Source organism: Cryptomeria japonica, chromosome 2, assembly GCF_030272615.1.
Source record: "Cryptomeria japonica chromosome 2, Sugi_1.0, whole genome shotgun sequence".
In the NCBI taxonomy this organism is placed as follows: domain Eukaryota; kingdom Viridiplantae; phylum Streptophyta; class Pinopsida; order Cupressales; family Cupressaceae; genus Cryptomeria; species Cryptomeria japonica.
Window position 1 is genome coordinate 281,252,078 of NC_081406.1, and position 72,089 is coordinate 281,324,166.

General features: G+C 36.1%; 1 protein-coding gene across 1 annotated transcript; it reads right to left on the reverse strand.

Annotated features, from left to right (window-relative positions):
* Positions 1 to 31,706: 31,706 nt before the first annotated feature.
* Positions 31,707 to 40,337, reverse strand: LOC131030500 (chaperonin CPN60-2, mitochondrial). Its single transcript, XM_057961351.2, has 18 exons — positions 40,098 to 40,337; positions 37,831 to 37,852; positions 37,489 to 37,620; positions 37,205 to 37,364; positions 35,490 to 35,665; positions 35,188 to 35,283; positions 34,938 to 35,042; positions 34,612 to 34,698; positions 34,431 to 34,520; positions 34,241 to 34,321; positions 33,797 to 33,865; positions 33,561 to 33,638; positions 33,312 to 33,407; positions 33,021 to 33,120; positions 32,800 to 32,903; positions 32,595 to 32,700; positions 32,282 to 32,360; positions 31,707 to 32,130 (listed from the first exon to the last, which is right to left on the reverse strand). The coding sequence occupies exons 1-18, from the start codon at positions 40,133 to 40,135 to the stop codon at positions 32,022 to 32,024; spliced, it is 1,728 nt and encodes a 575-aa protein (XP_057817334.2). The 5' UTR covers positions 40,136 to 40,337; the 3' UTR covers positions 31,707 to 32,021.
* Between the last annotated feature and the right edge of the window lie 31,752 nt (positions 40,338 to 72,089).

The following is a 72,089-nucleotide window of genomic DNA, read 5'->3' on the forward strand; positions in this document are numbered from 1 at the left end:
CTCATTATAGGTTTATCGCACTAGTATTCACACTTAGGTAACTACACCATATTAAGTTGTCTTTGGAACTATTTTACCTATTGAGGTTTAAATTCCTTCTTTAGGGATCTTTCTATAGCATTTGATTGATGACGAGGGATACCAAGTTTCTAGACTACATGAGCTAGAGTTGTTAGGAAAAAGTGTCTTAATACATTGAATCACCTACAAACCAATCCAAAATCACCTTCATTATAGATACAACAAGAAAATCAAAACTTGAAAATTTTAGGTAATTTAGTTGTGAATGAGAACCAAAAGAAACAATAAAATCAAGAAAAGAAAGTAAAGTTTGAACCTAATTGGTTAGGGTCATTTTTTATTATAGCTACCCATGGATTAGGAGCCTACCAACTTGACACATTTGAGGGTGAATTGTTGGATGATTCCATCAACATCATTCATGTATAAAATTTCTTTTTCTAACCATCATAGTATATTAACTCAAAAATACAAAAAAACAATCATAAATTCAAAAAAATAGTAAACAAAAAAAATCACCCTCTAATGAAAATCATTTTGTTGGTGCCTTGGGGAATTTATCATGATAAAAACCTAGAAAATAGGTGTCATGCTTGACATCCAAAAAAAAATTGATAAATACAAAAGTAAAGAGAAATAATCTATCTTATGGTGAAACCCACTTTGGTGGCACCTTGGGCAAGTATCATGGTAAAAACCTATTTATAGGTGTCATGTGTAGTGATAAATATTCACTATATCTTATATTATTATCCATTTCATCCATAATAAATTCAATCCATCTTCCAAAATACACTATTATCTCATCTCACCTACCTACCTATGGATTGACTATTATAAATATTTATTGTTATCCATCTCACCTTATACCATAATAAAAAAAAATTCCAATTATCCATAATAAATGGTCTTGTAGCTAATTGAGGGCATTTCCTCAACCTGTTATTAGGATTCGATCCTTTTTGTCATCTTGAGAGAAAAGGTTTCCACTTTCACAACATCACGCTCACCTGTCATCCATAATAAACTTTTCAACCTTCACAAACAACAATACCATCATCCATAATAAACTACCATCACCTAGACCTAACATTCAAGAAAGAAGGAAAACTACGTATCACCCAAAAATATTGAGCTTTCATGAAAAAATAATAAGAAAAAGACTACTGCTAAGCTAGCCTATTGCTTATATATTGATTGGCTAGTAAGCTATATCCATATTTGGCCAAAGTATCATGCCTTAACAGATACATCCTTTCTATAATAGGCATTATATCATCATGAGCATATATCCTTTGGAAATAAATTTGGTGGTCATTGATGTGTTTGGTCAATCAATGCTTTTTTTAATTTATCTTTTTGTCTTATTCTATCAGTACTAGCTCAATTCCACCTAAATCTTTATATATCTTAATGTGTTTAGAAGGGAAAAGAATGGGGAATGTTAAGTGTTTTATTATGCCATGTATGTGGGATGTTCTTGTAACATTTTCATGAAAATGCATTCCCTATGTGTGTTAGAATGGCTTCTAGAATTGGAATAATCCTTTGCATATAAGGTCATTTATACATTTTGTGCATTAGGATTATCATGCTCTATGACCAACTTCCTCACATATTCCAATGAGGTTCTATTCTATTTGTTATGAATAAGGACAACCCTTATGTTTGTAGAGTCAAAATCTATGCAAAGGATACAAAATTTGGTTCCTCATACATTGGTGAATAATATCATTTTGCTATATAAGAATAATTATTGTTCTTTACATTTTTAGCATAACAAAAAAGCACAATGTCATTCCATTTCATATATTTCCATACACCACATGTCACACATCTCGTTACCCATTTAAAATTTTCTACATGATATCAATCAACAATCCAAACTTCTTTCTCACTATCCTAACATTCACTAATCCCCCATCCTATCATAATAGTTATTTTGTCCATGTATCATGACAAACAAACAAACAAAAAACTGCATCACCAATGCATCTTGCTCCATCTATGTATATCCTAGATATGGGAGTATAGGTCATCATGCATAGCATACATGTATATCAACACCATGATCATCACATAAGCATCACAATAAAATCATTATATCTAATCCATCACATCAAAAGTTCATCATCATAGGCACAACGTGATTCATAACATCAAATCATCATTACTCCATTATTCACAACACATATAATCATCATTAAGTATATTTTCATCATCCATGACATCATCATAAAGTCATAACCATAAACCATCATCTTACATCATATAAAGTGCATACATATAAATCATCACATAACATGCATATACACTACCAAAAATGGGATCTCATCTCATAAACATAAAAAATGTGTCATGCTAAATCATCTTCATGTCTATACAAGGGCTACACAAGCCATAAATATACATATACATGTCATCTCATAGAAAAAAAAATGATGTATAATCTACAAAAAATGATACGTATCAAAAAATCCTATGATGAGCTCCCACCCTTTGAAGATGCAAGTGATGATTGTGGTGGTCCATGTGAAGATCATACATATCCATTTGAGGGACATGTTGGTGGTAATGTCGATGGTGGCCCCATAACTCCCTAACTGACTAACCACTGTGATATAGGGGCACTTAAAAGGATCCAACTGAAAAAATTGGGTACCTAATAATTCATAAGAACTGCACCGTCATACAAAGTCCTATAGTAACTAGCCTCCAATCCAAACTAGGTAACCTCTGCAATCATCTACCCAATCAACCCCTATAATGTCTCCCTAATCCTCCTCAACTTTGTATCTAGCCTTTTCCACCCAAACAACTCCAAATCCCTCTAAGCTATCATCAAAACTAGATGCACATGTAATCTATCCCTCTTTGCAATCCTTTGTGTCAATTATAGTTGCCAGATATCCCGCTCTACACAAGCTTCATCTATCTCCTTGCGAGACTCATCTCACTCTAAGAGTGTTGTAGAAAGATCCACTTATAGCCTCTCCATCTCAACTCCACCCGCTTGATAACCATCCACCCTAGCCTCCTTATGTCCTCCACCATCATCCCCAACATGTTTCTCTCCCTCCCCTCCCTTCTCATACCCCATCTTCTCCCTCTAGTTTCACTACATCCTCCTCCCCCAACATATCTACCTCGACATCCTTCTCCTTTCCATAAAAATCACTCTTTGCAACCACCTTCTCCACTCTTTATTGGATTATCCATCCTCTACTTGATACTCCCTTGAGTAGTCTCACACTAACCTCTATAGGCCCAGTCAACCACAGAGGCCTATGTGTGGTCGACCATGTGTCATACCTAATAGTGGAAATAGAATCAAATGCATCCACTATCAAAGTCCACTAAAATGGCGGAAGGGCCTCAAAATCTTCTATAGTTGATTCAAGATAAACTATTAACCCATAATATGTGGTCTCCCTCTTTGTGTGTGCAAATATTACTTCTCCAATAGGTGTGCTTCATACTTATAAAAAGTATTATAGCACACACTCTAGCATGTACCTCTCCATAATATTTGTTGTCTAACTAATCAAAAATCAAGGTTTTTGCAATAGGGAAAATACTCATCATCATCAACCCAGACTTCACACTTGTCATGAATTCCATATAATTGCATATAGAACATCAATAGCTCATCTCCAAAATGGTATACCCCCCAGGCGACAATGTGTAATCATACCACCATACATTGAAATACATGAGGCAATCCAAGCCCCTTGAACCTATGAGATATTGGTCGAATAACTACAATGTGCTCCCAGACTCATGTAATAATATAATCCCACAAGTCATATTGGCCCCATACCTATACACAACCTAGTGCACATCATGGTATAAGTGTGCGATTAAACATGATCCCCAAGCATACGCAACCCAAAACCCTTCTTCACCCAATCGATAATTCTCTTGATCTCTTGTCTAGCACCAACACACTGCCAATCACCCTTGTTAATACCACTAGAAGTGCACAAAATCTAGTCTTCCATCACAGATTCATCTCCACATCCTTAATACCCAAATCCTCTATCTTAAACACCCTACTAAGAGCACTCTCTTGAATCTACTCTTCCTGAATAGGAATCTTAAGGATCCTCTAGACATCCACCAAAGTAATAGAAATCTCTCCAATAGGTAGGTGGAATGAGTATCCATTGTTTTAATGGAGGAAATTTGCTACCTCAAGGATGATGAATCCTCGAGAACAAACTCTCCCTCTTATACCTCCTTGAACTAGCGGTAAGGTGAGCCAGGTGATAATAGACTTATGATAAGGTGACAGAAAGCCAAGAGGCCTCTCTGGACAGCTCTGCTAAGCCTATGTCCTCGGGAACAGCGTGTAGAGATGGGACACTAGTACGGCGCATTGTCATCCTATACGAAAGGAGCGCAAAGTCCGAGTAGAAAGCTCTAGGTGAACTGACAGAAGTTACAAAACGACCAAACAATACTGAAATGAATGAAAAGTGCAGATTACAAAAAAAAATAAGAAAATAATGGAAAGTAAGGAAACGTTACAAAGTGACCATGCTATGAAGCCTTTTGCGAGATAGTCTCTTCCTCACGATGACGTACCTACACACATGCAAGAGAGAAAATGTTGTGAGTTGTGTTTTGGAGCCTACCTAAGTTGAACCCCCATTTTTGGTGTTTCCACCTCCACGAACAACCCAAGAAGCCACAAGAATAATAATATGATAAAGAGAAATTTGGAAACAATGTAAAATGATAAATGATAGCTTGGTAAACAAAAGGAAAAGTGAGTAAGTAGAACTCCCCTTTCACATTTCTTATTGAGATGATGGCACGAGCTATCTGGAAAGCTGCAACAATGGTGTTGTACACAAGAAGTTGTAAATCTTGTCCAAGAAATCTCCAAGAGCTTCAACCTACAAAAGATAACTAAATTACCAAAGGAATCCCCACAAATGCCTTTGAAAATGGAATATAAATGCCCTAGAAGGAAACAAGATGTCGATGGGTGGGCAGAGGCATTACAATTCCTTTCAGGCATAGGCATAATGCTCAAATGGCCACCTGTAAACTATTAGATTCGTTGAACGCTAGTGTATCGCACAGAAGTCTTTGCGTCACGCCCTAGTCCCTGAAGGTGACAGGTTGGCAGAGTTAGTAATGCATTCGCTTGAAGCTGACAAGGATGATCTGAGTGGACAAAAGGACAAAGGTGGAGAAACCCAACCTCCGATGACATGGAGGAATGCGCCATTTGTTCTGATAATCGCTAGGGGTGAGATTTTTGATATTATATTTTGCCCCCACTTTAGTGAGCATGTCTTTGTTGAGAGATGTGAAGCTAAAGTAGAGGAAGATAAAGAAAAAGAAAGTCATGATAGGGAGGCATATTTTCATTGATCAGACGAGGTTGCCCCTAGCGAGATGATGTTGAGGTTTTGGAATAGATATTTCTATTTGGAACATCACAAACATGCTAGTTGCAAACTAGCATGATGTATGATAAGATAAAGAAGTGGATAAGATAGCGTAATAGAAAGGAACCTCGCTTTGGAGGAAATCCCTCGGTTACAGAAAGATATGAGATAAGAAGTCGAAGAGATATAAGATACATCGGTATTGGTATAAAGATGTGTTATGCTAGATAGCCATACGATAGGGCATGATATTCCGATACTGATAATCATACGATAGGGGGAGAAAATTTCCAGCATGGGTAGTGGTATGCTAGATAGTCATGCGATAGGGAAGATAAAATATAGATTTGTTGGCATGGGTAGCGACACACTAGATAGCCATGCGATAGGGCAAATAAATTTGGTAAGTAGTAGATTGGCCCCTACAAAGGTAAACAAGAGAGATAGATCAAGAATGTTTTGGCCCCCATGTAGGCGCTCTTAAAAAAGAAAAAGGTCAAGTAGCTTGGCCCCCACCTAGGCGATCTTGGAAAAGAAAAAGATCAAGTGGTTTGGCCCACACCTAGGCAAACATGAAAAAAAAAGTTGATAAAAGATACCAATGCAAAAGCTACAAAGATAAATGCAAATATGATGGCCCCCCCTTAGAATGATGTGCATGGAAGGCATGTTATTCTAAGGAGAAGAGACGTTGTGGCACGTCAACATAGCAAGATGTTTTTTGTGGAATGTCACCAAGAGAAGGTGGCACATAGATGTCCACAACATCAAAGATGAAATTCAAGAGGATAGGGGGATTCGATAATTTGGCATTATAACCCATAGCGGTGTAAAAAGACATATAGGATCATGGCGAGATGTGTGTACCGTCATAGTGCCAAAGGTCTTGGATCTGAAGAAAAGCATATGAAGACAAAGATAAAATAAAATTTGGGTCAACATGGAAGAAGGTACAGGATGCCCCCAATGCTTTTACATCATTCTTGAATATCGAAAAGCATGATACGACTGATAGAAGTAGATAGACAAATAGATGAATGTGTATGACAAAAAATTCCCTGTATTTGAGAACCTATGGAGTAACTTGGGTCCTTCAGGAGAGTAAAACGGATAAAGACAGTCAACCTCCCATATCCAAGTACCTACGGAGTGACCTGGGTCCTGCGGGAGGGAACAAATAGATAAAGAAAGAATGGGGGAACACAATCACACGCATATGCAACCAGATGAAGATAAAAATATATAAATCTAAAGGTCATCCCATAAGAGATCATCCTCCTCTCCATCTATCTCATAGGGAGAATGTGGAAGAGCTCGGAGAGGGACAACGTCAAGAGCAGCACTAGGTGCCTCACCCACAGCAAGAGAAAGGGACAAGGACACATCAACGTCAACATCCGCAAGCTCGGAGGAGTTGAGGGTCAACGATCATGAAAAGATTGTAGACAAAGTCGACATATCCTCCAAGGAGTTGAACATGCAGGCCTCCATGGAGGAAGCAGGGGACTCACTCGGAGAGGATGAAACAAAAATAGGACTGTCGGCATTTGGAAGAGGGTCAATGAAAAACTCAAGAGAAGGTGGGGCCTTTTCGATCACACATACAGAAACAGGAAGACCAGCAAGCATTGAGACAGACAAAGGAAGGGATGAGGTGCATACCTGTGAACACTTGCATTGGCGAAACTCTGAGATGGGGCCATTCTTGAACTTGCGTTTATACGACACAAGAGTGTCGGGCCTCCTATCGACCATAGCAAGCTGAAGGACCCCAGGAAAACTTGGATGTTGGAGTGGTGGTGAAACAAGTAGGGTAGACAAAGTTGCACTAGGCACCACCTACATGTGCAACATATTAAGAGGTCAGGACAAGGGAGCTATGTCTAGTAAAGAAGTGATAAGAGGCGGCTCCAAAGAAGGAGCAATGAAAACCTACACCCGCTTAGGGGGACGTTCATTGACAGGCCCTGAAGCGGCAAGAAGAAAAAAACTAAAGCAAATGTAGAGACAGGAGAAGCCGTAGAGATAGGCTTCCAGACAACAGAATTGGGTGTCGAGGATGCATGATGGACTGCAAAGCAGCATCACACTCTCGAGCTTTGGCCCATCGAAAGTGTTTATGCTCACGTACACGCTGATTTTGATGGAGGTGAGGACCACCGACTAAAGCATGAGAGGATTCAAGAGCATCGTGCTCCATAAAAGAGGCCTCTAAAACCATGTCAGTGACAGGAGAAATTCCAACTGATGAAACAGGAGGTGCATCCTAGAGAGGTACCACATTCACAACAACAGGCGCCCGACCCCGATTCACTAAAGGAGCGCTCAGAGGGATAGAGGGTGTCAACATAGGCTGTGATGAAGGAGCAAGTGAGGATGAAGGAATACGAGAAAAGAACTTCCATCTCTCGTAACAATAGGATTGAGGAGTATTGGCCACGATCGAGATCTCGAAAGGAGGGTTGGTTGTAGACTTCGACAGCATGGGTGCCTTTCCCTTGGCTACGTTAGGCACAGCCATAGGAATAGCGGACACCATTAGAGATTGTGTGGCCCTAGGCAGATTTGAAGGTCTATTCAAGGGAGCATGCTTAGCCTCAGCCCTTGATGATGAGGGGACATAAGGCACTTCTCGCTCCAAGACCGGAATTAATGGAGGAGAGTTCGATGCAAGAGGCAAAAATGAAACACTAGGTTGCATAGATTCAGGGGTTGACTCCCCCGTCTTATATTGATAGTAAACATGGTACATCAAATCACCATGGGGAAGCATGGGCCCCACCAAAGAAGACCAAAAGTGGTCCAACAAAAAATCCCCACGAGCAATCAGGGGTTGATATCTGGTATCCTGGATGGCATGCACCATGCCCTCATGGGGGAACTTAAGACATTTGTGGACAACCGAAGGAACCGCCTCCATAACAATCAGCCAAGGAATGTTGAGCCTATCCTAGAAGAGGTCTGACTTAGGAATGATTACAAACATGAAGGGTATCACCTTAGGCCCTACGAGGACTATCAGGGTGATACTACATAAGGGGCGAACATAAAACTTGTCATGTATCTTCAAGGTTGTGTGACACTCATCATATTTCAGCCTATGCCAACCATTCAAAAAGAGAGTTTCCTCTATGATAATGTCGACTCTACTCAATGGGTCAACCATCACACCCCTGACAGTCTAACTATTCAGCTTGGTAGGGACGTAAAGAGGACAATGCTCTCCATAATACGGGGCATCTAGAACAGTAAATGAAAAGGACAGGTCAGATACCCTCCACTTCTGGGTTGGAGGTGAGCTAATGGGGGTGATGGTGACCATGTTCAAATATGGACCATCATTCAAAAAAGGATCTAATGCAGAGATAAATTTTTTTGAATGTGAAGGGAAAGGATCAATGTAAATCTTCAAGTCATTTGTTTTATCAACGGACTTGTTTGATTTGTGCTTCTGCACATCCACCTTGGTTGCACCACTATTGATGTGGTATTGGACAACATGTTGAAGATGATACCACTGCTCAATGTCATGACTAGGCACACAGTGATAATGGAAGAACTTTGATCCATCATAACAACAAGGGTAGGGTTGACTATCAAACAAGGGTTTAATCTTTGGAAGGGTGATAAGGTTGTCTTTCAACAACAACTGCATTATGCTTAGGTAAGAGTCATTCAACTTAGTAAAGACTTTATTTTGTTGTGGGACTTGTGCAGTAGCCATCAGAGGAATTGTCACAATATTAGTGATGGCTTTATTCTTTTGGGACCCTTCTATTGTCATGCCTGCAAAGGACCAATCACGAGGGTTTGAAGTGGCATCTCCGAACTGTGACACAATGTGTTGGTAACCCATAAGGGCAAGGCATATGTTTGCAAAGTTTTAATATTGATTAAGGGACAATTTCTCCCTCAATGTCAGTTGTATATTGTCGATGAGCATTCTTTGCAGGTCGCTATCTAGCAAGGAAAAGGGGATCCTAGTGGAGATTGCCTAGTACCTCGAGATGAAATCTGTGACCTTCTCATTAGGCTTATGTTTACAATGAACAAGGTAGGAAATAGTGACCCTGCTACCAATGTTCGCCTGAAACTGCTTGAGGAACAAATCCATAAGCCGATTGAAGGTGTGAATGGAATGATTAGGTAGAGAGCTATACCATTCTAACATTTTCCCCTTGAGGGAATGCGAGAACAACTTGAGCAAAACAAAATCCAAACTATGGTAATCACTACACATAATCATGAAGGAATCTATATGGACATTTGGGTCCCCATCACCATTGGACTTATTGCACTTCAAAGACTCGGCAACGATAGAAAGGATAGTGTTCAGAATGGTGATATCCAAGGGGCTCTTCCTGTAATATGTGCATAGAGATGAATGACTGGAAGTAGACACTAGGTTAGTGAGATGCAACTACAACTGACCCATGTTCTACAAATAGTGTTCAGGACAGGATTAGGAGGTGGAGGAGGTGAGGTGCAACAATGATGCCTCCAAGAGAAACCGAGATACCCACAGATGTAGTGTTGATGTTGATCAAGGACACCTAAGCAGTAGTAAAAGGAGAGATTGAACTACTATCCATACCTGTATAATCCAATGGAGTGGATGAGGCATTAACACTAGGTATGGTAGAATCAACCATATGCACATTAAACCCCGAAATACCAACGCCAATTTGAGAACTAGAGGTGTCATATTGACTATCCTAAAGGGGTGCATCTACCAAGGACACCTGGCTCTTGAAAATCATGGATAATTCCCTCAACGTCTGTAGGCCTCTCTTGTAGTACTCACAAAATTCCTGGCCTGGGGGAGGATATTTTCTCATTTTAGGAAACCTAAAAGTCTCTCAGATTCTACTCCAACATGTCGATTTTCTCAAAATCGACAGTGATAGCAGAATCATGATCGACAATAGGAGGGGAAGATGGGGTAGAGTTCCTCAAAGAACTAGGTTGTGAATCAAGTGGAGAAGGGCCTCCTATGAGAATGGACTTAAGATAATGAGAGGCCAATAACTCATTAGGATCAGGGAGTTGATTGCCCTACATTGTGTCGAGTAGAGGAGGATTGTAACGGTCAAAGGAAAACTCCTCCTCGAAGACCTCCTAACTATATCTCCTATTGCAGTCTAAGTCGTAAAGCTCATAGACAGGATATACAATGTTCGGGACCACACTACAAGGAGACAAAAAAGTTTGGAATGATAGAGTTTAATTTAAATGCAAATGCTAAAAGGAAATGCAGTAATTTAAACTAAATGCAAATGTTTGGTTTTGTTTTGGGTTTTTTTTTTTGTGTGTGTTTGGATTTTTAGATTTTTTTTTTAACTTAAAATATTATGCAATAAACTGAATAAAATGAAAGATGCAAGCGGAAAAAGTTTCATGTCAGGTTCAAGAAAATGTCAAAGAGGAAATTTTTTACCTCAAGGATGATGAATCCTCAAGAACAAACTCTCCCTCTGATACCTCCTAGAATTGGCACTAAGGTGAGCCAGGGGATAACAGTATTATGCTAAGGTGACAGAAAGACAAGAGGACTCTTTAGATGGCTCTGCTAAGCCTCTGTCCTCAGGACAAGCGCGCACATCTGCGGCACCAATGCGGTGCGTTGTCATCCTGTACAGACAAAGCACAGAGTCCAACTAGAAAGCTCTAGGCGAACTGACAGAAGTTGCAAAATGACCAAATAATAGTGAAATGGATGAAAAGTACAAATTATGAAACAGAATAAGAAAATAAAGGAAAGTAAGGAAATGTTCCAAAATGACCATGCTATGAAGCCTCACGCGAGAGAGTCTCTTCCTCATGATGACGTACCTACACACATGCAAGAGAGAAAATGTTGTGGGTTGTGTTTTGAAGCCTGTCTAAGTTAGACCCTCATTTTTGGTGTTTCCACCTCCACAGACAACCCAAGAAGCCATGAGAATAATAATATGATAAAGAGAAAATTGGAAACAATGTAAAATTCTAAATGATAGCTTAGTAAACGAAAGGAAAAGCGAGTAAGTAGAACTCCCCTTTCACAATGCTTGTTGAGATGATGGCATGAGCTATATGAAAAGATACAACAATGGTGATGTTCACACAAGAAGTTGTAAATGCTATCCAAGAAATCTCAAAGAGCTTCAACCTACAAAAGATAACCAATTTGTCAAAGGAATCCCCCCAAATGCTTTTGAAAATGGAAGATAAAGACCCTGGAAGGAAACCGGACGTCGGTGGGCGCATGCAAAGGCATTACAATTCCTTTCGAGCGTAGGCATAACACTCAAGTGGCCACCTGCAGACTATTAGATTTGTGGGACGCTAGCACGTCGCACGGATGTCTTTGTGCCACATCCTAGTCCCCGAAGGTGACAGGTTGGTAGAATTGTTAATGCATTCACTTGAAGCTAAAAATGATGATCCAAGTGGACAAAAGGACAAAGGTGGTGAAACTCAAACTCTAATGACATGGAGGAAGGCATCATTTGTTTTTATAATCGCTAGGGGTGAATTTTTTTATATTACAATTGTATCATCACTCAACCAATGTTGTCACCATGGCTAGATTTTCCCTAATATCAAGCATAAAAGTGATGGGCCATAAGCCAACTACACCTAGGAACATACACTCCTCTTTTAGCTTGAGTAATAAATTTTGGGTCATAGGATGATGCTCCCTAGACTATAGGCAATCACACTTCTCCTACAACAATATCATGCTAAATCATTAGCTGTTTCAAAATCACATTGAAAACATACTTAAAAATCAAAAATATTGTGGAGTTAATCATTTGCACTACAATTTATCAATTGTGCAACCCTAACCATTATTTGTGTTGCAATATATCAATTGTGCAACCCTGGCCATTACTTGTTGATGGTGTAAATAATTATTCATCATGGATATTATTACACTTTACTTAAGTTGACTTAGGTACATGCATTTCATCGTAGTTTGGGTATGAGACACTTGAGTATTTGTGCCAAATTGGGATAGTGTGTGTAGAGAATTTCCACCTTTTATGGTGTTGATCTTGTTACTACTCTATCATATCCACTTATTGTGGAGTGATCATTCCACCTTCGGTGGGTGATCCACCTCATGTAGAATATTTTATTGTTTCTCCTACCTACCACACCTATTTCCTATCTATCCTTGTTTCTTATTGAGCCACATGTCATGTTTGTGTGCTCACATATCCATATAGCCTTGCCTATATAAGCAGGCTCATCTACATTGTTTGCACGGGCAATCAATCAACATCTTGTAATGATCCAGTTGATCACATTTTGTATCTTGATAGAACACAGTTTATTTCTATCATCTATTTTGTCTCTCTTATTTGTGTTTTCCATTGCCTCTAGATCTTGGCAAATTCTCACATGGTATCAAAGCCATCAGAGTATAATTGGTTTGCCAATTGAGAGAAATTTGGGTTTGCATTTTGGAGCTTTCTATTGCAGGTTATTATTGGAGCCTGTTGGGTCAGATATGAGGTCACCATTGGATTAAGGAGGTTTGAGCAATTAAGAATCGCCTTTTGTTTTGTCCAAATCTGGCATCGGAGGCCAAATCTAGAGTCGTTCGAAGGTGGAGGGTGGTGACTTGTCCCGACAGCAATCTGCAATTTTGGAGCATTTTTGGCCAAATCTGTCATTGCCATTGCACTCAAAAGGCCCAAAAACCCCAAGATCAACTATTAATTCGTACGGTCTTGTAGGTACAGGTCTGAAATTTTTTAATTTATTTTTTCCGTTTTTGTTAATTTTCGAAAAATAAAATAATTCAAAGGGGGGGGCATTTTTTTGGTTTTATTTTTTTAAGAAAGTGAACTTTAAAAAAAAGGGGGGGGGGGGGGGGGGGGGGGGTCCTTATTGGCCTGCAAGGTACCTGCGGCCCCGCATGCACCACCGCAGGCCCTACGACCCCACAGTGTACCTGTTGCGATCCAGCAATGTACCTGCAGGCCCCTCCCTGTGTGGGGGGGGGTTCAATAAATTTTGTTTTTTTGTTTTTATTAAACATTTTTTAATAATTTAAAAAAATCATTTTTTTCCTTATTTTTTAAAATAAGATTTTTTTAATTAAAAAAAAAAAAAGTTTTTTGTCTTTAATAATTTTATTAAATTTTTTTTTTCTTTTTCAAAAAAAAAATGACTATCGCCTTTTTTATTTTATTTTTCTTTATTTTTTAATAAAGTTTTTTTATGGGCATAATATTGTTTTTCTTAGATTTTTAAAATCTTTTAAAAACAAAAATATCATGGATTAAGTCAAATCGGGAACACTTTTTTTCTTATCACTTTGTACCTGTCTTGCAGTGCTTCTAACCGACAGTCAAGGGGGGGTCGATTTGCTCCTTTATATCTCTTGGCCACATCCCAATTGGATGCATCTTTTTCTGCAGTATTTTACAGGGCTTCTTGGTGGCATCATTTTCATGTTTCCAGATTTGCACTATCATGTTGTATGCTCTTGCATGAGCAATGTTGTACTCGCACTATCATAAAGTGTCACACCTCTTTGTATCTTGTCATTGTTGACTATTTGATGTAATCCTCTTGTACACGTAGATTAGGAACATCTTGTGAGACTTGGTGCATGGCTCCAGTTGAGACTTAGATTGTACACATTTGTGCATGGCTCCCATGAGACTTGGATTGTACCAGTATTTATGTCATTTACGAGTATCCAAATGATGCTCAAAGCAGGTTGTCGAAACCCATCTTGCATTGCATAGTTGCATTGTAGACTTTAGTGCATTCCCCTAAGTTGAACTTAAGGGGGGGTGTTGGTGTAAATAATTATTCATCATGGATATTATTACACTTTACTTAAGTTTACTTAGGTACATGCATTTCATAGTAGTGTGGGTATGAGACACTTGGGTGTTTGAGCCCCATTGGGATAGTGTGTGTAGGAGAATTTCCACCTTTTATGGTGTTGATCTTGTTACTACTCTATCATATCCACTTATTGTGGAGTGATCATTCCACCTTCGGTGGGTGATCCATCTCATGTGAAATATTTTATTGTTTCTCCTACCTACCACACCTATTTCCTACCTACCCTTGTTTCTTATTGAGCCACATGTCATGTTTGTGTGCTCACATATCCATATAGCCTTACCTATATAAGCAGGCTCGTCTACATTGTTTGCACGGGCAATCAATCAACATCTTGTAATGATCCAGTTAATCACATTTTGCATCTTGATAGAATACAATTTATTTCTATCATCTATTTTGTCTCTCTTATTTGTTCTTTCCATTGCCTCTAGATCTTGGCAAATTCTCACACTTGTGCTACAATTTACCAAATGCACAATACTAGATATCAATTGTGTAGTCCTACATATCATTTGTGTAGTGTTGCACATCATTTGTGTAGGTTTTCAATAACACAATTTTTTTGTTAGATGTGCATTTATACAACAAAAGTGTGACGACGTGCATCATTTGTGCAACTTAACATCAAATTTTGTCTAATTTCGTGCATTCACAATTTCTTACTTTGACACCTAACAAATGACCGAAGGACTCAAGAAATAATTCTCTACCTAATCTAGATAGCCATTTATAGACCCACACGCACTTTAATCAATAAATCACCCTTGAAAGTCTTGCCATCTTGTTGACTACTCTAAAATCTAAAGACTTTGGAGGCTCTGAATCTTATGAATTAAGACAGTGTAAATGAGGACAAATGACCTCCCTTACCACCATTTATACCACCCCATATGCATCATGGTTTGCTCCTCTTACACTTTTCATCACCTATCTTGCTCATTTCCTTCATATACACCTCATTTTCTACTAACCAATCCACTTCACCTTGCCTATCCTTCCTATCAAGAGTTAAATAAAAAATCTCATTTTTTTTAATTCAATCTCTCAAGGGAGCATCCCATTGCCATACCTAATTGGAGCTTGCTAAGGCACATCACCAACAATTTTTTTTATACCATCATTATTTCTTTGAAACAAAACCATAAAACGCATTGTCTCAAAGAGGGACACAATGTAGATACCTAAAAATGACAACACATTTCTTTCATATCACCTTGTCATTTCTCACCATTGCATATAATTAACATTAATCAATCAAGCTAACACTTTCTCTTTTCATCGATAATAATTAAAAAATAATAATTACTCAATCATTTTTCTTTATTCACATTAATTAAATAATTTTAAATTATTTAATTAATTAATTTAAAATTTCCCTCCACTTTAATAAAATTATTTTAATTATTTAATTAATTTCTTCAACTATTATTTTCTTCCATATTAACTAAATAATTTTGATTATTTATTTAATTTATCATGTTATTCTAATTCACAATAATTAAATAAAATTAGTGAATTGTTCCTCCAAATTTAACAAATTATTATAATTTATTTAATTTCTTTTTCTAACTTTATACCTCTAATAATAAATAAATAAATAACATTTTTTTTATTTTTCACTCATACACATGAATTAAATCATTACTTAATTTTATTAATTATTTCTTGTGCATCTCCACCTCATCAATTAATTCTCACCACTCTCAATCCACTTATCAATCAATTCCACTTACCCCATCCATGCAACCAATCCGACATCTCCTACAACCAATTAGCTTCATGCAATTTTACCTCCTATTTAATGATTGATTATTTGAGTCAACTATATCAAATATCAATTATAAATCTACCATCTACCATCTCATTTGATCATTTGCAACTATTGATCTTTCGTATTATCATTATGAACTTGGAATAATTGTGTTATCATAAAATTATTATGATTGTAGAGCAATTCATATATCACCCCACACACACACATTTACAATGAAATAAGATAGAGCCATGTAAGATATAATTGGTTTTGATTACTCATTCCATCAATTTCATGGTTTTGATGCTTTGTTATTATTACCTATTTCCATATTTCACAATTCAACGTCGACATTAAATAAAATATTTGTGTTCATCTATTTATTTGTCTATTTATATGTTTGTAGTAAATTAAATAAATATTAATAGTTAATGTTTTGTATAAAAAAACAAAACTACTTATTAAAATAGTAATTCATTTTTATTAAATTAAAAATTTGTCATTTAATTTCCTTTTTTTTAATCTTTACACATTTAACAATAGTTTGTTTATTTTGAAAATAATTATTCCTTGATAAATTAACATATAAAATAAATAATATATTTTGAATCTTAACACATCTATCTAAAAAATCTCAAGATATCTAACTTATGTCTTTTAAATAAATGTATATAAAATATCTATACTAATTAATTGTCCTCAATAACTTGCCTTCAAAAATAAGATGATAAATCAAAATAAACCAACTAGCTTTTGGTAAGACACACATAAAAGAGATCTTCAAATGTTTCCATTATTGTATTGATGTCGGGTTATCATTTCTAGTTCTCTTTGATTATAAGCGTCTTGAATTTATTTAAGTTGTCGCATCTAGGTCTTAATCTACTAATGATATAAACGAAAAATATTTCTTTTCCGCTACACTATAATTCTAGACTATATGGTATGTTGTGTATCCCTAATGACAATCCATTCTCCTTAATGTTAGATTTTTTTTAATCAAGTGTTTCTACAACATACTATTTTTTTATTTTTATGTAGATTTATAAATATTAATGTTAAAAACTTCATTTTATAATTCTTAATGTTCTACTCAATTCTCAGTGCATTTAGGTAATTTTCGTGTTGCCTTGAATTTTCTCCACCACTAAAATTCAATTGGTTCTTTTTGTTCAGGCTCAAGGCCAACAATTCATACTTTGATGTGTAAATATTCAATACTTTATAAATGAAATTTTTGATACTTAAGTCATTTGTGTAAGCTTATCGAGTTTTATTCATGGTTACAAACCATTGTCAAACCCTAACAAGTTGTCTCAAACTTAATTGAGCCTTCATGGTGTAGTTTTGAATACTTAAGAAGTTTGTCAGACTTTGTCCACCATTTCAAAATTCATGTTGAACCTTGACATCTCATTTCAAACTTAGTGTTGAGCTTTGGTAGGTATTTGACACGAAATTTGTTTTTATGTATTTATCCTTTCAGTTCTAAGGGCTTTTTCAAGGCCTGATGCTTCATGTTGAACTCACTATTTGGTCTTGGTCATGTCCAAAACTTCACTAAGTCTTAAGTCCTTTCCAGCCTTGTTTTAAGTTCTAAAGAAAGCATCATACTTCGACGTGATTTTCTAACCAAGTCAAAGCCCAACTATTCATCTTTCTAAGAAACTTTTCAAAGGCAAATATTGTTTGGATTCCCATACCCAAACTTTTTTTAAAGCACATTTGATGCAGTCATAATCCAGAGGGTCCTCAAAGAGAATAGTCCAGATCATGCAATAAGAGTAACACAATGGAAGCAACAACAAAACATAGAGAAAATTTTGATTCAGATATCCGCAACATTATAGATTCACCATAAACCAACTGGCAACATTCGGTGTACATACAGGCTAATAGGCCTAGAACAACTTACATTCCAGATTACAATCCATCCAGACACCCAAGAGATGTCCTAATTACATAACATGAATTCATCTTCATACCATATTTCACTATCCTCCAAAGGATCAATTACAACAATATAAATAGCATCTGGAACACATATGGGTCGGCCACAAAAGATCGCATTCTCCAAAGATGGGAAAATAAAACGTGTAAGATAGGTCGGACCCAAAGCGTGAAGATTGTTGCAGCAAAAGACAATAACAAAGTGAAAACCACCAAGGAAAGGTCGTCCAAGGGCCAAGGAACATCGAATATGGTGCCAACTAGATCCTCAAGTCGAGAAATTGCTCTGCAAGAGAAGAAATCTCCAACTAGCCGTTAAACTCAAAAAACTGCTCTAGAACCAAGAAATAGCCAATCCGGAAGTAATAACTTGCCAGAAAAGAGTCCAAATGAACTGAAAAATCTAGAAGAAAGAATAAGAACACGTCTAGAAGCCAAGAATCTGATCCACAATGGAAAATGAACAACTACCGAAGAATTCCAAAAGTAATACAGAAACTACAACAAAGAACAAGAACAATTGTAAAGCAAATATATTTTTGGTTGATGCAAGATTTCTCAACGACCGAGGATGCTCCTACATCAAACACCCCAAGTGGAAAAAGATGTTCCATGAGAGGCAGCTCATGAACATCGAAAAGGATTCGAAATATAGCCCCCATGCTCATTTCTTATCCAAATATCTTCTCTGCCTACAAAGTTCTTCCTCCTTACCTCTTTTGGTGAATCAACTGAATTCTCCAACTTCTTTTGCTCTTCTCCTCTCCTTCCCTGCTTCATACCTGCACACTGTCTCTTATTACCACTTTGTTTCTTTCGAAATCTAATCTATTCCTTCCTCCAGAACTCTTCTTATCTGCCTTCACAACTCTAATTTCATTACCATCTAGTACCATCTTGCTAACAGACCCATCCACAAGATCCTTCTTCAAATCCATGTCATCATCCGATATAACTTTTGCATCCTTCTTCTCAACACCGGAACTCTTCACAAGACTCAAGTTATTCACTTCCTTCTCTTTCTCCATCCAAGAAGCCAAAGTAAACTTTTGTCCATCCTTCTCAATAGTGATCAGGTTTCTTCTACAATCATAGATAGCTCCTCTAACATACTGCCAAGGTCTACCAAACAAAACATGACAAGCACTTATAGACACAACATCACACAAGACTCATCTTTGAAGGGATTAATATTAAAATTCACCAAGCACTTCTCTCTCACCTCTACCACATGATCATCTTTTAACCAACTCACATTGTAAGGACAAGGATGCTCAAACCTCTTTAAACCAAGCTTCTCTACCATCTCCTCTAATACCAAATTTGCAGTACTTCTGGTATCCACAATAACCTTACAGCACTTACCTCCTAATTTGCATACAGTCCGAAAAATATCCTTCATTTGTGTAGGTCCGGTTTCTTCTTTTCTCTACTCCACCAAGACTCTTCTAAACATAAGGGAGCCTCCCTGCTCTGGTGCTATCATGCTCTCATCTGGAGCTCCAGTATCTGGTTCCTCATGTGCTATTAAATTCCTCGTTATTCATTTATCAGTCCTTAAGGACCACTCATAAGATCTATGTCCAGTTTCCCCACACTTTAAACATCTACCCAAGAACTCCCTGTTGGTACTGCCATTCCTTTTTCTTTGTATCTTATAATCTAATTCTTTCCTCCATTTAGATCTTGACTCCTCCTCAATAGTCTGCTTCTCCATACTGCCACTCACCTGCCCTCTATTCACTACATTTCTCTCTCTTCCCTTAGGGTCAATTTGTTGTCTTCTTTTCACTTTATCTTCAACCTTCAAAGCATATTGGTAAGCCTCCTCCACTCTATAAATCTTCAGCATACTCATCTCATCTTGAATGTTAAATCCAAGTCCATTTATGTATCTAGCCACCTTCTCTCCATCCATCTGTCTATGTACATATCTGATCATCACCTTGTAGAATTCCTCAGTATACTCTTTCACACTCATGTTCCTCTGTTACAAGTTCTGCAACTTCTTAAACAATTCCAACTCATAGTCTCCCATAATGAATTTAATCTTCAATCTTGCAACCATATGTCTCCATTGGGTGATTTTCATCTCACTATTCTCCACTCTATCTCTCTGCAACTCTTTCCACCATAAAGCAGCATGCCCTTTCAACTTGGTTTGTGCTAACCTAACCCTCTGCAGATTTCTAATATCCTCAAACTCAAAGTAATCCTCCAACTCACAGATCCAGTCGATTAAATCTTTCGGATTCAATGTTCCTGAAAAGTTAGAAACCCCACTTTATGAACTTTACTCACTTGTGCCACCACTCTAAGGAATCTTTCTTCCCTTTCATCTTCCAGTCCTTCAGCCTCTTTGACCTCTAGTTCCTCTCTAGCTTCTTCATACTCGTCCTTTGATTTTGGATTCCTCTACAAACCAGCCAACGCGTTTTGAATCTCATTTTTGAAATCCTCCATCTTCTCGAGGGTTCATCCTTCTTGGCGGCATCTTCTCCTTTGCTCTGGTGCAACTTCCTTAGCTCGGCGATCTGACTACAAGTTTCAATTGCCTCTCTGTCGATGATCTATTGAACACACTTGCAGCCTTCCTCAAATCGACGATCTATTCACCCAAAGGAATGCCTCAAGGTTCACAACAAGCTCTGATATCACTTGATGCAGTCATAATCCGAAGGGTCCTCAAAGAGAACAATCCAGATCATGTAGCAAGAGTAACAAAATGGAAGCAACAACAAAACATAGAGAAAATGTTGATTCGGATATCCACAACATCATAGATTCGTCATAAACCAACCAACAACATTCGGTGTACATATAGGCTAACAGGCCTCGAACATCTTACATTCCATATTACAATCCATCTGGACCCCCAAGAGGTGTCCAAATTACATAGCATGAATTCATCTTCATACCATATTTCACTATCCTCTTAAGGAACAATTACAACAATATAAATAGCATGTGGAACACATCCCGGTCGGCCACAAAAGATCGCATTCTCCAAAGATAGGAAAATGAAATGTGTAAGATAGGTTAGACCCAAAGTGTGAAGATAACTTCCACCAAAGACAATAATGAAGTGTGGACCACCAAGGAAGGTCGGCCAAGGGCCAAGGAACACCGAATGTGGTGCCAATTAGATCTACAAGTCGAGAAATCGCTCTGCAAGAGAAGAAATCTCTAACTAGTCGTTAAGCTCAAAAACTACTTCGGAACCAAGAAACGACCAATCCGGAAGTAATAACTTTTCGGAAAAGAGTCCAAATGAACTGAAAATCTAGAACAAGGAATAAGAACACGTCTAGAAGCCAAGAATTTGATCTGCAATGAAAAATGAACAACTACCGGAGAATTATGGAAGTTATATAGAAATTGCAATACAAAACAAGAACAATTGAAAAGCAAATATATTTTTGGTTGATGCAATCTCTAGTTGAGTATTAGATTTTGAATAAGTTACCAAACCTTATTTGATTATGACATATCATTTCAAACCAAAGTAAAAAGGCAAAGTGAAGGAAGAAGTAGGGAAGTTTTTATAGCCAGCAAAACTAGCAGAAAATATGGAGACACGTCGTTGGCCAAAAATAGTAGCGGAAGAGAAGCTAGAAAGAAGGAAGAAAACATGGATGAAGCAAAACATTAAATGGATGAATAAATGGGATTTTAGCATAAGAGACTGTCCTAATAACAAAAAGGAAATTAAAAAGTACGTGCAAGGAAAGTTTAGAGAAATCATGTGGACATGACAACTTGGGAGAAAAAAGGAATATTATATCAAACATTTCAATCCCACACATGACCATACACAAAAGAATTACATAGGAAAGGATATAAAATGGAAAGCAGAAAATGTTAATTGCTCGGATTAGAACCAGCTCACATCAACTTAGATGTGAAACTGAAAGTCAGATGATACCTAAAGAGGAGTGGGTAGATCAAAAATGTAGATATCACACCCAAGGGGTTGTGGAGACAGAATGGCACTATATCATGGAATGCCCAGCTTACAAGGATGTCCAGATTCACTACATTGACACGCTAAATGTAAACACCTTGAGCAATTTATTTGAAGAAGAAAAGATAACAAGAGTCGCAAGTTTCTTGATCAAGTTACACAGTTTAAGATCCAAGATGTGGAAGGTAAAGGAAAAGAAGGTCTAGCAAATAGCTCTTTGGCCTTTGCATACTCTTCTTGTTGGCAACCCGTGGGTCCCATAGGTTTTTTGGCCTTGTGGATGTTATCAAAAGAATTCATTCATTCATTCAAAGAAGAGGCAAGACATAGTTCTAAAACACTTGTCTAAGACCAACAAGTTTCCCAAGACAAAATGTTGATGTTGCACTTGAAGTATTGTGCATTAATTACAGAGGGTTGAAAGTAGGTGATCACTTAATGAGACCAAATATGGGATTAATTATCCTAAAAATAGTCATTTTGAAAGTACTACTCGGGAGATTAAAGGGGCTCCCAGAGTGTTGAGGCAAAACTGTATGAAATTGATGTGTGGCCTGGTTAAAGAATATTACTAACACCATTGTTGCACCAAAGGTAAGTATTTCGAGTGGCCATTGAAGAACTTGTCTATTTACAATGCTAAGGTTTTAGTTTTATTAACAAAGCCGCCAAATTAGGAGGAAAATCTACCAAAAAAATTATAGGATTTTCAAGATATAAACTCAAAATGAAATACAAATACCTAGGATACGAGCATTTGAATTGATTAGAAAGCATATTGCGGAGGTCGGGGACACCGGGTTAGGGCATGTTGATTTGAAAGAATTCTAGGAATGGGTGAAGAACCCTAGGCACCCAATTACACAAAGATTGGTAGAAAGTGGGTTGTTCGATGCAATAGCATTTCCAGTAGCAATACAATCAACAGGTTTGGTCATGGAGGGAATTAATAAGTACAACCCAAACACCCGGGATATCAAAAAAATGACAATAGGGTTCTAATAACCCTAGACCACACCACAATCCATAATTGCTTTCGACTCCCAATGAAAGAAGTTTATTCACATTGGGATTTCACCATCACAGACACAATTCAATGAAAAAAATGGAATTTATAGAAATGTCATCACCAAGGAGTGGTTTGTTGTGCAAAGAAGAGGGTAATCTCAATTACCAAAGACGATTCATAAATTGTACCTCAAAGGAGAAATAACAGATATAATCATTTTATTGCACAAGCTATGTGGGGATGTTAATGCCTTCAACTTGGATGAGTAGATGTGTTTCTTTGTAGAAGCTATATGTGTCGATGAACAATACTTAGACTGGGCAAGTCTCATTAGTGATAGACTACATGCAATGATCACTTTCTTCCCCTTCAACAAGTTTTTCTATAAGTCATCTTACTTGTTTTATTCCCTCACTCGCACGAGATATTGGTTCGAAGTGAATCATCTGAAGAGTTTGATGATAATATTTAGATTGATGATTTATATCCAAACCTTCAATTGTAGAAAAGTTACTCTAACTTTATAAGAGTGAATAATGTGTTGACAATGAAACTTGTAAGAGAATTGAAGGGGATTTAAGCCAAAGAATTTCACCAAAAGCAATCAAGTTGGTCACTTAGTATGGAAGTTATTCATACAATTTCAGATTTTTACAGAACATCAAAGTAGGTGGCTATGATGGTTTTTGTAATGTCCCCATTCTACACCTGAAGATAACTAGAATTGATAAATGATTAAATAAGTTTTAATTAAAGATTTCAACTTATTAGTCATTCTCATACATATATATATGTGTGTGGGGGGTGCGGGGTGCGGGGTGCGGGTGGCGTAGGGGGCGAGGGGCAGCAATCCATATCGATATCATCATTACAATAATGAAAGGATGAAGAAAACAGACAGGATAATCATACGGTCAGCAATACATCATGAAGGCAGTCTATGACATAATTGAATTATGAATGAAACACACCAATAATTGATCACTATGAATTCCTATAAGAATTTCGATGGACACAAGCAGTACCGAGCAACGCTATGACTCTTACTTGATCTACATTGATAGTATGAAGGGAATTGTTGTCGATATTAAGCATAGAAGGCAGCGTTTGATACAAATGTATCGATGAAAAAAGAGAGGACCAGAATTAGTCAATAATGATAATAAGTATCGACTCCTAACATAATTGTCATCATCGTGGGAGAATATTAGAAGTGATAACCGACTATTGATAAAGCACAGCGATCCTATCAAGGATTTATTGATACGGTGATAGTGGAAAGCACAAATCAACTAAGTCTGCAAAAGGTTGTCTTAAGATATAGATCATCATGTGCAGGTGAGATACCGGGTCAAAGCCTATACATTGCATGGAAATCGATGAAGACTAGGGATAAATATAATCACCGGGCATCAATGGGAAGAATATAATATTACATAGTCGATGGTGATATCCATTAATGGTGAATATCATTATGAATCAAAGGGCAGTGGCTAATATTGGTCATCAGTGAAAAATAATATTCTAAGAATTGAATATGATCATATGAATAATGAGCTAAGGCACAAATAGATAGCAGTAGAAGTCAGCATATCAATGATCGATCCCCAAACTAATGCAAACATAGAATGTTAATCATCTACTAATCAATATTTCGTGAAGAAGCCCAAAACAACGATTATGTCTAATTGATAATCAAATGGTAATGAAGTGGTGCAATTAGTAAGGGAGGTGATAATGAATGAACATAAGACACATCCCTTGGCAACGTGGCTTATCTGCCCAACAACAAGATATAAGAAGGCATTCTCCATCATTCAAACATCATCGTGGAGTTTTGTATTTCTTATTTAATTCAAATTGGATCGCTCTTCAAAGCAATTGTCAAGGACACAATATCGGTAACATGAGGAACAAATTGCCCATTAGAGAAGGCACCAATTTTGCATGAATTCATAGTCATATCTGAAACAATATTATGTTTGCAAAAATCAATCGGATGCATTGAATATTGAGAGGGATTTGGTTAAATACACCGCCTCAACTTATGATCATCTCAAGCTACATTTTGATAGCAAAAACTTTGCAAAGAATAACCTACATTTAGGCCTTGCATACAACCATGTACCACATCTGGAGGATTATTGGGCAGACTATAGATGATTATGAAGTCCAAAAGCACAATTGGATGAGACTAAGTCTAAAACAAATAATTGAGTAACAATTGGGATGGGATGTGAAAGGTGTCGAAAATGATGAATTTGATTTGGTGGATCCTATTTATACAGATAATATTCAAACACAACCATTAGTCCCTATTGATTGGAGCTTACTTGAACATAGACACTTGCAAATGAGGAATAAAACATAGTCCTAAAGAGGACACAAATCTGGCTAGCAAAGAATAAAGTTGAGACTTCGAACTAAAAAGTCACAAAAGGTCATAAGACAAGGTAATCCAAGTATTGTGAATGTATCTTCTTTGGTTCCCTCAAACCAAGTCAATAGCCACTCCAACTGGAAATGGAGGTGATGATGAGCCACCAGAAAAGAGGAAATATCCTGAGAAGACTTGTGGAGAAGGCTCATTACCAAGTGAGGAACCAAAGAGAAAGATAAAGAAGGAAAATACAAAGCTAAGGGACAAGAAGGAAACAAGGGGAAAGGAAAAGAAATAGTAGGAGACCTAGAACAAATGAAGGGAGCAACAAACTCCAATCCCGATGAAAGTCCTAGAGGTGGTAATTCAAAGCCATGCTTTCTTTTTATTTTGCAAAATGTAGAGAAGACCCCATTGATGAAAAGAGCTTTGTTATTTACTCCTAACTCTATGAAAAGTCTTATGCAAACATTGTCCTCCACATCATGGCTAGAGACATCTTTATCTAAGAAGAGGAAAATTGAATCTATTAAGAAGCCACCTAAGGATGTCTTTGAACAATCGCTTCAATCTACTTCCTCTCCTAGATCTAAGAATCTTAAGGTCACTTCAAGGATAGTAGAGGATGAGGCCTCAAATCATCTATTTCTAGAAATTGCTCATCCCACCATATAGAAGGACCCAACTCAAGCTACAACTATAGATTTTAATATGACTCATATAGACATGGGGCCAACTAATAGAGCTGCAAGCTCACATAATTAATAGGTGATGGCTACCAAACTGATGGACTGAAAAGGATAAGTTTGACAAAGAAGAGTTGAAAATGATGGTAAACATACTTTTAGATTGTCTAAGATCATTATTGGCCCCATCCTCGTAGTCATCTAACTCCTCAAAGTTTATATAGGATCCTAAATCATATGCTAATAAAGAATTAGTGGCTAAAGTACAAACTGGTAGCTATTTTGGCCGGGTCACCCAAGAATGGATCAAAAAGGTCAAAGTTAAAGGAGCCCCCTTTATTGATAACCTGAAGAAAGTGCATGGTGAATTTATTATAACAAGGAACTTCAACATCTTTGAGGTGAAAAACGCTAAACAAAAGTAGTCACATGCATGAACATAATAGAAGAGCTTAAAGAGATAGTGGCTCTAGGCACAAATATTGTTGTTGTAGATAAGATTATAACCAATGCCCAAGATAACCAATGTATAGTTTAGATGGAGAGTCTGAAGTGGAAACACAGTTTTCTGGGATAGAATATCAAAGGGCAAAATAAACTACTTAAGGAAGCAAACAAGATGTAGGATCAAATTGTGCAAGATTTCACTAATATTGGTTGCCAAATCAAGAAAAAAGATAAGCAGTAATGCCCCCTACTAGAACTTTACTTAATCTGCCCTAAAATTTCCCTAGTGGGATTTGAATAGTGCTTGGAAGTGGGAATTTTTACTTTAAAATCTTGATGTAGGGCCTACAACCAAGTTGGTATCACAAGATAAATAAACATATAAACCATTATTGTACAAATAGAATTCATATGCACTATTGTAATTTTCAAGATATGCATATGGGATTCCTTTGAAGTTCTATCCAACCAACTCATCCTCATTATGGAGCACCATTTGGGAGACCATACAAGGCGCCTCGAGCTATCTCATCCCAGGAGCACAGAATGATAACCTTCATTTGGCCTCCCAACCCCACTTGGGGTGTCTCTACTGACATGGCTTCCTAGCTACTTGCATCCTTCATATGTACTATGTCTACCCTCCAAAATGAGATGACCTAATGGATGAGAATCCTTAAAGGAATTGTCCTATGTGTCACATTATATACATGCAAAGTTATAGTAAAATTATCAACATATAATTTATACATATATATCAACAAGGTAGAATATTATTGTAGACACTTAAAAATAATTGTTTTAATTATTTTTTATTCCCTCACATAATTAATTAATTATGTCAATTCAAATTCTCCTCAATATTAATTCATTAAAATTAATATTGTCACTATAGTATGTGACTGATTTATTTAATAAATCAATCCCTTTCTTTATTCTTCTAAAGGTTGAATCCTCACAAATCTTCCTCTTAGCTAATTAATTCCAATTAATTAGTTATCCCACATAACTCCTCTAAATCACCTTTCTAATTTATCATTAACCTAATAAAGTCTTCTAGAATCCCCCTAAACCCACTTAACATTATTCTTCTAATTTTTAATTTTCCCACTCATTCTCTCTCCTAGTCAAATCCTCCTACAAATCCTATCCCACCCAAATCTTCCTCTAATCCCCTCCTAATGAGTTGCTAGTGGCTAATCATCATGATTAGCCACAAAGTCAACCCCTTGTCCCTTCCATCCAACCACTAGTTTTTAATGCTCTTTTCCTAGGTGAATGTGAGATTTTCAAAATCTCACAATCCTCTAGGCATCTCCTCTCCCAAGGAATTTTTAATTCCTTCTTATTCCTTTAATCCCCATGATCATACCTTTTTGGAGAATTTTTAATTTCTCCTCTCCATTTTTCAAGGAATGTCACATCCCTTGCTCCTCTCAAGGCACATTGGGATGTCTTCCCAATGCACCTTGCTCTTCTCAAGGTACCTTGAGAAGTCTTCCCAATGCACCTTGAGGAGTGTGGAGACAAGAAATGCCTTTAAGACATATATCTTGATCTCCACACCCTCTCTTGGACCTTGTGTGAGCTCACAAGCTATCCTAGCCCTCCATCTTAGATCCATCCCAACAATCCATTCTTCCTCTCCTCTTCCTATAAATTGAGAACTCCATCCCTTCATTGATCATCTCCAAGTTCAGTAATCTTATGTTGCCCTTTTGAGCCTAGGAAATCATCTTAAGCAATCTTATCATGTCCAAATCATATCTCATCCACACTTAACCATTTTGTCCATATCATCCTTCTAAAATCCCTTTCATATTGTGCACAACATTGGAGAGCCATCCACATCAAGCAAGCAAGAGGAGCACATCAAGTGAAGCATCATCCAAGGGCGCCTTCACTTCATCAAGCTCCATCCGAAGGAGAAGGTATTAGTTTGCGAGGTATATGCATTTCATTCTTATTTTGAGCATTTCAAATTATGTCTTTGGATTTTATGTGATTATATGTTTGATTTGCATATTTGTTATCTAATCCACCTCACTAGTCTTTTCCCTCTTCAATTATATCTAACATTTGTAATATTAATAACTATCAATGCTAATTATTATGCCATATATATACACATATCATACCCCAGAATTGGGTAAACACGTAGGTTGTTGTCTAATATGTGTGCAAGTTGAAATGGTACTCTTATTTGCTTGAGTGCTCAATACTCTGAAATCTCTTTCTCTTTATTGCCCTTCCTATCAAAGCCTTTTTCCCTTCTTATATCCTATGACATCTTGGAGGAGAGGTGATCTTTGTGAGGGGTTATGGCTACTTGACATGTTAATTGCTAACCAAAGAATGATTTTCTTATTCGCACCCCCTCATCTTATTATGGTAACTTCTTCCTTAATTAAGATCTTTGGTCCTTAATGAATAATTAATTGTTATTCCTTCATGATGATCGTTGGCTAAAGACTTGTTGGTTAATGATTGTTGTATCCTTGTCCTTTGTGGCATGGTATTACTAATCACTGGAATTGTAATGCCTTTCTAGCATTTAAGGCAATCAATGAATGTGGTAATGATATTCCACATGACATGATCGGGATCATGTCATAAGTCTAGAGACACTTCAACAAATGAGTTGAATGCTGAATTTGAGAAGAACATTGACAGTTTGTCCAACCCCGAGGCCTTCAACAAAGACAACCTAAACAAGTTGGCTAAGATCAATACCATGTTAACTTGGTGTGCAAACCATGCCCAGACCTTTACCACCAAGAATGAAGTGAATCAATCCAACAAGGAGCTTAGATTGAGAACGCAAAATGTTTGTGTTTCAAGAGAGCAAGAGACCCCGGCCATTCTGAAGGCATTGGAAGGATATAAGGCCAAGAAAGCACATACTCGGGAAGGTGAGTCCAATGTGGCCGAGTCGATGGCGCCACCTCAGCCATGACATTGCTTCCTTGTTTTATTTGTGTTAATGTTATTTTATCTCTCGTTTAACAAGACTCTTAAAATGATTCTTTAAAAGAATCAATTTCAAGAAACGTTTGACAGTCACACATATGAACATTATAAATATATGTTTGAAGGAATTTGGAGGGCTCGAATTGTTTATGGAAAAATTTATTGTCTTTGTGCATTAAATGTGAAATTGCCTTTGATGTTTATACTAGATCTATGAATTTACATAAACTTATGAATGCGATTCCTTCTTTGTGGGTAAAATGCTAATCTAAGGCAATGTTCACTCTCTTTCTAGAATTTCAGTGAAAGCGATTCATTTCTGAGTTAAATATCTGCTCACATTGGTATTGCATATTAATGTGTTAATATCAAATGTGGTTTATTTGGGAAAACAAATGGTCTTTGAACCTCTAGATTCAATTTTTTATTTGGAGCTTTATCTTTTAGTTTTGTTATCCACGAATGTTGCATACTGATGTGCAAATAGTTGCCTTTCTACTTTTTGGCAAAAAGTATACCACGTTTTATTTTCCTAAAAATCTGATCACATAAATCTTCATAAGAGTGTTGTGCCTTTATTAAAATTTAGAGTTTGGTCTCACTATTGGGCTAAATGGAGCTTTAGTTTATAAATTTTAAAGAGATGAATTCGTTAACCAATGCTACTCTATTTGCAAAACCTTTGGTAGGTTTGTCCCTTCTAAACCAAACATTATAGAGCTTCCTAGCTCATTCCTTTTGATATATGATGTGTTTGGCAAGTTTCAAATTATGTGATACATTTGACCCAATTTAATTGCATAATTTCTAATCTATCTTATATATTAAATTTTATAATAATTTTTTTTTATTACATTCTATAATTTCAAGCGAATCTTCACTGACTCATCCCATGATAATGTCTTCCAAGAATCCCCTCTTATACCTTTAAATGGTCCAGTTAACCCTATCTTCACGATGCTTGCAAGGTCAAAAGACTTGATCTCAAAATAATTCTTTGAACCTGACCCATCTTAATACTATAGCTTGAGTAATTAATTTTGTAACATTTCTCCAACAATCTAGCCTACTTAGCTTGCCACCCATTTGCAACCTATAACAAGTGGTGTGCCTTGAGAACTATTCAAGGTAGTTTTTAACAAATTTTCATTAAAAAAAATTGCAATGATCCATATTTCATGAGATATATAGTTCCAAATAACTCATCTATTGCAACTTAAACCGATCCACCTAACATTCATTACATCTGGATAATTCTCACACTGATGAAGTACCAAAACTTTGTAACAGGTCACGCATCCAGTACTAGCCACATAATCAAGCCCACTTAGCCTGCTACCCCCTTAACAAAAAGTTTAGACAAGCACCGTCTTGCAAACCATTCAAATGAGTGCTCAACAACCCAGATGGGTTCTTGGGAACCACTATTACTGATATCATCCCAATAAATCAACACAGTTTTCAGAAATTCAATATCAACAAACCACACGCCTTGTCGCTTTCCCATCGCTAAACATCATTATGAGATCTGCAGTGAACTCAATAAGAAAGTTCATTGCCTGGTAGTACCTTTCTCACACTTGCTAGGGTGCATCACAGATTCCTTTAAGATAAATTATCCCCATGCAGAATCAAAACACACCAACGATACAGCCATGGATGAGTGAAAAAAATGCCCAAAACGATGTATTTAGTTGCATAACCAATGCACTACCAAAAGAACATCTCATCCCAATGCCCTTGCAATTTTACCCCAAAATACACAACATCCTGTACCACGAACCCAGCATTTGCCAGCTTCTAATTAAACCAAATGGGAACTTCAAAAAGCATTTTATATCTATCCTTGATGTCATGAGCGGAATGAGGTCTACGCTAAAGAACAACTGTTATACTATTAGAGAATGCTACTGCTTTCCCAATTTAAGTTTCTAAGAATTTTATCTTGCATTTTGTTTCTTCACTTTTCATCACTGCTCCACAAACTTCCATGAACTTCGTGACCATCTTCTTCAGAATATGTATTTTATTACCATTTTCATCATTACTCTACAGCTTTTGTAAATTCCACGATAATTATCATCAGTAGTAATGCCACTATTAATACACAGTTTTATTAGTATAATGCATCTAATGAGTATAATTCATATGTGTTAGCAAACAGAAATTATATTTAAAATGTGAAGCACTATATTAGCGTTTCACATCGCTTCAATGATTCCCGTCATTCCTGTTGTTGATGATAAACCCAATCAAGCGATAAAAAGGACATAATAAGAACCAAACAAACATTGCACTGCATATCTTCGGATAAATTAACAAAATTTTCCTCTTTGATTACATTTCTTTCTCTGCAGAAAGTTGCAATGGAGCAGCTGCAGGGCACTCACTCACAATCTTTTCAATCAATTCCCAATGAGGGGATAATAATGCTCTAGGTATAAATAAAAAGGTTAAAAAGCTGCAACAGACCTATATAACCTACAGTGAATCTAACCCTAGTTTCCAGGAGAGTATGTTAGAGCAGTAAATCTAACTGTAGTTTCCAGCACAGTATGTTGGAGGCACTGTGCACAAACTATCTTATTAATAGTCCATACCACCCATGCCACCACCACCCATAGCTGGAACATCTTTCTCGTCCTTAGGGATTTCAACAACAACTGCCTCTGTCGTCGTCAACAGTGAGGAGACACTGCAAATACCAGAAACCATAGAACCAAAGACACCCTTAGATTGCCAATTTGTATGCAAATAGTACATAAACACTCCAGAATGATGTCAGATATCATCACTAAGTAAGATGTCCACATTCTAATGACAGCATAATAGAAAAGTATTCTTACCTTGCAGCGTCAACCAATGCAGTTCTAATTACTTTCAAGGGATCAATAATTCCTGCCTTAACCATGTCAACATATTCACCTGGTCCAAAAGCAGATGAAGGGCAGGTTATTCTAATTTTTTGGATAACAAACATAAATAGGTCAAAAAATCAAGTCAAATCTTATATCTGCAGAAAACTTGCTGTTAATGAGCTCATAATGAACATCAGCTACACATAAGCCCAAATGATCACTTCAAAAATGAATTGAAATTTTGCCCAAAAAAATGATCATTTTTCTTCAGAATTTTATCCAAATTATATATTCTACTCACCTTTGGCAGCGTCATAACCAAGATCCATATTATCTTGTTCCAGTAACTTCCCTACCACTACGGCACCCTCTACACCAGCATTTGCTGCAATAGTATATGCACAAGTCTGCGAGAATATAAAACATCCAGAATCAGAATTCTAAAGGCAGATGCAATATAAAACATTATAAAATTAGAAACTTCAAATGGGCATCGCATCTCACACCTTTACAGCATTCTGAATTATCTGCACTCCAATCTTCTGGTCAAAATTAGCAGTTTGAAGTTTATCTAGCTCCTTTGATGCATAGAGAAGAGCAACACCACCACCTGCAGAAATGCTTGAAATAAGCAATCATATCTTCATTTAAAAGCTGTTTTCTATCGAAATTTGTAAGTGACCACATTTGTGCCTTGAAGAATACCCATATGGGCATGTTGTTTTACCTGGCAGAATACCCTCTTCCACCGCTGCCTTAGTGGCATTTAAAGCATCTGTAACTCTATCTTTTTTCTCCCCAACTTCTGCCTCACTGGCTCCACCAATCTACAAAACAAAAGCAGTAATGATAGACTAAAAATAACATTAACTTCTTGTTATTCTTGTATAAATAACTGTACTTGAACAGTTAATTTAAGAAATCAAATTAATTGAAAAGCTCAAGGGTTGCAAATTTTAGGAATTCAAGTTAACTCAATAAGAATAACAAAATAAAAGAATCAAGTTAACTCAAAAACCTTAAGAACAGCAACTCCTCCCGACAATTTCGCCAACCTCTCCTGATATTTCTCTTTGTCATAATCTGATGTGCTTGTTTCAATAGCAGCCCGAATCTGCTTGTCATGATGATTAGACAGTTAATAAAGGATATGAATAAATTGGCCACTTTCAGATTTGCAAATGAAAAACAAATTATAACACGCACAAAAGGTAATATTATAGCATTTAAAGAGCAACATACAAATTACACTCTTGTCAACACAGACCTGTTCACATCTTTCCTCTATGCTCTTTTTGTCACCACCTCCATCAAGAATTATTGTATCATCCTTGGATACAGTTACCTATCACCACAATAACCAGATGAAACTTAAACATTACAATGCCGGCAAAGCATTTGTCTTGCTGGATCCACCCAGACTGTAATAATTGAAAAAGCTTTGATTCCATAACACATAACCTCTCAAAAATCCTATGATCAGTTGAAGAACTCACTACCAACCTTCTTTGCTGTACCAAAAATTTCATATTCAACCTTTTCAAGCTTCATACCAAGTTCTTCTGTAATCATCTGCAGAAGGAAACCCAAATCATCATTTTTTAACTAATTTCAGTTAATCAAATCAATAACATAAAAAATAGGTTTATTCGATTCAACAGTCAAAATATAGAGATACCGAGAGAAATCCCTATAATTGGTAAACAGCTATCAGCCTTGAGATACAACAAGAAAAACATTATCTATGTACTTTAATTTCTAAAAAAGCTGATAGAATAATAACAATTACAAGTTTACAACTAAATATTATTATAAATAAACACTGAATTATTTTTTGTGAAATACACAAAGCTCAACATCAATACTAATTAGAAGGCTTTAGAAAAAAAGATACTTTGTCACCAAATCAAACCCTAAGAAACGAGGTTTAAGGATGAAAGAACTAACTTGGCCACCAGTAAGTGTGGCAAGGTCCTGCAAGTTTGCTTTCCTGTTTTCTCCAAAGCCAGGAGCTTTAATAGCACAAACCTATTAAGTACAACAGAAAACACAAAATAATTTTAACATTCTCCAAGGGTGATGAGTATTAAACATGGAAAAGCATGGAAGATGGTACAAAAGTGTTAGGAAGGCATACCTTTACTCCAGCACGAATCTTATTTAGAATTAGAGTTGCTAATGCTTCACTCTCCACATCCTCGGACACAATCAAAAGTGATCTTTGCTTCTGAACAAAGAAGATAAAATTCAGCGAGCATTCTTGAAGTGAAACATGGGGGAGAATTCATGTCAAGCAAATAAAAACAAACATTTCTCACCTTCAATGCTAGTTCCATTACACGGACAACCGCATTTAAGCTTGATATTTTTTTTTCATGTATTAAAATCAAAGGGTTCTCCAGTTCCTGTAAACATTAAAGATAAAGTGAATACATCTAGACAATAAGGAACTCTAAAATCATTACAATATAGCCACAACAGGAAAGTTCCCAGAGATTCAGTATACATGAGACTCCAAACAGAATAGACATTGCAACAAGGCACTGAACTAATGCAAATGCCCTCAAACATAACCAATGTTTAAGTGTTACTCCCGTATTTCTACAAATATATTATCAAGAATGAATGCCAAATTAATACTCACACATTTCTGGGTCTTCTCATTTGTGGTAAAATATGGAGATATATAACCCCTGTCCAGCTTCATTCCTTCAACAACCTCTAATTCATTGTACAGTGTCTTCCCATCCTGTGGAAAGGTGATTCCACTTTGTGTAACAAAAACAAGAGAGCTTGAACAATTTTACTTACCAAACTTGAATGGACTGTCACATAGATACATATTTAGTTTTGATAGATTACCATCATTGAGCAATAAAGGTCATTTGACTTACCGCTATAGTTATGACTCCTTCCTTGCCAACTTTTTCCATTGCTTTCGCAATTAATTCGCCAATTTCTCTTTCCCCATTTGATGAGATGGTACCAACCTGCTCTCAAACATGCAAGGCTTCAGAAACATGAATTGATTGACATGTAATCATAGCCAGAAAAAAAACAAGTATATCGTAAAGAATAAATGCAGAAATGACTTGACTTTGCTTAACAAACTTCAAAAACAGTTCTATAATTATAATACTTCAAACTTTTAGTCAGAACAAAGTGTATCTAATAGCAGTCAGACTATTTTGCATGCCTGTGCAATTTCCTCAGATGTGCTAATCATCCTTGCTCTGCTTCTCAAGTGTGTCACAACAGCGTCAACGGCCATGCTGATACCGCGTCTCAAGTCCATTGCATTCATACCAGCTGCAACTGACTTACAACCCTCTGCGAATATTGCTCGAGTAAGAATGGTAGCACATGTTGTACCTGAAAAAAATAGAATGAACTTAAGCACAAAATAACCACAGTTAACCCATAAACTTATTTTAACTTTTCTAAAATTTCCAATACTTCATGTGTGTATGCATTATTTTTTAAGTAACCCTGTGGAATTGTTCGATCCAATGTAATTGACAGATGATTATCAGTCTTGTCAATGCCTTTCAGGCTTTGGTTCCGGGTTTGGAGATTTGGTACTGATTTTTTCAAAATTGAAACTTTGTTCAAAGACAGTTTCAAGAAAAGACAAGAATGTAAAATTTAGCAGTTCACAGATAGCACACAGATTATTTTACTAAATGCTTCGATGAGGTATTGTTTTAGGACTGTGATCACTACACGATATGGCATAGGATGGCCGCATAAATGTGATTTCTACACAATTCCCAGAAATATGGATTCTTGATGACCAAAATAAATGTTTGCAAATGGTGATGCACAAGGGCACGCAACCTATTTGATAAAAGGACTAAATAAATTTCATACTTTATTGTGGTAAAGGGAAGCAATAGTTGCTATATTTGCAAAAACACACTTGCTCTATATATTCTACGTTACATGTAGTTCCTCAGGCAGATACAATCACTGATGGCAATATAAGTATCCAGCAAAACTAAAACTTTGACCAGATTTTGATAATGGCAAGGTAGAATAACTAATAAATATAAGAAGTGTAATGCTTTACTTATATTAAATAATAAAAGTAAGCATTGTTAAATAATTTAAAGATAATTAACATCCATAATATATTCATTGCAAATTTGAAACCCCATAAATAAAACTATTTCATTACTATTGATACATGTTAACATATAATATGAATATCAGACATGATAAAATATAATGACCAATGTAACTGTAATGAGAGTCTTAGATCTCAAAATATCCAAAAAAAAAATCATATCCAAAAGATGAAAAAGTATAAAGCAAGGGGCAGAAAGCTCCATCATTATACAAACTCATTATCAGATTCGCCAGTCACCTTTTTCTTTTGGTTTTGTATTTTTCTCTGTTTTTAAACCTTGTTCCATTGGTCCAGGGTTTCTATGGTTACCTCTGACAATTTAAAGCCTTGTAGAAGTACCTTGGATGTTCCAGGCTCTTGTAGGAGTCCCCTACTGAGTATTAAAATGGAGGAAGCATCTGAAATCCTCAGGGGAGCCAAAGACCTCCAAGACAGCTAGAGAACACTCCCTGGTCATTCGAGACAGCAGAGGAGCCTCTCATCTCTATCCCCACACCCCCAAAATGGCAGGGCATTCCAAAATAGCTATTTGGAAAAAGAGGACATGTTCTTTTGTGCTTATAGGTTGAAAGTCCTTGGAGCTTTTTAGGCTATGTCTAAATGCTGGAATGTATTGGCATTTTTAGCCAGTTGTACCTCACTCTCATTTATTGTTTATAAATACAAGGACTAAAAATGTTTCTCTCAGACTCAAAAACAATAGTCGACAATAGCATCAACATGTTTACAAATCACAAGAGCTTCTTTACTAAATAAATAAGAATCCCAAAACACAAATTTACCATCTCCTGCAGCATCGTTTGTTGCACTTGCAACTTGCTTCACGAGGCTTGCACCAACATTCTTTAATTTGTCACTGAACTCAATACTTTTTGCCACAGTAACTCCATCCTTTGTAACCTTTGGAGCTCCATAGCTTTGTTCAATAACCACAGTTCGGCCCTTCATAAATCAACAAACTACATAAGAAATACTCAACACATAACCTAGCATGGATACTTGCAACCCAATCCTGCTAAACAACACCACTAACATGAAAGCACTAGTACTTTCAACCACATGTTACCTTAGGTCCCATGGTCACTTTCACAGCATCTGCAAGAAGTTCCACTCCCTGCAACATTGTAGACCGGGCTTCAACCCCAAATTTAATCTCTTTTGCAGCATAATTTCTGCTCCAGCTGAGCCCGCTGGCACCCTAATCATGAAGATCATAAATACAATTAGAATGAGAACTGAAATTTGAAGTGCACCTCACAAAATGTTAAAGCCTTTGAGAAACATGCATTTATTCCTTTTCCACACAGTAGATATTGGCAGTCTTCCTGTTTTAAAATATGCCTTTTTCTGTTCCTTACATAGCTTAAGTCCAAATATAAAGACTACATTGAAATTAAGGATCACTAACCTGTCTGTAGTTACTCCTCCTTCTGCAGAAACATGAATGAAAATTAAACGTAAGTGAACAAAGACGATAAATGTGTATAATTCTTAAAAAAAAAAAAAGAAAAAAAAATTTGCATCTAGAAGTTCCTTTCATGACACAGCTTATGCTAGGAATACAGAACAATCTATTAGCAAGTTCCCTTGGAATAGCTCTTTTAGACACCTAAAATGGGCACATCATAAATTAGCCTAATTAACAGACCATGTTGTCTAAAATTGATTGAATAAATCCCTATTTATTTGATTAACTATCCCATTTTCATCCTTCTTCTATGGTTCAGCTTAGGTAAATAAATCTAAAGCTATTTATATATTTAAATTCCCCATCCCCTTTCCAAAAATTAAATAAATATATATCTATTTATTTATATCCCCTTTTTCATTCATTTTTCATTAGTCAATTAAAATTACTTAAATCACTAACCCCCCACTTGAACATTCCTAATCCTAGTCAAGCCCCCTCAAATCATGCACAATCCCCAAATATGTACATAGGCATGGCCTTTGTCCACAAGGCACCCCTTCGTAAATGTAACATGGCCTTGGTACCGTGTAACATGGGGCAAAGGACTTGCCCGTCCCTCAAGGGTACTCCCAAAGTCCCAAGTGCCCCTTTCATCCTCACCATCCAATCCTCCCAATGGGAATCTCCACCATATATTCTCCTTCTCTCCATCCACAAACCATGTGACAATACTTGTAATCTCTCATCCTTCCAAGGGTCTCAACCAATTTGAGCCCCTGATCTCTACTTTGGATCCTAGTCATCCAATCCTTGGGCCAAAAATCTATAAATTGGCCTCAACCCAAGCCATTTTCACATGTATCGTTATGCTCCTGTTAAAGGCACTCACATACAACCAAATCCATCATCCTTGAGCACAACCACCATACCTTGGTGCAACAAGGGTTGCTCTTAGGGAGATAATTTTATGTGATCTGTACACTTAAATCTGAGTGTTCCATTAGATCATGGTAAAATAGGTTAATGTAGTTTTAGCTTGTTCTTGTATGCTCCAATTTTCATGTAAACAGCTCTCACGTATTCAGCACATAGGAAAACTCAATCTTCCCAAGGTAGTAACGGCCAACCTAAATTGACTTTCAAATTGTCAAACATTACATTTTGATACATTGAAATTAAAATTTACTTTATCACAAGTAAAATGCAATCTAACAGACGATTAATTCAAAACATTTTCAAACTGTGTAATTGATTTTTCTTAACCAAGCAAAGAAGAATGCAACTTATAAGGCAATTCAAACATTACATTTCAAGCTAAGAAAGTAATTAAGAACTACTAAATGCAGACACATTCTTGTAAGGAGAAGCACTTCATCAATTAGCTCAAGCCAATATACACAGACAGACAGGAAAGGATTAGCACAACGTTGGATTTAAAACTGGGCAACTGATTAGGTAAATTTGCCTTACTAATCAATAGTCATTTAAAATTGAGAAAATAAGGTACTGAGGAAGCTTTCATGAAACCTCTTAAGAATCAAAAGAAGAAGAAAAAAAAATTCAAATCTTCTAATTAAATTAGAAACAGGCTTTGAGCGGAATGCTTACAGCACCCACCATGATCATTTAGAAAGTTTGTTTTACCATATGTTAGCCTACACCTAAATGACTTTTCTCGAGATACATCATCCGTGTGCCCTTGAACACGGTGTCCTCATAAACTACTACTTTTGTCTGTTTTCGGTACTAAATGCCCCTCGTTGAAAGTTTCGTCTTTGTTATAAAGCTTAAGATCGGTGTTCCCCTTAAGCATGCGGAGTCTTAAGGTTAATGTTCCCCTGACGTATATCGTCAAAGTATAATTCATTATGCATTGATACCATAGAACACGATGCATTCCCAAATTTACCCACGCAATTCAGAACCAAAGGATTCGTATGAATCAAAATCAGTTTCATAACAACTATTATAGATAGAGCAAGTTTAAAACTTCGTTCAAATGCCTAAACCTTATTGTATTTATGTCTGTGAATCCAAATCTGAAATGCCCACCGATATATCACCTATGATAGACATCAAAAATCAGCTCAACAAGTGTAGGTCTCCAACATACTAACCATAAACCTCGTTAAACCCTAAACCCTACTGGAAAAATACAGAGACGGTATACAACTAAAAAGATGATAAAAGCTCCAACCTAACAAAACCACTGACCATTGAAGAAAATTTAAAAAAAAGGCTTTTTGAAGATTGCTGCTACTTACCCAACTTTTGAAGCGAGTGCAGCAGCTGCTCTATACATTATGATATACAGCAATAATACTGCAGAGAAATAAAAGATTTCAATATGAAATCAGCTACTCCTCTATAAGCACAGAAAACAGCATATACTACACACCCTAGGCGAAGATTAACTAGACTCTGGATCTTGTATAATTAAGCAGGCAAAGCGTCTAGAAGTCTCCATTAGGGCTTTGGTGTGGTTTTATGTATTTTCTTTCCAATTTCTAGATTAATTATTTTTCTCATTCTCATTAATACAAGTTTTAACTCGATCAAGATGGAAACGTAACGCAATACACCTAAGCGGGTACGTACACAAGCAACTGCACCTTGGTAGTATTTAATTTCAAGAACAATAGAAAGGTTTTTTTATTTAAGTATAATTAACTCTTACATACCATTGGTGTATGGGATGGGGTTATACAAAGATAAGTGAGATAATTAATTGTTGATATGACAAAGAATTTGAACCCTTAACAATCTGTATTGTTCTCAAATTTCTAAGCGAAAAATTATTTTGAGTAGTTTAGAATGCGTTATAGAGAGTTTGGAATGTATGTACATCGTCTCATACACAAGAATTGAAGGAAATTTTGAGTCAAATCAGGTATTTCTTTTTATAAAAATGAAATATGATTATACATGTACTCTAATTTTTGTTTGGTAGGTGGTGGTGATCATAAAATTTAATCTCACTCATGACCTATGATTCCCACAACCCCAAATTTATTTATATGTGAACAATTGTGAGCTATAGTCAAATATGTAGAATAATTATTTTTCCACTAAAATGTTAGGTACAAGAATGTTCATGGAAATTTGATAAAGAAACATGCACAAAGAATAAATCAATTGCAATAGAATTTGTTTGAATGCAGTTTATGAAATAAATTCATTTGGTATTGTTGGACACACCTCTATTGATAGCGGTGAGATGGTAATATGCAAAAGGAGTCACCTTTCTTGTTGGTGGAGCCATCAAACTGATCAAATAATATGCAAAAGGAGTCACCTTTCTTGTTGGTGGAGCCATCAAACTGATCAAAAACAAGTTATTCAGTTGTGCAATTGTGGCCACCACCATATTCTCCAGTCTATCAACATGGCATGCATCATGTGTTAGGAATATTACATCATTAGGAGTCTTGGTACAGCTTGTTAGTTTGTTTAAGTGTGTTTAGATTTTGCACTTTCTTTTGAATATTTGTTATAGTTTGGTTATACCCATAAATTATTTGTTTTCCCAAGTAAGGGAATAGTTTTAGGAAGTTTCCTATAAATAAGACATGAGAATCCAATAAATATGCAATTTAGTTTACTGAATGGAAAGTGTAAAAAGATATGGAATATTATTTATGTGTAAAATTCCTCTAGTTATTTCAAGTTATCAAAGAAATTTCAATTTTGTGCTTGTCAAATGTCTATTTGTAAAGGGATTTAAATCTTCTTTTTCTCAATGTCTTAGCCACCTTACTCATCTTATCTCAGGCCATGTTTTGTACACCCATCCTCCTTTTTCAAATCTGTCATGAAATTATCCTCCTCTTTTGTCTAGTTGGTCAATTATTGAACTTTTGGAGAATTATTAGAGTAAAATGTGGCACAAACGAAAACACCAAAGATTTTGATCATGTTGAATGATTATTGATCAATTTTTTGCTCTTCAATGCTTCTATTCAAAATTATTTCAATACTTTTGTATATGTGAAGATTTATGACTAGAAAGATCATGAGAGTTTGTATTTGTTAGAAGCAATATAAATACATAAAATCCATAGAAGTTGGTGCAATTGTAGTTTCACAAATGTAGTGTTGGACACTAAGTCAGGCTAGAGACGTAGTTTGATACTTTTGATGGGCTTGATTATGATTTCTCAAGTAGTTGTACATCATTTTTTATCACCATAGTTTCCACATCTTTTTCATAGAAGTCTTCCATAGTGGAGTGGTATTTATTGTCCTCTACAAGAACATTTTGCCCTTTCACGTCCATATTTTTCCTTATCAAAAGTGCATGCATTAACTACCACAAATCCAAATTTTATACTTGGGATAACTAATAAAGTGTGGATGATTTGAAGTCCCCACAATCAACTCAAGACAATGTTGTTCCCTACCATGATGTGCGTGGAGGCACACTTCTTGAAAACAAAATCTTTGTTCTCTCATTTGCTCTTATGAATTTGGATTCCATATGCCTATGTAAGTTTTTAATATTTAGATGTCATTTTAGGTTGTGCTAAAGTGTTGTCAATGAGTTTCTATAGTGTAAGCTAAAAATTAAAGGGGGGCATAATTTATTATTTTTATAAAATCAATCATCCATTTTAATATTGTCAATGTGTTTAAAGTATAGACACTAAAAAATGACCTACACTATATGCATATTCACCATGGATTCTTCCTAAATCAATTAAATAATTTTATTATTTAATTAAGCTAACATTATTCTTCCATTTCATAATTCAAAATGTGAATATCCCTCCATTGTGCAATAATTAAATAATCAAAATTATTTAATTAACAATTATTTAATTAATTTATCCTTGCAGATTAATTATATAATTTTTAATATTTAATTAATTCGATTTCATTTATTCTACTAGTTTATTATAATCAAATAATAATTTAAATTGTTTAATTAGCTAACTTTATATTCTATAATTAAATAAATTATTTGATTTATTTAATTATTCATTCTCTAAACATATTTCTTATAACGATAAATAAAAATAATACTTAATTTATTTCCTCACATGCTCGTGAATTAAATAATTGGTTTATTTAGTTCTTTTTTTAATTAATTTCTCGTACACCTGACTAGATGATTTTTAATTATTTAATTCCCTTAATATCTCCACCTCACAACTTACCTATCACTCACTTCAAGTCTTCTAATCAACCAATTTTAGTTCTTTGATCAATCAATTCCATTTCACTAAAATCATGCAACAAGTTCACCCAATCAATGCAAATTAGTTAATTCCTAATTATAGCTATCAATTCCTCTCATTCATTCTCATCCATTGATTTTTAGATTTTTCACATTCACCCTCCATCATTGATCGATATTTGGACAATCTATTTAATCGACCCTCATTCATATTTTACCTAACAACAATATTTGAGCTTTCATGTAATCACGTTGTAAATAATACTTTACAAAATATGAGAGCAACACCATTGAAAGAAACCCTCAAAGAGCAATAGAGATAAGCAAGGATTATGAGTGAAAGGTAATTTCATTAGTGTTATTCATTGATTTCAAGCATTCATCTTACAAGCTCTATTGTTTAGATTAGAATAGTATGTGAGTATTAGGGTTTAGTGGTTGATATGTTGAAGATTCATATTGTTCAATTTTGGGTCATATGCCCATATGCCAGACTTGATCAGGAACTAATCTTACATCATCTCATAGTCTTTCTAGGTGTCAAACCTGTCAAACCTGTCAAACAAAAACTAAGGAAAAAGCATCTCAAATTGCATATTAGTCAAAGTTGAGCTCTAGAAGTTGTTATATGTCAATTCTGTTTGACCCATTAACTATGTAGAATGTATTTAGAACTTAGTTCTAATCACCAAGATGACTCAGAACATTCGTATTTGTATGGATTTCAAGGATCTAAACAAGTCTTTCCCTAAGGATGACTTCCCTCCACCAAACATTGACATGATATGGGATCATATAGCTAGACATGAGATGTTATCATTAATGGATGGCTTTTCAGGATATAATCATATCAAAATTGCACCTGAGGATCAACAAAAGACTACTTTCACTTATCCTTGGGGAACCTACTGCTGGAAATAAATTTTGTGCCCTTAGGTCTTAAGAATGTAGGAGCAACATATTAGATGATCAGGATTGTTATCTTTCATGACATGTGATGCATAATCTAATGGAAGACTATGTTGATGATTTGTTAGGGAAATCACTCACATGAGAAACCAATCTTGATGCCTTACAAAACTATTTACAAGACTACAAAAATATAATGTCGAATTGAACCTGAAAATGTATGCTTTTTACAGTCACTTAAGGAAAAATCCTTGGCTACATTATTTATTGCAAGGGCATTGAGGTAGACCTAGCAAAACTTAAAGCAATAATAGATATGCCTCCTCCTACCAATTTGGCATAGATACATAGTCTACAAGAAAAGTTGTAGTCTATCTATAGATTCACCACTCGATTAGCTGATAAGTGTCATCCATTTCAACATCTACTTCACAAAGGTGTCACATTCTGAAAATGGGATACTAAGTGTCAAGAATCTTTTCAACAACTGGAGGATTAATTTTCTATCACTACTAGTGTGTATGCCACCTATTGAAGGAAAACCTTTTATTGTTATACATCTCAACTACATCATCAAAAATAAGATCTCTCCTAGCACAATACGATTATTCATGTAAATAGAGCTATCTATGATATTAGTCATACTTTAGTGGGGTATGAACTCAACTATACATTTATTGAGCATATGTGTCTTGCTATTATTTTTATTTTTTAAAAGATTTAGAATTACATGTTAAGTCACCAAACAAAGCTCATTTCTAAGATTGATCTTCTAAAAATAAAGCAACACTCACTAAGAGACTGGCTAAATGGGTTATGATCCTTAGTGAGTTCAACATTGAGTATGAAGACAAAAAGGTAATACAAGGAAAAATCATAGCTAATCAGTTAGCAAATTCACTTACTATATTAGATCATCCCTTGATAGAAGACTTCCCTAATTAGAAATATTCACTGTAGCATCTTTAATTAGGAGAAACTATACTTTGATGGATCATTCCCTCAAGATGGTTTTGGAGTGGAAGGTCTCTTCGTTACATCAAAAGGGGGTTATATTTATCAATCCTACAAATTGACTTTCCCTTGCACTAACAACATTGTCAAATATGAGGCTCTTATAATTGGACTTAGAATGGTTGTGAAATGGAAAATCGAGAATATGCATATTTATGGTGACACATAGCTAGTAGTTTGGCAAGTCAATGATGAATATCTTACTAAAGATGAAAAACTTCGGCCTTATAAGTGAATGATTGACAACTTGAAGCAATACTTCATGTCCATCATATTTGAGTAAATTACTAGGGTCAATAATAAAGAAATAAATGTCATGTCTGTTGGTATTTTGGTATGGTTTTGTCATTGATGTCAACACCTACTAAACACTTATCAACTCTGGCACTTTGGAGAATCAGCAACATTCACCGGCAAGCAAGTGACTCATGCACAGTCACCGATATCTAGTACACCAGCAAGATATAATGATCATCGGCACTTGGAATGATATGGAAAACACATGGTTATGTCGAAGACATCATTTGGACATCTTGTCCCGGAGTTTTGTTCATTGGTATATTCATATTTGCATATTTGTTACTACAAGCAAATAGGTCCAGGGTTACACCAGCAGGTTTATCTTTTCCAGATCAGCATGGCATGCTATGGAGATGATTAATTATTGTTGTAAATGCATTAAGCCGACATGTTCAATCAGTTATTGCATCGAATATTGTATTGTTTGTAAAATGTTTTTATTGTAATATCTTGTAGAGTTGACCTACTAAAATTGGTCTTAGGTTATGGTATAAATATAAGATCTTACTTGTAAGATCAGATGTGGAATGTGAAAAAGGATTGTGTGAAGATATATGCGAGAATAAGCAGAGCTATACACGCAAACATCATTTGAAGATTGAAGGAGGGTTTTTTGTGAAGACAATCAGAACTACACCGGTACTGAATCCAGCATATGAAGATGCTATTTTGTGCAGTACATTCTTATTGGATTTAACCATCCAACTGTAGTCAGTGTGACTTCCATTTTGTGATTGAGCAGTGAGCTCTAGGCGGTTGGCCTTTCTGCATGTGCAAACCCCATTTATGTACACTTACTATCTGCAGTAGTATCATCTGATTGTGGGTAAGGTTTCCCACCATGGTTTTTCCCCTTACAGGGTTTCCACGTACAAATATTGGTGTTATGTGTCGTGGATAACTTGGTGTTTATGTTTCATGCACTAATCCTTACCGGTATAGCAATTAATTGTTAAAATTGTCTACCAGCATATTAAACTGGTTTACCGGTATTAAGCATTAAATTGGTTAAGTTGTTTTTGGTTTGAATTCATTTGACAACTGATTCACCCCACCCCCTCTTAGTTGTCTCTGGGACCTAACAATTGGTATCAGAGCCTAGTCCTCTTTTGCAGAAGTTTAACAGCTTGAGGAGATCCAATGTCTACTAATTATTTCAGGAAGGACAGTCCTAAACTTGATGGAACCAACTATGGCATATGGAAGATCAGAATGGAGACACATTTAAATTGCATTGGAAAAGACATTTGGGATGTTATAAAGAATGGTTATAATGCTATTGTACAAGGTCAGCCTAGTCCAGCTAACTTGACTAAAGATGAGGAAAATGATTGCAAAGCAAGAGAAGCACTTTTGAGCGTATTATCAGATCAACCAATCATGGGACTATCATATAGGTCTACTGCTAAAGCTATTTGGGATCATTTGGAAACATTGAATGAAGGAGATTCCACAGTAAAAATTGCAAAACTTGAAAGCTTTCGGGTCAGGTATGAACATCTGAAAATGGAAGAAGATGAAAGGATTTCTGCTTTTATGGAAAGAGTAAATGAAATTGTTTTGGGTATTAAATGTTGTGGAGGAACCTTAAGTGAAGATGAAATTATTTCAAAAGTTTTAAGAGGATTGCCACTAGCATATAAAATGAAAGTCACTGCTATAAATGAGTTAAGAACAATGCCTAATACATCAGTTACTAGGGATACATTAATTGGGAAACTTTCAGCTTTTGAAATTGAAGAATTTGGTCTTGTTGCTACTATAAAGACAAATTTGGCCTTTAAAGCATCAACATCATCTGCTCCATCATTTGACAAATCTAATTGGAAAGCCTTTTATGCAAGAGAACTTGAAGAAAGCAAGAAAGAAAATGAAGAACTTGAAGAACTTGAAGCACTATTTGCAAGGAAAATGCCTAAAGGTCCAGTTGGAAGTAAGTATGAAGGTAAAGCACCCTTTAAATGTTTTAACTGCAATAAGATTGGTCAAATGGATTCAAGATGCCCTGATAGACATGCTAGACTAAGAGAAGAAGTTAGAAGAACATACAAGCCTAACCCTAAATATCAGAGATACAGATTTAAGAAGAATAAAGACAAATCTTGTTACATTGTTGATGAAGGTGTGACTGATGATTCTGATGAGGATCCAACAAACAATGGATGGGTTTTTGTTGCTATAACAGAAGATCAACCGGCACCTACTGCTCAACCGGTAGTACAGGCCTTGGCAGCTAAAGTTGAAGTAAAGGATGAATGGATCATTGATTTAGGATGCTCACATCATATGACAGGAGACAAAGGTAAATTCTTGAACTTTCAAGAATACAATGGAGGCTTAGTGAGATTTGGAGATGACAAAGCTTGTTCAATCGAAGGTAAGGGTACAATATCTCTTGATGGTAAGCATAACACTGACAATGTTTACTATGTTGAAGGATTGAAGCATAATCTTTTGAGTGTTGGTCAATTAGTTGAGAAAGGATTTCAATTACAATTCAAAAATGGAAAATGCAAAATCATGAATAGAACTGGTTTGGAAATTGCAACCGGTAATCAGACTAGAGGTAATATCTTTCATTTGAATAACAATGAAAAGACATGCTTAATTGCACATATAGATGAAAGTTGGTTATGGCATAAGAGACTATGTCATGTAAACTTTGATTGCAATGTGAAGATCAGTACTACTAAGGCAGTTAGAGATTTACCTAAAATTGTCAAACCTCAGAATACAGTATGTAAGGAATGTCAATTTGGAAAACAAGTTAGAGCTAGTTTCAAAAGTATTCCAGAAAAATCAAATAATGCTCTTGATTTGATTCACACTAATTTATGTGGTCCAGCTAGAAATAAAAGCTTAAAAGGTGATAGATATTTCATGCTAATCATTGATGACTATTCTAGAATGTGTTGGGTTACTTTTCTCGGAGAAAAATTAGAAGCACTTGGAAAGTTCAAACTGTTCAAAGCAATGGTAGAAAATGAAACCGGTAAGAAAATCAAATGTTTAAGATCAGATCAAGGAGGTGAATTTACATCTAAGGAATTTAATACATTCTGTGAAGTGAATGGAATCAAAAGACAACTATCAGCACCTCGGACACCACAACAGAATGGAGTTGTTGAAAGGAAAAACAAAACTATCTTGGATGCAGCAAGAAGTATGTTATCAGAAGCAAACCTACCACATGTATATTGGAGAGAAGCAGTCAGTACAGCGGTCTATACATTCAAAAAAGTTCATATCAAAGGTGAAACCGATAAGACCCCTCATGAACTATGGTTTGGTAATACTCCTACTCTTAAGTATTTCAGAATTTTTGGAAGTAAATATTATATCAGAAGAGATGAGTACATTGGCAAATTTGATCCTAGAAGTGATGAAGGAATATTTCTTGGTTATTCATCTAAGAGCAAGGCATATAGATGTTTTAACAAAAGATTGTAGAAAATTGTTGAAAGTACAAATGTCAAAATTGATGAACAATTCAGAGGAACTTCAAGGTATATAGACTCTGAACTGGCAACAAAAATTTTGGCAAATGAACCTACTCTAAATCCACCGGTACAGAATGAAGATCCAGTTAACCCGGTATCATTTGAGGATTCCGTAGTAATTGAGGAACAACAACAAACAAAGACACCCAGGTATGTAAGACTGAATCATTCTGAAGATTAGATAATTGGAAACAAGTTTAAAGGTGTTATGACAAGAGGAAGATTGGCAAATGAAGAGGTATGTCCTATTTCTCAAATTGAACCATCATCTGTTAATGAGGCATGTGAAGATAAATTTTGGATTAAAGCTATGGAAGAAGAATTAGAACAAATTGAGAAAAACAACACTTGGACATTAGTTCCCCGACCTAAAGATAAAAATGTAATTGGAACCGAATGGGTATTTAGAAACAAACTTAATGAAGATGGTAAGGTTGTCAAAAATAAAGCAAGACTAGTGTGTAAGGGATATTTTCAGAAGGAAGGAGTTGATTACAATGAAACCTTTGCACCGGTAGCTAGAATTGAGGTAGTCAGATTATTTTTGGCTTTTGCAGCACACAAGAACTACAAAGTTTATCAAATGGATATTAAATGTGCATTTTTGAATGGAGATCTTGAAGAAGAAGTATACATTGAACAACCTAATGGATTTTCTTTGATAGATGACAATGATATGGTTTGTAGGTTAAGAAAAGCTTTGTATGGATTAAAACAAGCTCCAAGAGCTTGGTATGCAAGATTGGATAAGTATCTTTTAAAGATTGGTTTTACTAAAGGAAATGCATACAACAATTTATATTATAAAGTAACTAATGATGACATCTTGATTATAGAAGTATTTGTTGATGATATAATCTTTGGAGGAGAAGATGGATTATGTAAAGAATTTTCTATTAAAATGCAACAAGAATTTGAAATGTCTATGATTGGAGAAATAAAATTCTTTTTAGGATTGCAGATCTCACAGACTGATAAAGGTATATTCTTGAGTCAATCCAAATACTTAAAAGAGTTACTAAAGAAATTTGGGATGGAGAACTCTAAACCGGTAAGCACACCTATGACAACAAATGACAAATTATCACAAAGGGATGAATCTACACCTGTTAATCCGACTAGATACAAATCTATGATAGGAGGTTTACTGTATTTAACACAAACCAAACCTGATATTATGAATGCAGTATGTATTATTTCAAGATTTCAAATTAATCCTAGAGAAAATCATGAATCAGCAATAAAAAGGATTTTCTGGTACTTACAAGGCACTATAAATCTTGGATTATGGTACCCCAGAGATGAAAACTTTGAACTATGTGCATACACAGATGCAAATTGGGCAGGAGATGTGGATGATAGAAAAAACACCACCGGCAGAGCATTCTTTCTTGGAAACAAATTAGTCTCTTGGTTGAGTAAGAAACAAGTTGTACATCTTTATCAACAGCAGAATCAAAATATGTTGCAACAACAACTAACTGTACACAGGTACTATGGCTTAAGCAAATGTTGAAAGACATAAAGGTAAAATGCAAGGAACCTATTACTATCTATTGTGATAACACTGAGCAATTGATATATCTAAGAATCCGGTATTACATTCTAAAACCAAACATGTTTCTATCAAACTAAATTTTCTAAGGGAAAATGTTGAAGCAAAGGAGATAAAACTAGTTTATGTGAACACTAAAGAACAGATTGCAGATATTTTCACTAAACCTTTGCCTAAGGAGACTTTTGAATATCTCAGAGATCAGCTTGGAGTCATACCACCACCAGTAGAGACTTAGACAGTTGATGATTGTCATCAACCGACAGAATTAACAGAGAAATTTTTTATTTCGGTCTTTGATGGGAAGCTACTTGTCAAGGGGAGTAGTTGATATACTAAATTGATTGGTATTTTGTATATGAACTTGGTTTTGTTGTAACTTTGGCATTTGATGTCAAAGAGGGAGAGATTGGTATGGAAAAACTTTGAAAAACACTGTTGCTCCCAGCGGGAGAAATTGTTGTTTAGGAGAGATTATTACTCTCTGTATTTGCATTTTGATTTCTGGTTATGATCTTTTTGGAGATTGTTGGTTTTTGGTATTTGGCATTTCTGTTTTGGCACTTTGATGGTTTTTCCATCTTGTGTTGCCATCAATGTCAAAGGGGGATATTGTTGGTATTTTGGTATGGTTTTATCATTGATGTCAACACCTACTAAACACTTATCAACTCTGGCACTTTGGAGAATCAACAACATTCACCGACAAGCAAATGACTCATGCACAGTCACCGGTATCTGGTACACTAGCAAGATATAATGATCATTGGCACTTGGAATGATATGGAAAACACATGGTTATGTCGAAGACATCGTTTGGACATCTTGTCCTGGAGTTTTGTTCATTGGTATATTCATATTTTCATATTTGTTGTTACCGGAAAATAGGTCCAGCGTTACACCGGCAGGTTTATCTTTTCCAGATCAGCATGGCACGCTATGGAGATGATTAATTATTGTTGTAAATGCATTAAGCCGACATGTTCAATCCATTATTGCATCGGATATTGTATTGTTTGTAAAATGTTTTTATTGTAATATCTTGTAGAGTCGACCTACTAAAATTGGTCTTAGGTTATGGTATAAATGTAAGATCTTATTTGTAAGATCAGATGTAGAATGCGAAAAAGGATTATGTGAAGGTATAAGCGAGAATAAGCAGAGCTATACACGCAAACATCATTTGAAGATTGAAGGAGGGTTTTTGTGAAGACAATCAGAACTACACCAGTACTGAATCCAACATATGAAGATGCTATTTTGTGTAGTACATTCTTATTGGATTTAACCATCCAACTATAGTCAGTGTGACTCCCACTTTGTGATTGAGCAGTGAGCTCTAGGCGGTTGGTCTTTCTGCATGTGCAGACCCCATTTATGTACACTTACTATCTGCAATAGTATCATCTGATTGTGGGTAAGGTTTCCCACTGTGGTTTTTCCCCTTATAGGGTTTCCACGTACAAATATTGGTGTTATGTGTTGTGGATAACTTTGTGTTTATGTTTCATGCACTAATCCTTACCGGTATAGCAATTAACTGTTAAAACTGTCTACCAACATATTAAACTAGTTTACCGGTATTAAGCATTAAGTTGGTTAAGTTGTTTTTGGTTTGAATTTATTTGACAACTTATTCACACCCCCCCCCTCTCAGTTATCTCTAGGACCTAACAATGTCTTCCATTAGATATGTTCTTGATATACAACATAATGTGCAACAATGTGAGTCCTGAGTGGAATAACTTCTAATCCCTACATTCGATATAATTAATTATGAACTTGTGTGTGAAATTTTTTGTCCTAATTCACCCTGGTGTAAGGATATATGTAATTGCCTTCATGATCAAATCTTCCACCTATCCTATCCACTAACCAACACAAAAAAATTATCCACTAAACTTCTCACTAAAATATCATCAATGATACCCTATACTAAAGGAGTCTAGGTAGTACCCTTCTTAGATGTATAAACTCAACTAAAGCACAAACCACCTTACATGAGATACATGATGGTATATGTGTAGCACATTCCAATTATATATTCTTAGCTAATAAATTGATGAGAATTGGATACTTTTGGCCTACCATGGAACGATATGATTACTACTTCATCAAAAAGTGTCATTAATGTCAAACACATGCATTCACCAACAAAAGAACTTCAACTAGTTACTACTTCATGGCCCTTCTCCTAGTGGGGACTCAACCTCATAGGAAAGATTCACCCCTTCATCTAATGGACACAAGTTAATTATTGTTGCCATTAAGTACTTTATGAAGTGGACAGAAGCCAACCCACTTACCTATATTATCAGTAAATAAAATGCAAAGCTCATCTTGAACTACATCATTTGCCAATATGGTGCACCCCTATCCATTGTCACTAATAAAAATCATCCTTTTAAGAATCAATATGTCCACGAACTTTGTGACAATTTCCATATTCAACATCATTTTTTCACACCATATTACCCTCAGAGTAATGGTTAAGTTGAGACGTCTAACAAAACCATGCTAAAAATCCTCAAAAAGGTTGTTAGTGAAGTTGGTTGTGATTGGCACATCCAACTAAACATTACCACATGGACTGACCATACCAAAATTTTCACTCCCATAGGTGCTACTCCATACTCAATATTTGAATTTGAAGTTATCTTGCCTATATAGGTTGAGTTACCATCCTTGAGGATTTCTATGCAACGTTTCATTGATGACAAAGAGTACAGAGTGTCTAGACTACATGATTTAGAGTTGCTAGATGGGAGATGATAGAACACATTAAATCACTTTCAAGCATATCAAAATCATCTTTTTCATAGCTAAAACAAAAGAGTCAAGGTTCGCAATTTTGAGATTGGTGATCTAGTTTTGAAGGAAAATATGAAGAATCGACTTGATAGAGAAAACCCAAGAAAGTTTGAGCCTAACTAGTTGGTTCCTTACATAATCACAACAAAATATGGATCCAACATATATCAACTCACTACACTTAAAGGTGAAATTTTGGAGAAGCTAACTTATAGCATGCACCTTTGCAAGTTCTACAGTTGATCTTTGGAATATCCCATCAAAAAAATGCAATAAAATGAAAAAATTGCTCTTTGGTGAAAATCATTCCAATAGTGCCTTAGAATAGTCACCTTGATGAAAACCTTACAAACACGTGTCTTGTGTGATGCCAAAAAAAATTAAAAAATCATGAAAAGTAAACAAAAATAATTTGTCCTATGGTGAAAACCACTTCAGTGGCACCTTGGGAAAGTACCATGGTGAAAACTTGTTTATGAGTGCCATGTGTAGTAAGTAATGCTCTTCAATCTATCATATTTTCATCTAATTATCCATGTCCATCCATAATAAATCTCATCTACATTCATCTATCCATAATAAAACTTATTCACACCTATCAAAGCCCGATGTTTGTCAATATTTAGTGTCACCTATCATATATCAGATCATTATAAGGCTAGTCCATTCCACCCATCCCATAATAAAAATGATCCTATAACTGATTGGAGGCATTTCCTCGACCTATTATTTTGGATTGGACCGTTGAAGTCATTATAATGTCGTAAATTACATCTTAGGCAATTCACGTTACATGAGCCTTCCCTTTAGCCATGAATCAAGACAATTGTGAATCTTAGACTTGTATCCTACCTTGTTGACCATCTTTTCCACCTTCCATGCCTAGCTTTCTGACTATTAAGTTTCGATTACGCTTCCAGACATGTGCACACTACAAAGATGTTTGTGCATCACACTAACATCCCACAAAAATTTATGACTCAATTGGTTATTGAGTGTTACACTTCTTGTAGTTAGTAGTGTAATGCTCCTTTTGGACTGCACCGACATTGGGAATGATTGGAAGTGCCCTAAATTTGCCTATTTCACTCCATTTTGATATTCTTGAATTGTTCTTTAGTTCTCTCTTGCATTTTCTAGACTTATTGAACACTCACAATATACTTGTGCTCTATTATTGGATATTTCGTTCATAACACTCTATCACCCACCATTGTTATACACAACAAAGCTTCACAAGCTTGAAGCTTGTTGCTAATCTTCACTCCAACAAGTTCCATATCTTATGGTTTTGAAGGAAAGTAACACTTCAAGTTTTGCATTTCATTGTCTTGATTCACAACATAATAATCTCATTTTGTTTATATTAATTTTATCTATTTATTTTATCACAATCCCATCTATAGGTTGTCCATGGAGGTAGAAACACCAAAGCAGGTTTGACTAAGGCAAACCTCTAAACATGGCCACCCAACCATTTCATCATTGTTCCTTATTGTGTAGAATCCAACGAAGGAGGACATTGCTTGAGTTGAAGCTTCATTTCATGGGCTATTGTAAGTATTCCTTCACTTCCTCCTAGTGTTTCCATTATTTTATTTTTATTCAATACTTTGCATTCTTGTATTTCTATTGTGTTTCCTTCATAGAATGAAATGCATGTTATTGTGTTCTTTTTCATGTGACTCTTTATTTTTTGTTTGTACAATATGCTTGTGTGTCATGTTGTCATCCTTGACCCACATGTGTGTCCTAGGAAAAGAGTTAACAGAGTGTCCAGAAGGTCTTTATGACATTTACTTTCACCTTCTATGAACTAACCATTTTTATCAGTTAGTGTGGATTAATTGAACACACTAATCCTTTAATAGTGAACTAACTCAGAGGTCATAATGTTCCAATGATTTGTTGTGAGTGGAAAGTTGGACTTGAGTCCTCGAGGGGTCTGACCACCCTTCACAATGGTCCATTTTCCTCCTCTACAATCTAGTGAACCCAACATGAAATCACCTCCTAACTCTTAAATATTGTAAACTTTTTGAGCTAAAACTTGTAGACTTTTTTTTTCTTTGCTTGTTCTTTGAGGTTTTTTGAGTGTTGTAAGGTTCTTCTATGAGCTTTATGATCCTTACCATGTCTGGATATGTGGTGAGAAGAAGTTCAAGACCAAGCATTCCTCCTAATCATTATAGTCCAACTAGACCTGGCCCTATGTTATATAGTAATTTGAACCCCTTTTCCCCTCAAAAATTTCCTTCAAACTTAGGGAATTCTTTTACATCAAACTCTCAACCTGGCTCTCAAAACAAAATTCCTCCTAGATCTCTTCCCACACCTGGTCACGAGAAAGCTCTTAGAGTCAACTTCGATCATATTCAATCCCTTGAGGATAACTTGAGGGACTTTAAGGGGTTTCTTAATTGAGAAAATATTATTCCTAATTTAGCTTCTATTGTTTATAATCTGGGAGAGATGCTTATCTCATATAGTAAAGGGTTGGAGTTTCTCAAAACTTTAACAAGTATAGTGGAAGTGCACATGTCATATTATTCAAACTTGTTCTGCCCTCCTCAGGATACACATTCAGACATCATTGGTCCCTAATTAGGTGTCAAAATTCCTGGGGTGTTGACACACATGGTTGATAGTAATCCCATTGCAAATATTCTATATTATGGACCTAATGTATCTATGAGTCCCATCACCCCTAGTATCAATGTTTCACAAAATTCCTTGGGGTATAACATTCCTCCACCTCTCAATTTTGTTGTTGCTACCTCCATTGTTCATGTTGTTTCAATTAATATTGCTATGGATAATGTTTATTTTGCTTGATGTAATTTTTTGTTGGCCTAGGTAATCTACCTCCAACTTCTCCACCTAATAATACAATCCTAAACATCATATTTTTATTATTTTTTTTGTTAGGTAATAGGCTGAAGCCACTATTTTTTGAATTATTATTATTATTATTATTGTTATTATGTTTGATCAGATTGACCCATGACCTTCCCCATTATGGAAGGCCAAGAGTCACAACTTACAATTCCACTTTAGATGTCCCTATTGGGAATTGAACTTGGGTCTCCATAGTGAGAACTCAGTGTTTTAACCAGTTAAGCTCAACCCCTTGGACTCTCCTAAACATCATATTGCAAATATGGGGCAATTGCAATCATAGCTCACTAATCTCACCAATGATATCACTCAATCCTTGCTTGCTCCATATTCTTGTTGCAACCTTCTTGTTATTTGTATCCTAAATGCTCCCCTACCCCAAAGAGTTTGTTGGAATCAAGGAACACTAAGAGGGGGGGTGAATCAGTGTTATACCGGAAAATAAACTTTTAAACTTATTCTCAGACCACCAAAAGAAAATGCAAGAAATTAAAATGCAGAAACACAAGATAATCAGCCACAAAATCATAATACGAAGATTTTTTATGTGGAAACCCGGAAAGGGAAAAACCACGATGGGATTGGAACCCACAATATTTATATACTATGATCAGGAGTACATAAATATTACAAAAGGGGAATGCACATGCATTCGGGCACACTGCCTAGAACCAAAGGTTCAATTACAATATGTAAGTCTCACTGACTTACAAATCAATTAAAATGTTAACTACAATTGGTGAACTCCAAAATAGCATCAAACAATGCCTGGATGAGTTCCAGTTAGGTACAGAAAGTCTGACTGTAACACCTTTTCTACTCTGCTCCGTTCTGGTTTCTCAGTCAGCTACTGGATCAAGAATGCGCACGTGAAACCATGCCAAAAAGGTTTCTCAATCACAACTCGCTCATACCATCATCCAAAAAGATCTTCTATATCAGTCATATATATCCACAATCACAAAATAAGTCATTCATTAAGTTAGCCAAGCACAATGTGCAATGTAGCATGTAATCGAGTGTCGTCTTAGACCGGATCACAAAAAAACATATGCGGATTAACCAAATAATATCCAAATGATTTCTATATGTCGGCCCTATCATCCCATGCACGAATCTAATCCCCACAATCACCACAAATATTTTGGACCAAAACTGCTCTGCTTATCCTGATATATCGAAGATAGATTACCAGAACACTTCCTCTACCGGTTACCAAGAACCATGACTACTGGATAGGATTTCCAATGAGAGTTTCCATCAATGACAACCATAATCCATTATCCATGCTTTAGAATCCACCAAATGAGTATCAATTACCAACAATCTCCCCCTTTGGCATTGATGGCAACACTCGTGAAAAATGACTAAGTGTTGAAACCTGTACGCCGAATCAAAATTTATAAGGCTCCCTCTTAGATCAAAAACTCAAAAACTTGTATCATTATGTACATTTTTCACTCTACTCTCCCCCTTTGACAACAATGCCAAAATTGGGGTGTTGAACAAAAACTTATATACAGGGGTATATACCGGATACTCTGTACACACTTGAAGATATCTACAAAAATGGTATTAAAAAATCCTAAGTGGGAATCCCACCCATTCTTCAAGTTGTCCAAAATTGTAATGAAGGCATTGAAAACATAGGCATAAATCTCTACATCTTAAAATTCGAACATAACTGGTTGAGCCATTGTCTTCAAGCAATCAATTTTATTGCTCAGCATGGTGTCCATCCAGGGAGCAATAAGGTTATGGAGCTCATTGACCCACCTCAGAATCCTATCCTTTTTTGAGTTTAGGCTCGATATTTGATCATTTAGAGCCATCACCTGACATTCTATACTACTGGCAAGGGCAACATTGGAACCAAACGACTGAGATATACTGACAAGCTTGCCTTGGAAAGTACTGATCTTCTTATCTATATCTGAGGTGAATTTGGGAAGTATAAGGCATGACTTGTATATCTTCCCTCCTTCACTCAATGCCTCATAGATAGTATGCAGTCCTTTTTTCAACCTAACTTTGTCATCTTCAATCATCCTCTAGAATGTCTGTATACGCACCTCCTTAAATATGTCCAATACTTTCTTGTTGGTTGCATTTTCCAATGATTCAAAATTGGTATTGATGTTATTGATTAACTGTAAGAGCTTGTTAGAGGGTTTGGAATTTGGATCTAGTTGTAGTTCTAGTACCACATTTTGCAAAAGACTCATAGACATCTCAATCGGCTTCTTATCCTTACTCTCATATTTGACCAAGTCTTGACTAGCTTGAGCCTAGACTCTTGCAACAACCATCAACCTTTTGGTCAGAGACATTTGTCCAATGTCAAGTGGTTTATCAAAATTAATAGAGATTTGCGGGATAACTCTTTTCCCTTTGTCCTCTGGAGTGTCAATTACCATGATTACTAGGACATTGTCAGTTTTCTGCTTTCCCCTATCGACCTCTTCTTCCTTATCCTATGCTTTGTCCTTCTCTGCTTCTCTTTTTCTTGCATCATGTTCCCGCTCAGTAAGAACTTCTTCTTTATCCTTTTCTTGTGCACCGATGTCACCACTTGATGCAGTAGCATCTTTAGGTGTCTCTTTGGCCTCTTCAACCTTATTCACCATCTCTGGGTGGACAACCAAAGGATTTTGACTACCTCCTGCATCAAGGGTTGTATTGGCCTTGTCTACCGGATCAGAAGTATTTTCTTTTTTTGATTCATCATCATTTGATGGCACCCGATTTTTCTTGGGGAACCTTTTCCATATTTTTTAGTTTCTTTTCTTATTTCCTCTACCCTGCCAACCATGAGCCTGTTTACTCTATTTTTGCTTCTAAATTCTTTCTTATTGGCTGGCTCCATGAGTCTGTCAACTTCTTCTTGAGAAATGTAAGCACTGATATTTATCAATTCACGTTCTTTCATTTCTTTATCTAATCTTCTTGCAGTTAGCCTTATAGCATCAATAATATTATACAAATATTTTGAAATATTGCGTTCTAACTCGATTAATGATTTGCTGAAGTTATGCAAATGTAGTACAACAACTTCCTCAACTTCCCTTTGATCTTTTTCATTAAAATTATCATAGTATGCACTGATATTCTTGAGATTACCATCCTTAACTATTTCATCAATCAATTCTTTTGCAGTTAATGGAGGAATAAAGGTATATTTACCTTCCACCTTGTTGGATTCAAGATCCTTATCAAACTTCATCCTTAACCTTCTTCCTCTTTTAGGTTTGCCGGTTAGAGAGGGTTCTGATTGTGTTTTCTTACTCAGTTGACCACCATTGAACTATGGTTTCCCAATCACTCTGACAAATTCTCCTTTCTTCTTTTCTTTCTTTGCTTCCTCATTTGACTTAGTCTTAGATGCAACAGGAGATACAACTACATAGGTTATTTTTGGTTTCTCCTTTTTCTTCAACACTCCTTTGCTAGATGATCTTTGAGTTGTTGATGACTTTACCAAAGTAGGGGAAGACAGTCTCCTTAGGGTTTGACTGGGAGGGAAACAATTCAGTATTAGGCTCTTTGATTCCATCTCTGCTTTCTCCTTAGCCTTCTTAATAGCTTCTTTGGTAAATCCCATCTGTTCTGCTACAGCCTCAACCATTTTTGTTACTTTTCTCTTCCTTTCCGACTGAGTGAACTTCTTGTGTAACTCCATATCATTTTATTTGAATGTGCCAAATTTCTCTTTAGAAGGGTCAACCGGTTTGCTCAAAAGATGTTGAGCATATCCTTCAAGAGTTTGAGCATCAACCTCATAACCCTTCGGCATTATCCATATTGTCCTAGGCTCTATTGCCTCCATATGGCATTGCTCCTTGTCGACCATGAAGCAGATAGTGTTTGCATATTTGTCTATCACTCCCTTAGGGATTCTTACTCTATTCTTCATTCTACCTTGGAAGGTTTTGAAGAAGCTTCACAGGGAAGTTGTCTGATTCTCTCTATTTCCCAATCTCTGCAAACCTTGTTTGATCTGAGTTGCTACTAGTAAGTCATATGCCCATTGGACTCTGCCTATTCCGAGGATTTCATTCATGAAGTACAATGCTAGAAAAACAATTAGTGAACCGAATTTGAAGACATTCTTCTTGTATGTTTTGTTTTTATTTAAATTTCTCAGGAGCTCTTCGAGAAGAATTGTGCACAAATCATACTGCATGTCCTCTTTTACCATCTGATAGGCCGCATATATTGTTAAATTGGAGACAAAATTCAATCTTCTAGATTGATAAACTTTGTATCTAATAATCATTGATGCAAATATAACATCATGCTCCAAGATATCATCAATTGTCATTGATGTGCTGTCAAATTTAGCACTGGTTAGATTTATGACAGTTGGGTTTGTCACCTTCCTCAAATTATGTTTTCTGTCGATTCGATTCGGGCTTGTAATTGCATGGATTGCCTGCTTGGTTATCTTGTAGGGTATGTCCAACCATATGAATTCATCGTGGACACAACTCAGAATGTATCTTACCCATTCATTCTCATCGAATGTCGGGAAGTGGACAAACTGTGTGAAACCCTTCCTCTACAACTGTGCATTTTCTGATTTGGGATTTCCAACTTCATTCATATGTGGTCAGTGTAGAGGGTTAAGATGTCTTTATTTTCGGTTTCCTCAATTGAACAGTGAATGCATTCTCTAACATCATCAACATGCAAAAATCTGTAGGGAACAGACAAAAAAGCACCATTGGGATCATCCTCAACAGACTTAAATGGGTGTCTTTTGAATTGCGGCCTTGCTCGCTCAAAAACTTCCACTACCAAAGGTGTATCAATTGAAGAAGGCGTCATTTTGAGAAATTTAGGGTTTAAACGCTTCGGTAATACCTTTTCCTTTTGTCAGATGTACAAGAACTCCTTGTTGGATGAATTCAAGCCTTTTGATCACCTTGGAAACTGGTTTGCCTCGCTTTGCAGTCTCAACTCTTCATTCTCAATGTGAGAAATGATTCACATTTCGCCATTTTTAACTTAGAAAACCCTAACTTTAAGTTGAAATAAATGCAACTGTAAAGTTCAACCGGATGTCCTGTTCAACATAATCCATTTCACCATATTCCAAAACCAGTATGGTGAATTTTGGATAATCATCTCCAAGCATCTGCAATCAACCTTGATCGATCACAAATCTCTCCAGGGGGTTCTGCAAGATTGGGCATGAAGATCTCACCCCCTAAGGTCAAACGCTTAGTTATAGGATGAATATCCTATACTGGATTTAAGTGCAAATCCACTATCTGCCTTAGATTCATCTTTTCTAACCCACATCTTCTCATGCTTGTTTCAGATCCCTTCTGCCTTTGCCTTCCCTTTCTCATCTGATTTCCCTTTGTTTACTGGAGCATTGTTCTTGCTTCTGCAGAATTTTGCAATGTGACCGATTTTGTTGCATGCAGGACAGACAACATTTCTCTGCATAGGTCTGAAATTCATCTGATTTGGTCTCATCTTGCATTGATTAGAGATATGTCCAAACATCCTACAAACATAACATCTCTTGTTCTAAAAATTGTTCATTACTACTCTGCACATGTTTGACTTGTGACCAAAATTATTGCATATGAAACACTAACTGGTAAAAGTAGGACCATTGTTCATATTGCTCATTCCATTATTCATCCTACTTCTACATTGATTTGTCATATGACCAAATTTATTGCAAGTAAAACATCTACCATTGAATTTATGGGCATTAGGTTGTCTTACCAGAGGATTCATGCTCTTCTTATGATTAGGCTTTGCATTGCTTTGTCCAAATCCGAAGGATTCTCCTTTCTCAAATCCAAGTCCTCTCATGTCTTTTCCATGTCTTTGACTTTCCGACATCTCATCAAGCCTTGCAGAGCTAGCATTGAATTTTTCTTTGTATTCATTTGTAGTAGCAAGTTCATCTCTTAGGGAAACAATTTGCCTCTCAAGTTCTTGACCATTATTCCTTGATTGTGTCAACTAAAGCTTCAACTGATCATTCTCATAGGTGGTCCTGAAGCATTTGTCTAATCTATTCTTCAATGATTGAGTCAAAATTTCTTCATTCTTCTTCCGGTCTTCAATCTCCTTAATGAGCTTCATCGCAATGGATTGCATCTCATTCTTCAATACAACATTCTCTCTAGCAAGTTTATCACATTCATCGACTTTGTCCTGATTTTCTTTCTCCTTCATCTTTTCCATCAGCTCTTTCCTCTTGTCTCTTGAAGTATTAACTTGATATTTCAAATCATTAATGAATTCTTCAACTGCATTCAAGTTTCTCTTTAAGGGACTTATTTCATTTCTTGTTGCATCAAGATCCTCAAGTGCCACACAAAGTTGTCTCTGCAAACCGGAATCCACTGATTCAATCTCTGGGACCTTCCTCAAGTGATTAGGCTTCCTTAGAGAATCTAGGCTTTGATACCAATATACCAATTGTTGGAATCAAGGAACACTAAGAGGGGGGGGTGAATCAGCGTTATATCAATAAATAAACTTCTAAACTTATTCTCAGACCACCGGAAGAAAATGAAAGAAATTAAAATGCAGAAGCACAAGATAATCAACCACAAAATCATAACACCAAGATTTTTACATGGAAACCCAAAAAGGTAAAAACCACGATGGGATTGGAACCCACAATATTCATATACTATGATCAGGCGCACATAAATATTACATAAGGGGAATGCATATGCATTCAGGCACACTGCCTAGAACCAAAGGTTCAATTACAATATGGAAGTCTCACTGACTTACATATCAATTACAATGATAACTAAAATTGTTAAACTCCAAAATAGAATCAAACAATGTTTGGATGAGTTTTGGTTAAGTGCAAAAAATATGACTCTAACACCTTTGCTACTATGCTCTATTCTGCTTCTTAGTCAGCTACCGGATCAAGAATGTGCACGTGAAACTGCACCAAAAAATTTCTCGAACAAAACTCGTTCATACCATCATCCAAAAAGATCTTCTATATCAGTCATATATATCCGCAATCACAAAATAAGACATTCATTAAGTCGACCAAGCACAATGTGCAATGTAGTGTGTAACCAAATGTCAGCTTAGATCGAATCACAAAAAAACATATGCGGATTAACCAAATTATGTCCAAATGATTTTTATATGTCGACCCTATCATCTCATGCATGAATCTAACCACCACAATCACCTCAAAGATTACGGACCAAAAGTGCTATGCTTATCTTGAAATACCAAAGATAGATTACCAAATCACTTCCTCTACCGGTTACCAAGAACCATGACTACCAGATATAATTTCCAAGGAGATTTTCCATCAATTACAACCCTGATCCATTATCCATGCATTAGAATCCATCGGATGAGTGTCAATTGTCAACAAGGTTGAGATCCCAAAGTTTGATAAATTCAATGGTGACGGTGACCTGCAACTACATATCAATTCTTTCACTACACTCTACAACGATTTCATTATCAGCATCATTTTATAGCTAAGCTATTCTCCTGATCTCTTAAGGGGACCACACTAGAATGGTATTTCTCCTTGAAAGATAATTCTATCTATTCTTTCAATTAGTGGATATATGAGTTTCTCCAAAGGTTTCAAGTGAATATTGGTAGCAAGGCCACTATAGTTGACCTTGTTCATTGTAAGAAACAATAAAACATGAAAATTATTGATTTTATTTTGTGTTATCAGTCCATCTCTTCCAAGATCCCTTATACCCTCCCTAATAATGATCTCTAGAGTATGTTCATTGATAATTTACAACTAGTACTTTAGTGAAAAAAAATTATATGCTTAAATATCCTTCCTTCTCCAATTCATCTACTACACTCAAAGACTATCAACACACGTTGGCTCGATTTGGAGCTTATTCTTTAAATTTTCATGTTGATTACTTTGGAGTTGCATCCTCTTTTGGAGGGTCCAAGAAAAATAAAGCAATCACAAATTTAATAACTATCTTCAAGCAATTGAGAAGAACACATAGGGACATCAACATGATTAGGTGTTCACAAAACTATATCCAACTCATATTCAAGTATGTTACACAATCCGCTCAAAGATAACCTTGCTACCCTTCTAGAGATTAAACCACTCCCTAACAATAGACCACACCCTCATTAGTATGATGCATCGAAATCATTGTGTGCCAAGACATGAAATTGGTCGTTGCATGCGTCTAGGACATATCATCCAAGACCAAATCGACAATGGTATTATCTGAGTTGTTGATAATAAATAGAGTTCTAATAAGTCTATCGATAAGGCCAATAGTGAGTTATAGATCTACACATATCTTTTTCCTCCACATTCTTCTAACTTCATCTTCTCCTCCACCAACTGATTGTTTGTACATTAAAATGGTGACTATAATTTTGATCTCTCCCCCGATTCAAAAGGTCAAAATTCCTGACATATCATTCACAGTTAATGACTTGTCATATTGTGGAGAACCCTTTCCTGTTTATGTTCCTTCTAAGATCAATGGTAATGTCATTATGACTGTTATGTTTGATCCCTCTTACAAAGTCAACATGATCACAGAGGAGAACATCTTCATCAATAGGATATAGAAGGCAAGATACGTCGACTCGAAGACCACCATTCATATGCATGATGGTATTTTTGTTCCTCCTATTGGATCTACCACCTTGTTGATACTTGTGGTAGCCAAGGCAATTTCTACTACATGTGCACGGTCATTCTAGAGTCTAACCTATTCTAAGAGAAATTCGGCATTCCATAGCTAATTTCTATGGATATGGTTCCCTGTGTTATTCACAAATGTTTAAAGTTACCTCATAAGGGCATGGTGCAAACTATCTAAAATACTAGATATAAACCATTCATGTCACATGGGGGCTTTTATATTCATCATGTATGGCTCATTCTGATTGGACCCATGCTGCCCTGTTGTGATGTGTTATACAAGGCATATTACAAGTACAAAATTGGGAAATTGGCATCTAAGTCAATCCAGTGTAATTTTTCTCTAACTTCTCCATGTTTTGTTATTCCTTATTAGTCTATTCCTGCACGATAGTGTGCTTTGTCTTTTCTTCCTTCCTCATCAAGAGTTAAGGACAATCTCATTCTTTAGAGAAGACCCCCTCATTCTCCTAAAATATTACCACCTTTTATGGCACCTCTTATTCCTTCAACCATGCATAGCACAATACAAGGAAAGGTACCTATATTGTTGAACTCTAAATCATGTACTTTCAAGATCCTTGTCCATCCATATAACCCTCACCCTACTATATATGGCAAGGGTAAGTGTACTATGTGCTTTCCCTTCACATCTAGTATCTAAATCTCAACCTTCAAGGGATCCTCCTATCCCTCTAACTGCTCCAAAGGTAAAAAAGAGGAAAGGTGTTTGTGGTTGACTCTATGATTCATGTTTTTGTAACACCTTCTAATTTGTTGATTGAACCTTTTCTTCTATCAACAACAATGCATACAACTCTGCCTGTGAAACATGATGCTATAGAGTCTTCTAAAGATTGTATTCTTGGATCCCATTTATGTTTGAACCAACTTGCATGTGAGCATAATTATCGTCAATGAGTGATGGCTCAAGAATGTGAGGCTACATTTAAAACTAAAAGTGGATCTTCAGTATATGCTCCTCCTCTTTCTTTTATTCTTGTTCTAGTTTTTGTTTCTCCTGCTATCTTTGCTCTTGTCTATGCTCCTATTTTTCTTATAGCTTCCTTAGAAAGTGTCAATGATCCTCACACTAAGAGGGTGCAAGTGCTCATTGCTCCTTCCCTAGAGTTGCCTCATATTACCTCTCTTATTGATGTATGTTTGTTTTCCAAACTCATAGACATGCTTCATATGTAGGTTGTGTCTAGCATGGCCATGTATAGTCCTCTAATTTCTTCTACGCATCTCCATCACAACTTTATTGAGGTCTTCGAACCTACCATGGTTCATGTAAATGTGTCATCTCAACTTCCTAAGCGTAAGTTTGAGCAGGACCCTATTCCTTATATTTGTCACAACAAGATGGCTTGTGCAACTTATTTTTCTACTTCTATTCTAGTAGTTAAGGAGTGTTCAAATATTCTCACTACCCCTCTTCCAGAGGTTGATGATACAACTCCTATTATATAACCTTTAGTTGATTAATATTCTTCCTCTTTAGAGAAGTGTGTGTTTGACTCTTTAGAGGATATTCCAACATTGTCAACTATCTTCACAAGATCATTTACTCTTGGATCACAAGAGTTTTTGGATAAGAATGTCAAGGAAGCCTCATCCTTATCTCTTGTTGCAGGTAAGATGTCTAGTACTGCTTATGTTGTCATGCCTCTTCAAGCTCATCCTCCCTCTTGTTTTGATCAAGATTGGGAGGACAATGATTTGATTGTGGAAGATCACAAGAGCAACACCTCTTCATTTCTTTATTGGAGTGTATTTGTTGTGTTATGCTCCCCCGTACTTCTTTTTTTGATCGGTTAAGGTTTCTTTTATTAATATTTCAAAAAAATTACATTTTCTTTAAAAACAAAATTCAATGTCCAAATCATCCTTACGAAAAAATTCCTAGTAAATTGTAAAAAGATCAAATCCCCCTTACTCAAATTAACTCCATCACCCACTACCCAAACAACCACCTTAAGCTAATGATAATCATTTACACGATAATACAAAATATCAAAATCAATAGCTAAAGATTTCATAACAAAACATAATCCCAAGTCACTACTAAGCCGCAATAACTATTTCCTTGCCTTTACTACTCGCAACCCTTCCACCATCCACTGCAATGTGCTCTGGTGGGAACCCTATCCACAATTTTCTCCTTACCTTCCTCTTCTTCAAGCTGTGTGGATGACCTCACTTCCATCTCAATGAGGAAGCCATTATCGATTGTGAAGACCTCATTTCATAGGGACCCCACTTCTCCAGCTCCCGTTGAACCTCCTGTCATTTATGAGCCATCAAATATTCCTTAATACCATGCATCTTGATTTGTGAAGAGGCCCGATAAACCCCTTTATTATAGTTTGTGCTCCATATGAGATGGGGGCATAGAGAAGGATGGAATTCACCAACATGAAGCCAAGGATTGTCAAGAAAGATGAAGCCCTTCCTGTCATGCATCATCCTCATAAAACTTTCAAGTCCTCTACACCATTATTCTCTTGCACAACTGCTAACTATCCACCTCGTCTTTTCTTTGTTTTCCAGCTCAAAGCACCATGCCACAAAACATGGAAGCAACATCGACATTGGTGAGATATTTGAAGTGAGCCCTCAGGTATTCCTCCCCCAAAAAATCTTTTCCCAGTTGAGGAAATCCTTATCATCAAATTTGAAAACATTTGTTAGTCTTTCATCAGAGATTTGACCCCAAAATTCCACCATAGGTCTCACTGTTTGTAGGGAGAAGTTTGGTTCCATTATCTAGTGACGAATGTGATTCACTAAAGTGTATCTTGATACTAGCAGTAGGAAAATGATGAATGATACACCCTCTCTCCTTCTACAACTTGAATCAAAGTCTTTTGGCTTGCTTCATACACCAAAGGCACCCAAATCGAAGACTCCAGAATTACTAAGATGCCTTTAATGCACTTAGTAATTCAAAAGGTGACTAGTGCAAATTGTTAATAACTACGCCTTGATACAACTTGCAGCTGGTATAGTTTAATGAAGAAACACCACCACCTTGTCCATTCAAAACAAACAATTCTTATCCACCATATAAATAAGGGATTTGGAGAAGATCCCCATCACTCTGCATGCCCTTAGAAATATGTCATTGAATTTATTATTACAAACAATAAATGATCTTGGTTAACAATTTACTTCATTTAGCACCCATTCATTATCTCCAATTACCAACACCACCCACTGCTAAAAGTCGACCCACCCATATCTATCTTCAAATCAATCTGAAATATTACCATTGGGGAGATAAATATCTAAGATGAGATCTGTTAGTTCCTCCCTGCTTTCATTAAAATTTCAATTCGAAGGTCGCCCTTTGATGTTTATTTTCTCTTCGGTCATGTATTTCTTCCATTTGAACCCGAGTCATTGAACCTTTTTCTAAGTTCAAAGTTCATAGCGCGCTTTAAAGAATTTTCTTTGCAACTTTGTTTTATGGAAAAATAAGCGCTTTGTTGAAAGTTGTATTGAACTTGAACCTTTGAACCTTTTGGTTCTTGGTTCAAGGTTCAAAGTTCAAAGTTGATCATGTGTTGGTTATGTATTGGCTCGTTTATTGTCCTTTGTTTTGTCGCGTAGACTGTTTTATGTGCTGCTCTTTGTTATTTCTCAATATTGAACTTGAACCTTTGAACCTTTCGGTTCCTGGTTCAAGGTTCGAGTTTGAAATTTATAGTCTGAGACTTCATTAAGAAAATGATGTGTGCAACATGGAGGGAAAATGGTGGCGGGAAAGGAGAATATTCTGGGAAGTTCGAAATGTTAGTTTCTAATTATGGCAAGCAATCATGATAATTCATGTGTTATGTGATGGAATGACCCAAAATTAAATGCATGTCGGTTATACATCAAATCAAGTGTCAACTCATACGAGATTACTTAATTAGAACAGCTAGCTAGTATTTAAGTGTGATTTTGTCCATTTTTGTTACAAAAGCTAGCAGTTCTTCTAGTACCTTTCAGTAGTCGTGCAAGCGAGGAAAATTGGAGGTATTGTATCTGCATTTCAAAGGTTTATGAGAATTTGTTGTCGAGATCAGGTTAGTTTCAATCATTCTCTCTTTTGTTGTATTTACTTGTTCTAGAAGCTAGTTTTTGTTTGTTCCCCTTTGTTGTGTAGAAGAATTCATTTCACTGCTAAAATTGTTTGATTAAAATGAGAGGGGCCATTATGAGGCCAACTCTACCAAAATTGGGCCGCACTTCTTGCTTAGTTAGTTTGCTTCCAGAAATGGGGGATACTTCATTAGCATGGGAAGACCTCTTTAATTTTCTTGAGAGAGTTAAGAATCCAGCCCAAAATTCTATGATGGAGAAGATTGTGTGGAGTGGTTTGGTTGAGGGTGTTGCATTTCTCGTCATTGCACCATGCCCGAAGCTAGTTTTGGATGTATGAACCGGTACGATGCAAAGCATAGATGTATCATGGACATTCATGGTGAAGTGTTGTTGAAGATAGACAGGGAGACTGTAATGGCAGCTATGGGCATACCTCATAAGGAGCCATATGAAGACTGGACTATTGGCACTTCATACTCCTTCTTTTTTGAGAAGAAGAGTACTTATAAAAGTGTGATTGCCAGGAATTGGTTATTGAAGATTCAAAAGGGAGGTTTCAGATTACCAAGGCCACTTACTAGAGAGCACTTAATAACAGAGGTACGGGGCATTGTTGTTCTGTTGAATAGATTGAAAGGAAATGCCCATGCCTTTTACTGGGAAGACTGGATGTATTTCTACATCCAAGTCATGTTGAACAGAAGCACCTACCTAGATTGGGGATAGGTTGTAGCAGAGAGATTGCATGAGAGTTTAAATAAGTTTACGGTAATGAGTGGTTTCTATATGTCTTCTTATTTATTTTATATGCTTGCTTGTACTTGAGATTGGAATGGCCTACATCATGAACCCTAGATTGATGGAATAAGAGTATATGAATACTATCCTCACCTGCAGGAGCAAAGATATGTAGAAAACTTCATGAGATGGAATGACATTTTCGCAGGAAGATTAGTTCATGAGTTGTAGGGTAATACAAATAGGAGATTGTCGACAAAAGCAATGGAATTTATTTGTATTTATGGTAGTTTCTTTATCCAATTTGCTCAGTTTACATAAATTAGAGTTGGTGGTTTTCAGGGTGAACCTTTCAGGTTACCCAGATATGTTTTAATTGAAGTCAGTCGACAACTAGTTTATATTGATAAGAGAAGCGGAGGAAAGTATAGGGTGGGCTCTCTAGTAGAGCTTGGATAGTATAGTTGTAGATCAATTTCAGATGCCTTGAACCTTGAACTTGAATTCAAGAAGTTCAATCTACAGTTATATGTTGTTAGATATAAATTTGACAGTCAGAGGTTTGTTGTAGAGAACTTAAATGTTGATGATGGCTTTTGTCATGAACCTCAACTGGAAGATTATTGGGAAAATTTTAGTGATGAATTTGAAGTTAGAAGAATATTGTGGTTGAGGTTCACGGTTCAACAAATTGTGACCATGGGTTTGTCCATGAATGTTTCTGATGTGCAAGAAGATGAAGGTGAGGAAGTTGTTGATCCTAAGTTTGAAGAGAAAATACAGGGGCAACCTATTCCAGAGGTTGATTGGGATAAGAAAGGGGATGATAACATTCAGGCTAGAACCTTCAATGTGATCAAATGAAATGATTAATACTATGCAGAAAGACATGAAATTCATAGATCTTCAACTCCTAAAAGAGGATAAGCAGACGCTTGAGGACTCATCTGATATGATCCAAGCTTTCAAAGATCGAGTACAACAAATCCAAGAAGCAAAGTCCTTGACCATAGAGGATTTCTCGAAGATTGCAAGAATTGAATCCATGTTAGTGGTTTGCTTCAATCATCTTGAGATGCATAAGGGTAAGGTCGTGAAGGTAAGCAAAAAGAAAAAAGAGTGGAAGCAACGAATTCTACATATCGGTCTTCCACACTATCAACTTATTCTTAACTTCTTCTCAGCTCACTTGGAGTTGTGAAACATTCAAAGCACCCCTTTGTCGCTGGACAAATAGGTGGAGACCATGTCATCGGCAGGAGCTTGATTATATCACTGTTGCTCGCGGCTTATGCCGCTTTCCATATTCAGTTGTTGTTTTTCAGTTTTTAAGATAAACTTCTTTAACTCTCATGAAGAGTTAATCTTTTACTCTGGTTCAAATGTAACAAACTATCATAGCTTGGCAACTATATATACTTAATTGCAAACCTTGTCAAAGGTCCGAGAATTTTTGGTTAAGATAGAATAGAATAGCTTTATCTTCCTTTTTAGCAATATTATGTACTCTGAAAAAGAAAGGCAATTTTGTCTGTGAATAAAGCTGCAACATTTTCCATTATATAAAACCGTGTGTTTATGAATTGTAATGTGAGTCTCAGTGAGGATTCAATTCAATTGTGAAACTTACGATCTTTCAAATGCAATGTATATGAATGTCTGAAAAGAAAACTTTTCGAAATTGTCTATCTTGCTGATTAGAAAAATGAAAGCCTGTGAGCTTTAAGAAGAAATCTATACTTTAAAATATTGCAATGTTCATTTTGTGTTGACATATGAATGCTTAAATGTCTTTAATACTTTCCCGTAAAAAGTGCACATGAGAATTGTTCTAATTTAAGCTGATTGAAAATCATTCTTGGGGAGTTGTACCCATATATAGAGGTTAACTATTTAAGCAATTATCCAGCTATTGGTGTATTTTTGTCTTTGATTATGGGCATGCAGAAGTCAAAGAATTAGAAAGTGTAAGAGACAAATCTATTAACCAAGAAGATCGCAAACATGTAAATCAAAAGCTTGGTTGGCACAAGAATTGACATCCTGATTACCCTCCCTAAACACACGAGACACTTTGAAATTTCAAAAATATGCTAGGAGATTTTTGATGCATTTTATCTCTCTATCTATTTTCCAATTTTGAGCTTTGTCTTTGATAATAGAATGTGTGATAATCTAGGAGTCCCCTTCCATATGTAATTTCTCCACACCTAACCTCCCAGCCAATTGAACCGCCAAAAGAGCCCCTTTTATTTTGGCTTCATTGTTGGATCTTGCTTCAATCCGCTATTTACATTTGGCCATCACTAAACCATTGCTTTCCTTCACAACAATACTTGTCCTTGATAGTCCAAGATTTCCATGAGCATCACCATCAAAATTGATTTTGATCCACCCCATATACGGTGGTCGCCAATTAGTAACCCTCTCTAATTGTTGACAAGGTTAACCCTTTGAAACCCATTAATGAGTTCCCCATATTTGTTTATATATGTTTATGCTCTCCTAAAGGACCCAAGTTACTCCGTAGGTACTTGGATACAGGGGATAATATTTGGCATGTACTTCATTTATTTTTCTCATCATTCTTCTTTTTGTCAT

Coding starts and splice junctions, on each gene's coding strand:
- LOC131030500 (XM_057961351.2), bottom strand. CDS start 40,135: ATGTATAGAGCAGCTGCTGCACTCGCTTCAAAAGTTGG. Junction 34,699..34,937: donor ATGAGAAGACCCAGAAATGT/GTGAGTATTAAT, acceptor TAATGTTTACAG/GAACTGGAGAACCCTTTGAT. Junction 32,701..32,799: donor TAATTCAGAATGCTGTAAAG/GTGTGAGATGCG, acceptor ATATTCTCGCAG/ACTTGTGCATATACTATTGC.